The sequence below is a fragment of the Oncorhynchus kisutch genome, unplaced genomic scaffold (genome assembly GCF_002021735.2).
Source record: "Oncorhynchus kisutch isolate 150728-3 unplaced genomic scaffold, Okis_V2 scaffold999, whole genome shotgun sequence".
NCBI lineage: Eukaryota > Metazoa > Chordata > Actinopteri > Salmoniformes > Salmonidae > Oncorhynchus > Oncorhynchus kisutch.
The window spans coordinates 12,925-85,013 of record NW_022262944.1 but is presented as its reverse complement, the minus strand read 5'-3'; the positions used below and the strand labels follow the sequence as shown (position 1 = coordinate 85,013).

General features: G+C 42.3%; 3 protein-coding genes and 1 pseudogene across 5 annotated transcripts in view; all 4 read right to left on the bottom strand.

The window, feature by feature from the left end:
* The window catches only part of LOC109878850 (zinc finger protein 664-like), an 8,135-nt gene extending 4,398 nt beyond the window's left edge, over positions 1–3,737 (bottom strand). For both annotated transcript variants that reach the window (XR_004207921.1, XM_020471053.2), the window contains exon 1: positions 3,115–3,737. Coding sequence is in view for 1 of the 2 variants with exons in the window: in XM_020471053.2 (XP_020326642.2) it covers positions 3,115–3,442 (328 nt within the window). In the remaining variant the exon portion in view is untranslated. The remainder of the gene's footprint in view (positions 1–3,114) is intronic.
* A 5,942-nt stretch (positions 3,738–9,679) lies between these two features.
* On the bottom strand, positions 9,680–19,955 carry LOC116364132 (zinc finger protein 664-like). 2 transcript variants are annotated; one of them, XM_031817357.1, is made up of 2 exons: positions 19,237–19,955; positions 9,680–11,056 (listed from the first exon to the last, which is right to left on the bottom strand). In XM_031817357.1, exons 1-2 carry the CDS (start codon positions 19,664–19,666, stop codon positions 10,281–10,283), a joined length of 1,206 nt encoding a protein of 401 aa, XP_031673217.1. In that variant the 5' UTR covers positions 19,667–19,955; the 3' UTR covers positions 9,680–10,280. The 2 variants fall into 2 exon arrangements, with proteins under 2 accessions (XP_031673217.1, XP_031673216.1); XM_031817356.1 differs by having other exon boundaries at positions 9,688–11,059.
* A 14,048-nt stretch (positions 19,956–34,003) lies between these two features.
* Positions 34,004–40,675, bottom strand: LOC109877629 (zinc finger protein 436-like). The gene is made up of 2 exons (XM_031817355.1): positions 40,198–40,675; positions 34,004–35,263 (listed from the first exon to the last, which is right to left on the bottom strand). Exons 1-2 carry the CDS (start codon positions 40,673–40,675, stop codon positions 34,299–34,301), a joined length of 1,443 nt encoding a protein of 480 aa, XP_031673215.1. The 3' UTR covers positions 34,004–34,298.
* A 10,132-nt stretch (positions 40,676–50,807) lies between these two features.
* Positions 50,808–67,975, bottom strand: LOC109877592 (zinc finger protein 850-like; annotated as a pseudogene).
* Positions 67,976–72,089: the final 4,114 nt, after the last annotated feature.

Below are 72,089 nucleotides of genomic sequence, written 5' to 3'. Positions count from 1 at the left end.
GAGCATGCATGAGAAACTGAGCCATGGAATTTCATGAACACAAACTAATGTATTTAAAAAGAAGAGCATGATATGAAGATGTGAATCCTTCATGTTGAGTTGGCTATGAAGAAGGAGGACAGAAACATGAAGCAGCTGGTGTACCAATATTAGGGTAGGTTTTACTAGTAGGGTAGGTTTTACTAGGGTTTTACTAGTAGGGTAGATTCTACTAGGGTTTTACTAGTAGGGTAGGTTTTACTAGGGTTTTACTAGTAGGGTAGATTCTACTAGGGTTTTACTAGTAGGGTAGGTTTTACGAGTAGGGTAGGTTTTACTAGTAGGGTAGGTTTTACTAGTAGGGTAGGTTTTACTAGTAGGGTAGGTTTTACTAGTAGGGTAGATTCTACTAGGGGTTTACTAGGGTCTGCTAGTAGGGTAGATTCTACTAGGGTTTTACTAGTAGGGTAGGTTCTACTAGGGTTTTACTAGTAGGGTAGGTTTTACTAGGGTTTTACTAGTAAGGTAGGTTTTAGTAGGGTTTTACTAGTAGGGTAGGTTTTAGTAGGTTTTACTAGTAGGGTAGGTTTTAGTAGGGTTTTACTAGTAGGGTAGGTTTTACTAGTAGGGTAGGTTTTACTAGGGTTTTACTAGTAGGGTAGGTTTTACTAGTAGGGTAGGTTTTACTAGTAGGGTAGGTTTTACTAGCAGGGTAGGTTTTACTAGCAGGGTAGGTTTTACTAGCAGGGTAGGTTTTAGTAGGTTTTACTAGTAGCGTTTTACTAGTAGGGTAGGTTTTACTAGTAGGGTAGGTTTTACTAGTAGGGTTTTACTAGCAGGGTAGGTTTTACTAGTAGGGTTTTACTAGCAGGGTAGGTTTTACTAGCAGGGTAGGTTTTACTAGTAGGGTAGGTTTTAGTAGGGTTTTACTAGTAAGGTAGGTTTTACTAGCAGGGTAGGTTTTAGTAGGGTTTTACTAATAGGGTAGGTTTTACTAGCAGGGTAGGTTTTAGTAGGGTTTTACTAGTAGGGTAGGTTTTACTAGCAGGGTAGGTTTTACTAGCAGGGTAGGTTTTACTAGCAGGGTAGGTTTTAGTAGGGTTTTACTAGCAGGGTAGGTTTTACTAGCATGGTAGGTTTTAGTAGGGTTTTACTAGCAGGGTAGGTTTTAGTAGGGTTTTACTAGTAGGGTAGGCTTTACTAGGGCTGCTCTTCGCACAATTTGAGGAGTTGCCACATTAGAATGGTATCGTGAGAAAGGTTAAAGTTCTCCTCTATTAAGGTCATGTCTCAATGTGTTTCAGTGTCCAAATGACCGTTTCTATTAGACCAAACCTCAAATAGCGAGTTGAAACTGCTTGTCGTCAGAGAGGAAGAAGTGATCTTTCGTCTGTTGATGTGAGTAACAGGGGGAGGGGCTTGGTGACAGGGGGAGGGGCTTGGTGGCTGTATGGTGGGAAGGTGCACAGTGAACACAGAAGAAGCGAGTGTGAATAGTTATGTAATTGAGATATTTCTGTAATTAATTTTCAATAAACTGGCAACAATTTCTAAAAACATGCGTTCACTTTGTCATTATGGGGTATTGTGATGTCATTATGGGGTATTGTGATGTCATTATGGGGTAGTGAACAGTGTGTGTAGATGGTTGAGAAAAGACTAATTTATAAATTTTTGAATTCAGGCTGTGACAACAAAATGTGGAATAAGTGGTATGAATAAGTACTGAAGGCACTGTAAATTGAAGGGCTTTCATTTGTAGAAAATAAATAGACAGATTGTTGATAAACACCTTAAATCATCTTTCTATTAAAACAACAGTTTTCATTTCAGTATATTTTCGAAGAGAATCCAATTGCTTATGGATGTTAATGATATCAGAACGCTGAAAAATGATACTGAAAAGAGAGAAACCAATTATAGACCATGTAAAACCTTAATGAAAGTTAGCTTTAGAGAGAAAGTTTAAAGATGATCCGAACGTTACATTGCCTGTCCCAGTCAACCCCCGTATCTTTACAAGACTCCAGAACAGGCAAACTAAACTCAAGACACTTCAATTTGGCCTGTATGGCTTCATTAACATCAATTTAACTAATACTGGAGGAAAGCTGTGATTGGGGAAAAATAAGCTTTCTAAAAGCCATGAAATATGATCGACTGAGAACGCCTCTTTATAGACTAGGCCTCCTACTCTGTAATAGTCCAAAGTAATGCCATTTCCTACTTAAAACGTCTCAAATGAAGCCCGGAACTCCCAACATATAGACTTTAACAGTCCTTAAGGATGAAGCCTGAACTCCAACATATAGACTTTAACAGTCCTTAAGGATGAAGCCTGAACTCCAACATATAGACTTTAACAGTCCTTAAGGATGAAGCCTGAACTCCCAACATATAGACTTTAACAGTCCTTAAGGATGAAGCCTGAACTCCCAACATATAGACTTTAACAGTCCTTAAGGATGAAGCCTGAACTCCAACATATAGACTTTAACAGTCCTTAAGGATGAAGCCTGAACTCCAACATATAGACTTTAACAGTCCTTAAGGATGAAGCCTGAACTCCAACATATAGACTTTTAACAGTCCTTAAGGATGAAAAAAGCTTGTCCATTTCATGTAACAACCATAAAGCTTCCATTTGTTTTTATTTCTCCAACATGCCAAAATGTAGATTCCAGATTTCTTGGGTATACACTCTGCCCAAGGGGTACTACAGACCATTTATATTTTGTCTATCTATTCTGTGAGATATAAATAAAGTTTTGATTTGTGTACAAAATGTATTTTATATACCTTTATTTTACCAGGCAAGTCAGTTAAGAACAAATTCTTATTTCAACGGAACAGTGGGTTAACTGCCTGTTCAGGGGCAGAACGACAGATTTGTACCTTGTCAGCTCGGGGATTTGAACTTGCAACCTTCCGATTTGAACTTGCAACCTTCCGGTTACTAGTCCACTAGGCTACCCTGCCGCCCCAGGTACAACATGTAATGTCCATAGAACTGGAATCACCCATAACTTCAGTAGAAATACCCTTTAAAATCACATTAGTTCGACAGAAAGAGATATTCAGAGACATGGATTCAACAACAACATAGTTTGTGCCCCAGTTTAAGACAGTACTCACTGGTGTTAATCAGATCTCCATTATTCTCTTCTTCCTCCTCCTCCAATGTGACAGTAATCTCCCCCTCCTCCTTCACTCCAAAAACTTGTTCCGTTTCTTTTACTAATACAGTCATATTCTCCTCCTCAACAAAAACGACATTCTCTTGTTTATCTTCCTCCTCTTTCACTCCGAAAGCTTCTTCTTCTTTCCCTGTAACAGCTTCACCCTCTACTTCCTTTTTAACTGTAACAGCCTCCTCTTCCTTCTCCTCTTTCACAATAACTTCTTTCTCCGTCCAGCAGACCTCCTCTTCTTTAGCAGGAGGGGAGTAGCTTAATGAACTCATGGTCGGGGATGTTAACTAGCTAGTTAGCTTTAGCGACTAGCCTAGTGCTCGGCTAATTTAACCAGTCAGCTAGCTGACTAACAACTTAAATATTAAATGGAATAACTAGTAAAGACGCAGACAGTATGTTAAAAACACTGAAGTTAATACAAACCCAATGATCTACAGAGCTTCAATGTTTTGGTTTTATGTTAGCAAGCTACCGAGGTGGTTGAATCAGCCGTTTTGTTGTTGAGGAAGCTGTTCCGTCCACTAGTTAATACGTCACGCAAGAAGCGCCACCTGAAAGACGCATATCGCCATTTGCTGACTGGAGTGGGTAACACAGTTTAGGAAAATATTCCCAACGTTGTGTTTGTTCTGGCATGCAATATCATAACAAGTCCATTCAAAACCTGTCGTTTATTGTATTTAGCCAATTGTAATACTCAAATGCTAGTTGTACTGTTCAGCATGTTGCTGCCATTTGTACAATGTTCTGTTGAAAAGTAAACTAAAAAATAACATTCCTTCACTCGCTCCACTATATATGAGAGGGAGCGAGAGAAAGAATGTTTAATTATTTATTTTTTTACAGTTTGTGTGTGTGTGTGTGTGGCTGTAACTAAGAATATTTGACTGTAGATATGCCAAAAACGCAGATCTAAGTTTCCTAATGAACCAGAAAATCAACAGATATCTCTAATTCTTTATTAAAGTTAGCTAGCTATCTTTTATTGACCCAAATTGCACCCCTGCCACGACTCTGCGAGTGGTACTAATTCTACACGGAGATAATTAGATGTTTTATTTAACCGTTATTTAACTAGGCAAGTCAGTTAAGAACACATTCTTATTTACAATGACGGCCTAGGAACAGTGGGTTAACTGCCTTGTTCAGGGGCAGAACAACAGACTTTAACCTTATCAGCCCATGGATTCGATCTAGCAACCTTTCGGTTACTGACCCAAAGCGCTAACCATTAGGCTACCTGCCGTAAACTACATGAATAAAGATACCTTGATGAAACATAATAGAACCTATCACTTATCAATATACCAACTGACCACATACCTCTGTCATACACCAGATAATGACATCACAGAACTCTGTCAAACACCAGATAATGACATCACAGAACTCAGTCATATACCAGATAGAAGGATAAACACATCAACATTCATACAGCCACTCTCTCATACTCAGCCCTCTCATCAACATTCATACAGCCACTCTCTCATACTCAGCCCTCTCATCAACATTTATACAGCCACTCTCTCATACTCAGCCCTCTCATCAACATTCATACAGCCACTCTCATACTCAGCCCTCTCATCAACATTCATACAGCCACTCTCTCATACTCAGCCCTCTCATCAACATTCATACAGCCACTCTCTCATACTCAGCCCTCTCATCAACATTCATACAGCCACTCTCTCATACTCAGCCCTCTCATCAACATTCATACAGCCACTCTCTCATACTCAGCCCTCCCTTCCAGATAGTGAAGCCCTCCCTTCTAGATAGAGAAGACAGGGCACCAGTGAAGGTCTCCCTTCTAGATAGAGAAGGCAGGGCACCAGTGAAGGTCTCCCTTCTAGATAGAGAAGGCAGGGCACCAGGGAAGGCCTCCCTTCTAGATAGAGAAGGCAGGGAACCGGTGAAGGCCTCCCTTCTAGATAGAGAAGGCAGGGCACCAGTGAAGGCCTCCCTTCTAGAAAGAGAAGGCAGGGAACCGGTGAAGGCCTCCCTTCTAGATAGAGAAGGCAGGGCACCAGTGAAGGTCTCCCTTCTAGATAGAGAAGGCAGGGCACCAGGGAAGGCCTCCCTTCTAGATAGAGAAGGCAGGGAACCGGTGAAGGCCTCCCTTCTAGATAGAGAAGGCAGGGCACCGGTGAAGGCCTCCCTTCTAGATAGAGAAGGCAGGGAACCGGTGAAGGCCTCCCTTCTAGATAGAGAAGGCAGGGCACCAGTGAAGGCCTCCCTTCTAGAAAGAGAAGGCAGGGCACCAGTGAAGGCCTCCCTTCTAGAAAGAGAAGGCAGGGCACCAGTGAAGGCCTCCCTTCTAGAAAGAGAAGGCAGGGCACCAGTGAAGGCCTCCCTTCTAGATAGAGAAGGCAGGGCACCAGTGAAGGCCTCCCTTCTAGAAAGAGAAGGCAGGGCACCAGTGAAGGCCTCCCTTCTAGAAAGAGAAGGCAGGTTACCAGTGAAGGCCTCCCTTCTAGAAAGAGAAGGCAGGGCACCAGTGAAGGCCTCCCTTCTAGATAGAGAAAGCAGGGCACCAGTGAAGGCCTCCCTTCTAGAAAGAGAAGGCAGGGCACCAGTGAAGGCCTCCCTTCTAGAAAGAGAAGGCAGGGCACCAGTGAAGGCCTCCCTTCTAGAAAGAGAAGGCAGGGCACCAGTGAAGGCCTCCCTTCTAGAAAGAGAAGGCAGGGCACCAGTGAAGGCCTCCCTTCTAGAAAGAGAAGGCAGGGCACCAGTGAAGGCCTCCCTTCTAGAAAGAGAAGGCAGGGCACCAGTGAAGGCCTCCCTTCTAGAAAGAGAAGGCAGGGCACCAGTGAAGGCCTCCCTTCTAGATAGAGAAGGCAGGGCACCGGTGAAGGCCTCCCTTCTAGATAGAGAAGGCAGGGCACCGGTGAAGGCCTCCCTTCTAGATAGAGAAGGCAGGGCACCAGTGAAGGCCTCCCTTCTAGATAGAGAAGGCAGGGCACCAGTGAAGGCCTCCCTTCTAGATAGAGAAGGCAGGGCACCAGTGAAGGCCTCCCTTCTAGATAGAGAAGGTAGGGCACCAGTGAAGGCCTCCCTTCTAGATAGAGAAGGCAGGGCACCAGTGAAGGCCTCCCTTCTAGATAGAGAAGGCAGGGCACCAGTGAAGGCCTCCCTTCTAGAAAGAAGAGGCAGGGCACCAGTGAAGGCCTCCCTTCTAGATAGAGAAGGCAGGGCACCAGTGAAGGCCTCCCTTCTAGAAAGAGAAGGCAGGGCACCAGTGAAGGTCTCCCTTCACATTCCCTTAAAGCTGTAAGATACACATCCAGCCACTGTAAACAATATAGCATCATGGAAACAGCACTTGGAAGCAGCACTCTTTGCCAGAGTTGAAGAAAAGGACCATTTAATCACAGTCCAATGTACTCTACATTCAAACTGACATACTTTATATTCAATTAAATGTTGAGATAAAAAAATTTTTTAAACATAAATGTATTTTTTGGGTAGAAATTTGATTTCATATGGCACAAACAAAAGCACAACTTTTCAGTTAAAAATATGAGACCATGGGAGCAATGTCTTCTCTCATGAATTGTAAGTTTATGTGATGGTAAATATATTTTACACACTGGGAGCAGAGGGAAGGCAACTCCCCTGTGTTTCCTTGTGTTCATTTAGGTCTCCTAACTGGGGAAATATATTTTCCACACAGGGAGCATTGACAACACTTTTCCCAGGTGTGGATTCCTTCATGCTCTATCTGTTTCCGTAACCAGGTAAACTTCAATGCACAGTGGGAGCAGTGGAAAGGCGATTTCTCAGCTGTGTGTGTGTGTTCTCTTGTGTGATTTCAGGTTTGTTAGCTGGTTAGCTCTTTCCACGGTAGGAGCAGTAATGAGGCTTTTCTCCTGTGTGTGTTCTCTTATGTATTGTCATGCTCCTTAACTGGGTAAAACTTTTTCCACACTAGAAGCAATGATGAGGCATCTCACCCTTATGTCCCCTTTCATGCCTTTTCAGATTCCCTAACCAGGTAAAACTCTTTCCCCACTGGAAGCATTGGTAAGGCTTTGGTAAGGACACACGAGAGTGTGTCCTCTCGTGTGATTTCAAAAACCATGATGAGGGAAATCTCTTTCCACGCTGGGAGCATTGATGAGGCTTCTCTCCTGTGTGTAATCTCTCATGGTCTTTAAGGTTCCCTAACTTAGTAAAGCTCTTTCCACACTGGGAGTATTGGTAAGGCTTCTCTCCTGTGTGTAATCTCTCATGGTCTTTAAGGTTCCCTAACTTAGTAAAAAAAAATCTGCGGTGGGAGCAGTGGTGTGGTCTTGCTGATTTGGATGTCTCTGGCTCTGGTTCCTCTGAGTCTGGTCTCTCTCCTGCCAAATACAGAGTAGTTAGTTTAACAGAGAGATCAGGGTCCTTTTCACTAGAATCTAAATGGAAGAAAACAGACCGAAATGGCAAGGACGACTAGTGGAACTTGTACATTTAAGAAACGCTTGTTTTTTGTTTTCTGTTGCAGAACTTTTGCTACGGTGTGCACTAATTAATACAACCTAGCAACAGCTGAAAACCAAGCCAAATCTAGCACTGTCTTCATACTTACACCAACCCGTAGCGTGAGTAATATCCAAGACATTGGTCACCAACCTTTTCTGAGTTAAGATACATTTCTCAGTCAAACATCAAGCTTTTAACATGAAAAAAATGTAATGTTATGCAACATTAACCTATCAAACAACAATTCTGTAGCAATGAGGTTTGTGCAGTAGGCTAAAGTCCCAGTACAGATGTAGGATCTGCAATGCAGGAATTTTAAAACCTTTTTTTTTATTTTGAAGTTTATAAAGACTTCTGAAGTTTGTAGTTTCCACTTTTACATTTCAGACTTGATTTTCCCTTACAAACATCGTTTCAACCGCTACAAATATATTCATTAATTATAATCCACATAATAATTGGGTTAAATGCGGAAGACACATTTCAGTTGAAGGCATTTAGTTGTACACCTGACTAGGTATCCCCCTTTCCATAATTCACATTTCTTGTTGCTGCAGGATTACTTCCTGCTGTAGCAAACTGGCTCAAATTAAGATCCTACTGAAAGGACGAAGCACCCCATTTAGCCACGGTAAAAGTCAAGTCAGGACTTATCCTGTTAACTGAAAGGACGAAGCACCCCATTTAGCCACGGTAAAAGTCAAGTCAGGACTTATCCTGTTAACTGAAAGGACGAAACACCCCATTTAGCCATGGTAAAAATGACTGCAAACATGGACAAGTATGAAACAGCTATGAGCTCCATAAGACAATCAAAGAGGCAAAACAGACAGTATAGGCACCAAACGGCTCAGACATGGGATGAATGTGGAAGAGATTACAAAGGGAAAACCACACCGATGCCTCACCTCCCCAGCCAGCTGGTCTGCACATGCTCTGAGGACGCTATAAAGGTGTTTGTATGGACACCATTGTTCCTGTACGCAAGCAAGCAAAGGTAACAGAACTAAAAATGACTGTCCCTCCCCCGTACTACTCACTTCTGTCATCGAGTGGCTCCCAAGTGGCGGCAGCGAGAGGCGTCACTAGAGACACCCTAGTTCTAGTCCAGGCTGTATCACAGTGGTCTGAGACACTGCATCTCTACAGTACCTGGTTCTAGTCCAGGCTGTATCACAGTGGTCTGGGACACTGCATCTCTACAGTACCTGGTTCTAGTCCAGGCTGTCTCACAGTGGTCTGAAACACTGCATCTCTACAGTACCTGGTTCTAGTCCAGGCTGTATCACAGTGGTCTGAGACACTGCATCTCTACAGTACCTGGTTCTAGTCCAGGCTGTATCACAGTGGTCTGAAACACTGCATCTCTACAGTACCTGGTTCTAGTCCAGGCTGTATCACAGTGGTCTGAGACACTGCATCTCTACAGTACCTGGTTCTAGTCCAGGCTGTATCACAGTGGTCTGAAACACTGCATCTCTACAGTACCTGGTTCTAGTCCAGGCTGTACCACAGTGGTCTGGGACACTGCATCTCTACAGTACCTGGTTCTAGTCCAGGCTGTATCACAGTGGTCTGAGACACTGCATCTCTACAGTACCTGGTTCTAGTCCAGGCTGTATCACAGTGGTCTGAAACACTGCATCTCTACAGTACCTGGTTCTAGTCCAGGCTGTACCACAGTGGTCTGAGACACTGCATCTCTACAGTACCTGGTTCTAGTCCAGGCTGTATCACAGTGGTCTGAGACACTGCATCTCTACAGACACCCTGGTTCGATTCCAGGCTGTATCACAACCGGCCGTGATTGCATCAAAGGGCTGGATTCTGTTAAAGCGAGTAAGATTTGTTTCTGAAATGCTTCTCTTAAGGGTAGGATTGTTTATAGATTAGTATAGTTTTATCCATACACACCATTTTTCTGTATTGGGCGGCGCACAATTGTCCCAGCGTCGTCCGGGTTTGGCCGGTGTAGGTCGTCATTGTTCTTAACGGACTAGTTAAGTAAAAGGTTAAATAACAAAAAAACACATGAAGTCTTCTCCTTTATTTATTTATTGAACTGGGCACGTTGGGCACGTTGGGCTCGGGGATGGAACAACTGTTTCAGTGCCTACATCATATTATTCATCAATAGTGGGAATATGGGTTAAGATATGCAACATCATTTTGTATATATAGTGTATGTAAGATTACCCCTTCAAATGAGTGGATTCATCTATTCCATCTTCTTAGCACTGACTCACAAACCTACCTCAAACTTCCCCCATACTGGACACCTAAAAAATAATATCCACGAGTTCATCGGACTCTGGTGAGGTAGATAAAGGGCCTCGTTGCCAAAATCACAAAGTATCCCTTTAATGACTTGTATACGCCCACAACATTCTGTAGTCTGGATACGCACACCGTTCCAACACAGAAAAGCTACCTTTTTTAATATACTTAATTACCATTATTTGGAAAATGATTTCACTCATATTGTAATTAATTATACGTCATAGAAATCTGGGAAAGCCATGCACTTACTCACTCCATATTCAATTTATATTTTAAAACAAAAAATAAATCATACAAATGTATTTTTGAGTCCAATTTCTATAATTAGATTTCATGTATATCAAAAACAAAAACACATTCTCAGTCAAAAATATGAGACAATTGTGGGAGCACAATGTGTGTTTTCTGATGATTTTTAAGTCCATGTGAGGTGCTATATCTCTTTCCACACTCGGAGCATTGGTATGGCTTCTCCCCTGTGTGTGTTACCTCATGGACTTTCAGGTGCCCTAACTGCATAAATATCTTTCCACACCGGAGGCACTGATAACTTTTCTCTACAATGTGGATTCTTTCATGCTCTTTAAGTTGTTGAAACCATGTAAATTTAATTCCACAGTGGGAGCATTGGAAAGGCTTCTCCATTGTGTGTCTTTGCTCATGTTCTTTCAGGTTCCATAAATTCCTAAAACTCTTTTCACAATGAGAACAGTGGAAAGGTTTTTCCACAGAGTGTGTCCCCTCATGTCTTTTCAAGGACCCCGATGAGAAAAAATTCCTTTCACACTGTGAGCAGTGGTAAGGCTTCTCTCCTGTGTGTGTCCTCTCATGTGATTTCAGGTCCCCCCGTTGGGTAAAACTTCTTTCACACTGGGAGCAGTGGTAAGGCTTAGAGTGTATTTTTTCATGTTTTTTCATATATTCTGATGAATTAAAATTCTTTCCACACTGAATGCATTGGTAGGGTCTCTCCTTTGTGTGTGTCCTCTCATGTCGTTTCAGGTTCCCAAACCAGCTAAAACTCTTTCCACACTGAGAGCAGTGTCGTCGTCTTTCTGGTTTGGACGTCTCTGGGTCTGGTTCCCCCGAAGCACTCTTCAAGCTGTCACAGTGAGAGTCTGTGTCTGGTCTCTCCCCTGCTGAAGACAAACAGAGAGTTTAGTTAAACAGAGAGACCTCAATGAAACCTCCACATAATAACAGTCTTCCTATGAGGTTTAATCTAGACTAGAGCTTGTCATCACAGAGTGGCTGTAGTGCTTTGTAAGCTAATAAAAACACTATTAAACTTAGTGGTGTTGTGCATTTATTAGACCTAATGGGTAAATAGACAGTCAGTATAGGATACATGTAATAGACTAGTCAGTATAGGATACATGTAATAGATCTAATGGATAAATAGACTAGTCAGTATAGGATACATGTAATAGACCTAATGGGTAAATAGACTAGTCAGTATAGGATACATGTAATAGACTAGTCAGTATAGGATACATGTAATAGACCTAATGGATAAATAGACTAGTCAGTATAGGATACATGTAATAGACTAGTCAGTATAGGATACATGTAATAGACTAGTCAGTATAGGATACATGTATTAGACCTAATGGATAAATAGACTAGTCAGTATAGGATACATGTAATAGACTAGTCAGTATAGGATACATGTAATAGACTAGTCAGTATAGGATACATGTATTAGACCTAATGGATAAATAGACTAGTGATGGTATTAATGACAATTTTAAAAGCGTCTATGAAAATCGATATAAATCTGAATTAAACAACCGTTGGACTGATCCTACGGCATTATTAGACTCAATACCCCTGAAGCAACTATCAGCAGACAAAAAATGATCCTCCCTCCCCCCCAAAAATACTAGACACGTTTAAAACATTCACGTGGAGAAAAGCACCAGACTGCTTTGCCATAGAATTGTATTTAACATTCTGGGAAAAAATAGCACCCCTATTTACTCAGACTAACAACTATGCAACTCAAAAAATATATAAACACAACATGTAAAGTGTTGGTCCCATGTTTCATGAGCTAAAAATAAAAGATCCCAGAAATGTTCCATACGCACAAACAGCTTATTTCTCTCAAATGTCGTGCACAAATTTGTTTACACCCCTGTTAGTGAGCATTTCTACTTTACCAAGATAATCCATCCACCTGACAGTGTGGCAAATCAAGAAGCTGATTGAACAGCTTGATTATTACACAGGTGCACCTTGTGCTGGGGCCAATAAAAAGCCACTCTAAAATGTGCAGTTTTGTCACAACACAATACCACAAATGTCTGACATTTTGAGGGGGAGTGGAATTGGCATGCTTACTTTAATATCCACCAGAGCTGTTACCAGAGAACTGAATGTTCATTTCTCTACCATAATGCCCCCTCCAACATAGTTGTAGGGAACTTGGCAACAGGCCTCACAACTACAGACCACGTGTATGACGTCAGTCTACATGAAGGAGCCCGAGCTGCCAGTCTGCATGAAGCAGCCAGTCTACATGGAGCAGCCAGAGCTGTCAGTCTGCATAGAGCAGCCAGAGCTGCCAGTCTGCAAGGAGCTGCCAGTCTACATGGAGCAGCCAGAGCTGTCAGTCTGCACGGAGCTGTCAGTCTGCACAGAGCTGTCAGTCTGCACGGAGCTGTTAGTCTGCACGGAGCTGTCAGTCTGCAAGGAGCTGTCAGTCTGCACGGAGCTGTCAGTCTGCAAGGAGCTGTCAGTCTGCAAGGGGCTGCCAGTCTGCAAGGGGCTGCCAGTCAGCACGGAGCCGCCAGAGCTGTCAGTCTGTAAGAAGCCGCCAGAGCTGTCAGCCTATATGGAGCAGCCAGTGCCGCCAGTCTGCCCAGCGCCGCCAGTGCCCCCAGTCTGCCCAGCATCGCCAGTCTGCCCAGCGTCGTCAGTCTGCCCAGCGCCGCCAGTCTGCCCAGCGTCGTCAGTCTGCCCAGCGCCGCCAGTCTGCCCAGCGCCGCCAGTCTGCCATTCAGCCAGACTCTTCCAGATCTGCCAGTCGACCAGACTCTTCCAGATCTGCCATTCAGCCAGACTCTTCCAGATCTGCCAGTCGACCAGACTCTTCCAGATCTGCCAGTCGACCAGACTCTTTCAGATCTGCCAGACTCTTCCAGTCGGCCAGGATCTGCCAACCAGCCAGGATCTGGTAGATCTACCTACCTGCCTGAGCTTTCTCTCACTCCTGAGCTTTCTCTCACTCCCGAGCTTTCTCTCACTCCCGAGCTTTCTCTCACTCCCGAGCTTTCTCTCACTCCCGAGCTTTCTCTCACTCCCGAGCTTTCTCTCACTCCCGAGCTGTCTCTCACTCCCGAGCTTCCCCTCAGTCCCGAGCTGTCCTTCAGTCCCGATCTGCTCCTCAGTCCAGTGGGTTTCTGGGTGAGGACTACTAGGCCATGGTCGGCGGCGAGGGTGGACTATCCAGGGACGAAGGGAGAGGGGACTAAGACATTAAAGGAGTGGGGTCCACGTCCCGCGCCGGAGCCGCCACCATGGACAGACGCCCACCCGGACCCTCCCTATTGTTTTGAGGTGCGTTCGGGAGTCCGCACCTTAGGGGGGGGGGGGTTCTGTCACGCCCTGGTCTAAGTATTTTGTGTTTTTTCTTCATGTATTGGGTCAGGCCAGGGTGTGGCATGGAGTTTTTGTATTGTGGTGTGTTTTGTCTTGGGGTTTTGGTGTGTATATATTTGGGATTGTAGCTAGTGGGGTTTTCTAGCAAAGTCTATGGCTGTCTGGAGTGATTCTCAATCAGAGGCAGGTGCTTATCGTTGTCTCTGATTGGGAACCATATTTAGGCAGCCATATTCTTTGAGTTTGTCGTGGGTGATTGTCCTTAGTGTCTTTGTTCCTGTCTACGTGTTAGGTTACACAAGTATAGGCTGTTTCGGTTTTCTTTACGTTTATTGTTTTGTAGTGTTTAGTGTTTAGTCGTGTTTACGTTTTGTTAATAAATATGGATCGCAATCGACACACTGCAGTTTGGTCCGACTCTCCTTCATCACAACTAGAAAGCCGTAACAGCCTCATGTCAGTGAAACCAGCATTTATAAAGACAGCCTCATGTCAGTGAAACCAGCATTTATAAAGACTGCCTCATGTCAGTGAAACCAGCATTTATAAAGACTGCCTCATATGTCAGTGAAACCAGCATTTATAAAGACTGCCTCATATGTCAGTGAAACCAGCATTTATAAAGACTGCCTCATATGTCAGTGAAACCAGCATTTATAAAGACTGCCTCATGTCAGTGAAACCAGCATTTATAAAGACTGCCTCATATGTCAGTGAAACCAGCATTTATAAAGACTGCCTCATATGTCAGTGAAACCAGCATTTATAAAGACTGCCTCATGTCAGTGAAACCAGCATTTATAAAGACTGCCTCATATGTCAGTGAAACCAGCATTTATAAAGACTGCCTCATGTCAGTGAAACCAGCATTTATAAAGACTGCCTCATATGTCAGTGAAACCAGCATTTATAAAGACTGCCTCATATGTCAGTGAAACCAGCATTTATAAAGACTGCCTCATGTCAGTGAAACCAGCATTTATAAAGACTGCCTCATGTCAGTGAAACCAGCATTTATAAAGACTGCCTCATATGTCAGTGAAACCAGCATTTATAAAGACTGCCTCAGTCACAATCCTAGACATATTAGCAACCCATCCTAGTTGTTGCAGCTTTACATTTACCCTTTTCTTAAAAGGCACAACAGGCAGAATTCTGGTGGCAGAATTTCAGTTTGTGGCAAAACAAGTCGATGAATAGTGTAGAGGATCATTGTAGCATCTAAAACCGCTGTGAAACATATATTCATGAACTAAAAATATAGTATTTTCAGCTGTTCGAAGCTTTTGTGCGAAACCCCGAAAGTAAAACGAGCAAAAGCTAAACTTAAGAGCGAGGAAGCATAGAAATAGATAATGTCGAACAGATCTACAGCTTCTTAGACTTGCTTTAAATGAGAATGGACTATATTTCTATGTGAATTTGGTCAGCCTAAAAAGCTTCCTACTGCCCCTGTACGTTTCCAACAGAGATTTTCATATCTGTCACATACACAGAGGAAGAAAACATTAGAAACGTTCTTTCCATGACAGACGGACCAGGTGAATCCAGGTGAAAGCTATGATCCCCTTATTGATGTCACTAGTTAAATCCACTTCAATCAGTGTAGATGAAGGGGGGGGGGAGAGAAGACAGGTTAAAGCTATGATCCCCTTATTGATGTCACTAGTTAAATCCACTTCAATCAGTGTAGATGAAGGGGGGGGGGGAAGACAGGTTAAAGCTATGATCCCCTTATTGATATCACTGATGGAGACAGGTTAAAGCTATGATCCCTTATTGATGTCACTGATGGAGACAGGTTAAAGCTATGATCCCCTTATTGATGTCACTGATGGAGACAGGTTAAAGCTATGATCCCCTTATTGATGTCACTGATGGAGACAGGTTAAAGCTATGATCCCCTTATTGATGTCACTAGTTAAATCCACTTCAATCAGTGTAGATGAAGGGGGGGGGAAGAAGGATTTATAAGCTTCGAGACAATTGAAACATGGATTGTGTTCAGTGCCTTCAAAAAGTATTCACACCCCTTGACTTATTCCACATTTTGTGGTATTACAGCCTGAATTCAATGGATTAAATATGATTTCTCTCACCCATCTATCTACACATAATACTCCATAACGACGAAGTTATTTTTCTGTTGACATTTTTAGCAAATTTATTAAAAATGAAATATCTCATTTACTTAAGTATTCACACCCCAGAGTCAATACATGTTAGAATCACATTTGACAGTGATTACAGCTGTGAGTCTTTCTGGGTACGTCTCTAAGAGCTTTGTATTGGATTTGACAGTGATTACAGCTGTGAGTCTTTCTAGGTACATCTCTAAGAGCTTTGTATTGGATTTGCCCCAAACATAACACATCGTATTCAGGACCCTTTCTTCTTTAAGGTTGCTGCCCCCTATCATCTTCAACCTTTTTAACCTGTCTCTCATCTCTGGGGAGGTTTCCATTGCTTGGAGGGCAGCTACAGTTAGTCCTTTATTTAAAGGGGGAGATCAAGCTGATCCTAACTGTTATAGGCCTATTTCTATTTTCCCTTGTTTATCAAAATTGTTGAAAAAACTTGTCAATTGGTTTCTCGACTGGTTTCTTGATGTCTTTAGTATTCTCTCTGGTGTGCAATCTGGTTTCCGCTCAGGTTATGGATGTGTCACCGCAACCTTAAAGGTCCTCAATGATGTAACCATTGCCCTTGACACTAAGCAATGTTGTGCTGCTATTTTTATTGACTTGGCCAAAGCCTTTGATACGGTAGACCATTCCCTTCTTGTGGGCCGACTAAGGAGTATTGGTGTCTCTTAGTGGTCTTTGACCTGGTTTGCTAACTACCCTTCTCAAAGAGGGTAGTGTATAAAGTCAGAAAGTCTGCTGTCTCAGCCACTGCCTGTCACCAAGGGAGTACACCAAGGCTCCATCCTAGGCCCCACACTCTTCTCAATTTACTTCAACAGCATAGTTCAGACAGAGGAAGCTCTCTCATCCATTTATATGCAGATGATACAGTCTTATACTCAGCTGGCCCCTCCCGGATTTTGCATTAAATGCTCTACAACAAAGCTTTCTTAGTGTTCAACAAGCTTTCTCTACCCTTAACCTTGTTCTGAACACCTCCAAAACAAAGGTCATGTGGTTTGGTAAGAAGAATGCCCCTCTTCCCACAGGTGTTCTTACTACCTCTGAGGGTTTAGAGCTTGAGGTAGTCACCTCATACAAGTACTTGGGAGTATGGCTGGACGGCGCACTGTCCTTCTCTCAGCACATATCAAAGCTGCAGGCTAAAGATACATCTAGACTTGGTTTCCTCTATCGTAATCGCTCCTCTTTCACCCCAGCTGCCAAACTAACCCTGATTTAGATGACCATCCTACCCATGCTAGATTACGGAAACATAATTTATAGGTCAGCAGGTAAGGGTGCTCTCAAGCGGCTAGATGGTCTTTACCATTCAGCCATCAGATTTGCCACCAATGCTCCTTATAGGACACATCACTGCACATCACTGCATATACCTCTCTGATAACCGGTCATCTCTGTATACCCGTCGCAAGACCCAATAGTTGATGCTTATTTATAAAACCCTCTTAGGCCTCCCTCCCCACTATCTAAGATATCTACTGCAGCCCTCATCCTCCACATACAACACCCGTTCTGCCAGTCACATTCTGGTAAAGGTCCCCAAAGCACACACATCCCTGGGTCGCTCCTCTTTTCAGTTCGCTGCAGCTAGCGACTGGAACGAGCTGCAACAAACACTCAAACTGGACAGTTTTATCTCCATCTCTTCATTAAAAGACTCAATCATGGACACTCTTACTGACAGTTGTGGCTGCTTTGTGTGATGTATTGTTGTCTCTACCTCCTTGACCTTTGTGCTGTTGACTGTGCCCAATAATGTTGCTACCATGTTGTGTTGTCATGTGTTGCTGCCTTGCTATGTTGTTGTCTTAGGTCTCTCTTTATGTAGTGTTGTCTCTCTCTTGTTGTGATGTGTGTTTTGTCCTATTTATATTGCATTTATTATTTATTTTAATCCCAGGCCCCCGTCCCCACAGGAGGCATTTTGTCTTTTGGTAGGTCGTCATTGTCAATAAGAATTTGTTCTTAACTGACTTGCCTAGTTACATAAAGGTTAAATAAATAAAACTATAGTTCATTTCTTTGCCACATTCTTTGCAGTTTTGCTTTAGTTCCTTATTGCAAACAGGATGCATGTTTTGGAATATTTGTATTCTGTACAGGCTTCCTACTTTTACTTGTCAATTAGGTTAGTGTTGTGGAGTAACTACAATGTTGTTGATCCGCTGGGGCGCTACTTGGCACATTGTGCTCTTTAGTGACTCCTTGTGGTGGGTCAGACGCCTGCAGGCTGATTTCGGTCGTCAGTTGAACTGTGTTTTCTCTGACACATTGGTGCAGAGTTAAGCAGGCGGGTGTTAAGGAGCGCGGTTTGGCGGGTCATGTTTCAGAGGACACATGACTCTACCTTCGCCTCTCCCAAGCTTAAGTATTTTTAAAACCAAATACTTTCTTGGCTTATTTCTCTCGTATTTTTCCATTTGAGCCATTTTAATTAAGGTATCTTTTACTCAGGTATGACAATTAGGTATGACAACAACTGTATTGGCTGCTGCGTGTCGGGCCAATTTGCGGTTAAACACGAGTGCAGGTGGTAAATTATTTTAGGACAGTGGGGACAAGACATTGACATTAATACATGTCAATGTATTGTCAGTAAGCATTTCACTAAGGTCTACACACCTGTTGTATTTGGTGCGTGTGACCAATAACATTTGGTTTGACGCTAATAGCTAAATAGTTAACTAGATGATTTGCCTATCTCGTTCCTCTGTTGTCTGACTATTTTTTTTATTTGTGCTAGCGGACAAAGCGTTAATATCGCTATTTTAAAAAATGTCTAAATTATTTTACCTTTATTTAACTAGGCAAGTCAGTCAATAACAAATTATTATTTACAATGATGGCCTACCAGGGGAACAGTGGGTTAACTGCCTTGTTTCAGGGGCAGAACGGCAGATGTTTTTTACCTTGTCAGTTCGGGGATTCGATCTAGCAACCTTTACGGTTACTGGCCTAACACTAACCGCTAGGCTGCCTGACCACCCCAAAAGCCTTCCACATGCTTCGGTTCGGCTGGCGAACCTAACGAGTGTGCTCACATAAGTACTATTAAGGAGAGTAGCCTAAAACTGCAATAGTACTGTTTGTCCATCTTGAGATGCCGGAGGCAGTATACATTTCTTCAAAATGGTCAGAATTAATCTAAGATATACTGTTTATACAAAAGTATGTGGACACCACTTCAAATTAGTGAATTTGGCTATTTCTGTAAGTCTCTCTGGAGATGATTGTCTGCTAAATGACTCAGTACTGCAAGTCTCTCTGGATAAGAGTGTCTGCTAAATGACTCAAAAGTAAATAGGCCTACCCCTGGGGTACGACAGTTGAACTAAGCTCATTGGGCTTTTATAATTATCCTAGAATCAATGGCTAGGGCTGTTGGCCACAGAATTGAGTTAAACAAAACACGCATGTACCATTGGCCATCTTCTCCTTTAACAATTCCTACAGTACTGAACAACATATTCAGTAGAATGCTCCTTTAAAAGTTCCTTTAAAAACACACAGCCTAGTTCAACAACTGCAGAGCTTGTGTCCCCTGTTTTTAAGACAATACTCACTGGTGTTAACAGGATTTTCAGTCTCTTCCTCCTCTCCATTTTCATCCTCCTCTGTCACTCCCAAAACATCTTCCTCCTCCTCTTTTATTGAGATAGCCTCCTCTTCCTCTTTTACTCCAAAAGGTTCCTTCTCTTCTTTCAATGTTATGGCCTCTTCCTCCTTTTTCATTCTGAAAGCTTCTACATCCTCCTCTTCCTCTTCCACTGTGACAGCCTCTATCCCCTCTTCCTCTTTCACTCCAAAAGGTTCCTTCTCTTCTTTCCCTACAACAGCCTCTTCTTCCTCTTGTTTTATTCTGAAAGCTTCTTCCTCTCCTTTCACTGTAATATTCTCCTCTTCTTCTTTTACAATAATGTTCAGCCCCAGAGCTTCTTTCTCCGTCCAGCAGACCTCTTCTTTAGCAAGGGGGCAGTAGCTTAGTGAACTCATATTAGCTAGCTAGCTAGTTAGCATTAGCAACTAGCCTAGTGCTAAACTCAGTACGAATTTAACAAATATGCTTATTTAAGTAAACAAGCAAATTGCATGTAAGTTAAGGAGTGTATATATATAAACAGAATTGTGTTTAAAACACTGAGATTCATATTAACACAAATGGTCGAAAGAGCTTCAATGTTTAGGTTTTGTGTTTGCTTGCAAGCTAGCGAAGTGGTTGAATCAGTAGCCGTGTTGTTGTTGAAGAAGCCCCGTCCACTAGAATACACGTCACCAAGAGGCATCACCTGAAAGACACGTCGCCATCTGCTGACTGGAGTGGGTAACGCTGTTCAATTAAATGAAACATTCTGGAAAACCAACTTCACAAAAAAATTATTGGCAAATAACCAGATATGTTTTCTCTTACTTCTAAGTACCTTTACACAGATGTAGAAGCTGAATATGAATATGTACATAATTAATAAATCCTGTTTTGAAAAGATAATGTGTTAGAAACAATTATCTGTTGTTGTTGTTGTTTGTTATGTTTTCACCTCCGGAGTTTTTATCTCGATGAGAGCATTTTATTACTTTACAGGGGAAATCTGCAGTTCAACCAATAACAAGTCGCTACCCCGCCACTGTTTTGGTAAAAAAAAAAAAAAAGGATTATAGTTTTAACCAAACTGTGAGAATATACAGCGTTTGTTTAGAATTACATTGTTTTACAAACCCAATGAGGTAAAAACAGGCTTTTATGTTCTGATGGGGTACGGCAGTTGAACTAAACCCATGAGGCATGTATAAGTTATATTTGGGTTCTGATAGGGTACAACAGTTGAACTAAGCCCATGAGGCATGTATAAGTTATATTCTCCAATAATTATTTTAAAAGTTTGAAATTAGATGTACCAATCCCAGATTGCCCCTTTAAAGCCACACTCTGTAAAATGTGAACATACTATTTCCTTAAAATCACACACTGGTCAGGTCACTGCACTTTCCATTCAGCTTCAGGCAACCTGGATGTAAAGGCTTGTTCACACCTGTAGTGACTCCTTCTATCCGTCACAACCCCATTGTTACGTATCCATTGTTTACTAGATACATCAACGTAATGACACCCAACACAATGTTGAAAAATCAGAATGCTTCCCACCACTAGATCACATGACGAGACGTGAGCTGGACGTGATCCCAGTGAACCGGTAGAGAGAGGACTCTAACCAGGAATCATACGTGGTAAAGTAACACCCGTTGTCATGACAGCCGAGTATTCCTCTGGGCAGAGGCAGTAGGTCTACCACACTGGCGTGTGCCTTGTTACAACAGCCTAAGTATATAACATGATTGACACGACCGTAATAATCATCATGAAATCGCCTTTGGAAGTGCCATAAGTGTAAACCAACATTATTCAGGATTTTACATTAACCTGTTTAACTGCATTGATATGGTTTAATTGATCATAGTCCAGACATCGTTATAGATATGTCTTAATTGATCATAGTCCAGACTCGTTATAGATATGTCTTAACTGATCAAGTCCAGTCTCGTTATAGATATGTCTTAACTGATCAAAGTCCAGACTCTTATGGATATGTCTTAACTGATCAAGTCCAGTCTCGTTATAGATATGTCTTAACTGATCAAGTCCAGTCTCATTATATATATATATGTCTTAATTGATCAAGTCCAGACTCGTTATAGATATGTCTTAACTGATCAAGTCCAGTCTCGTTATAGATATGTCTTAACTGATCAAGTCCAGTCTCGTTATAGATATGTCTTAACTGATCAAGTCCAGTCTCGTTATAGATATGTCTTAACTGATCAAGTCCAGTCTCGTTATAGATATGTCTTAACTGATCAAGTCCAGTCTCGTTATATATATATATGTCTTAACTGATCAAGTCCAGTCTCGTTATAGATATGTCTTAACTGATCAAGTCCAGTCTCGTTATAGATATGTCTTAACTGATCAAGTCCAGTCTCGTTATATATATATATGTCTTAACTGATCAAGTCCAGTCTCGTTATAGATATGTCTTAATTGATCAAGTCCAGTCTCGTTATAGATATGTCTTAATTGATCAAGTCCAGTCTCGTTATAGATATGTCTTAACTGATCAAAGTCCAGACTCATTTTTAGTTCTAAATACCATGCAGTTGAATCAGGTGAATTTAAACCAAACATTTTTTTTTGCAGGTCTTCTATTTCCCCTTATTCATTGATAATTTCCCATCATGAAAATGTATCTCTATTCCCCAACCAAACACGATACCACAAAAAAAAAAACATAACAAAAACAGCTTTTTACACCAATCTGGCAACCCTCATGAAATCAGACAGCACCAGAATCCCAAAGTATTAAGCGAAAACAAGCATAGAGAACAGTTTTGGCTTTAATTTTAAAAACCAACGGAAGACTACTATTATAAGTATTATAAGTATTCCGGTGACAACCTGGTTGATTAATAACAATATTGGATTGTTAACACGTTTGTTTTTTTTATATAAATAAATGTGGGACACAAAAAAAAGCCAGTGTAGAACCCCATTACCCAAAATGCACTGCTCCAATTACTTTCAAATGTTTGTTCCCCCCCCCCCCCCACCCCCCCAAATGTATTTTCCGAAAAATGAAGTCTCACAAAAACCTGTATTTTCCTACGAATTGAGTTGCACAAAAATGTGTATTTTCACACTAATTAAGCCACACAAAAACGAAACAAAACAAAAAAATACATTTTTTTGTACATATTTGCAGGAATTGAGTGTGAGACCGTCTTTATTCAGGAGCCTGTTGGTGTCAGACTTGATGCTCCTGTACCGCTTGCTGTGCAGAAGCAGAGAGAACAGTCTGTGTCTTTTGATTGGTTGGAGTATTTAGACTTGATGCTCCTGTACCGCTTGCTGTGCAGAAGCAGAGAGAACAGTCTGTGTCTTTTGATTGGTTGGAGTATTTAGAACACTGCCTATAGAATGTCTACACCTCCCTTGTATTTCTTCACATATTATTGTGTTACAAAGTGGGATTAAAATGGATTGAATTTTCTTTTTTTTTTGTCAACTATCTACATAAAATGCTCTGTAATGTCAGTGGAAAATGTTTTAATAAGTTTTTATTAAAAAAATGTACCATTAATATAACTTGATCAGTATTCCCCACCCTGAGTCAATGTTTTATTTAACCGTTATTTAAATCGGCAAGTCAGTTAAGAACAAATTCTTATTTTCAATGACGGCCTAGGAACAGTGGGTTAACTGCCTGTTCATGGCACATTGGGTACAGTTACAGCAAAGTAGATTTGTCACAAAAGTTAAAAATAGCAATAAAATTCATCAATTATCTTTGAATATCTTCTTCTTCTGGCAACGCTAAAGGTCGCAAGTAATAATAAAATAAAAATGTTTCAATTGTAAATGGCTTGTGTAGTCAATTCCGTGTCCTCCAACTTTGGATGTAACGTTCGATGTAATTACTCAATCTAAACTGACGTTTATCGAGTCATGTTTGGTCTCATTGCAGTCCTCTGTTTGTTAGTAGAACAACCACAACGCATGGTTCTTTTCCGGGACAAATTGACCGAAAGGAAGTGATTTGAACCCAGCAAACAATTACCTAATTGTGCACCAATGATAGGATCGGTTCTTCATTGATTGACTGGATTTCGGACCAATGACCACTGATCCTCTTGAAATCTACCTGGTTAGATAGCCAATGAGCTCAGGTAAACGACAACATGTGATGGTTCTATCCAGGAAGCTTATCTTTTGTGGGAAAGCCATGCGTGTCGACAACCATTCTCCATTGAAAATTCTTCCAGACGCACCAACTGTGGTTACGCGCAGCATTTCTTTTGGAGAGCATTTTCAAAGAATAAATATGGCAAGTAAATCTTTAAAATCGAAGACCAAGACAAAGCATACAGATCTACACGATATAATTGATGAGATTGCTCGAGATAGTGACAGTGAATTACTACAAGATGAGTCAGACAGTGACAATTCTTTTGACTCGGTTTCTGAGGTTATGTTCTTATATGGAGAAGATTCTGTGTTGGATTGGTGAGTAAACGTTGTTTGAAATTAATAATATCACATATTCATTTGAGTTGTTTGAGATATATATATTTTTTGCCATACATAAAATTATGACGAGGACATGAAATATAAAGTACACATGTGTATAAAGTAAACATTGCTCTACATTGTGGGTGTATCTGTGTGTCTGTATATATTACATATATTTTTGCATGTATTTTATCTAAACATGGAATGAACAACACCTCACTTACTCTGTATATAATCTGTGTCTTTATTTCACAGTCCCAGCGATTCTGATTGGGAGCCCATACTGCCAAGGTGCAAATCCCCCACTGAAGCTGGTCCATCCAGCCGGACCCCTGCTGTCTCCGGCACCACCCCCGCCCGGCCATCAAGAGGTGTGAAGTCGGTGACAAAGAAGCGGAGGAAGGGAAGTGTGGAACCTGCTGGCAGTGCAGAGGAGGGTCGTTGGCACTCTGTGCTGGAGGAGGATGTGGCCCCACCACCTCCAATTTTCAGACCAAAGAGGCCACCAGGTCCTCAGCTGGACATGACCTCAAAGTACAGCCCCATACAACTTTTTCAGTTGTTTTTCACCCCACGAGTTGTTGATTCCCTGGTGTTGAACACTAATAGGAACGGAGCTAAGAGGCAGGAAGGCAAGAAAGAGGCATGGAAGCCCATTTCCATGTCAGATATTTTTTGTTACTTTTCTATGGTCATTTACATGGGTCTTGTAAAGCTAAAAACCCTGAAGGACTACTGGAAATCTGCACCCCTCTATCAACTGCCTTTTCCCTCCACAGTCATGTCATGCAAAAGGTTTCTGACAATCTCACGGGCACTTCATATCAGTGACCCAGAAGTTGATAAGGACAACGAGACGAAACGAGGCACGGCAAGGTTTGATAAGCTCTGCAAAATTAAACCTCTCTACCTCGACATCATTGAGGCCTGCAATACTTATTTTCAGCCTGCCCAGAACCTTTCCATAGATGAGAGGATGGTAGCCTCAAAGGCCAGAAATGGCCTAAAACACTACATGCGTAACAAACCGACTAAATGGGGTTACAAACTGTTTGTTTTGGCTGATTCTGCGTGTGAATACACGTGCAATTTTTTTGTCTATGAAGGGAAGAACAGTTGTGCTACCGGGAAGGGACTGAGCTATGACTCCGTTATGCAGTTATTAGATTTTCAGCTGCTAGGGAAGGGCTACAAACTGTTTGTGGATAACTTCTACACAAGCCCTACCCTGTTTGCAGACCTGAGAAAGCTGGAGATGTGGGCCTGTGGCACCATTCGGTCCAACAGAGTGGGCTTTCCGAAAACCAGGGTGAACGACATGCCTAAGCGGGCTGAGCGGGGGACCATGCGATGGATCCGAGAAGATGGCCTGCTGTTTGTGAAGTGGATGGACACCAGAGAGGTGGCGATGTGCTCCACTATCCACAAGTCCTTCAGTGGTGATCACGTCGTCAGGCGTGTGAAGGGCGCTACTGGGGCATGGACCACAAAAAATGTCCCCATTCCAACTGCAGTAAAGGACTACAATAAGAACATGGGAGGTGTCGACCTTTCGGATGCGCTTATAGGATACTATAATGTTCTCCACAAAACCATGAAATGGTACAAGACATTGTTTTATCATTTCATTGACATTGCTGTGGTGAATGCCTTCATCCTCCAGAAGGAAATGGCCAAGAGCTGTGGACAGCCTCCCATCTCACAGCTAGCCTTCAGAGAGCTGCTCATCCAGGAGCTTGCTAGCTACAGCAAGACCACTGTAGCACCTTCATTCCCCTCTACCTCTGTCCCTTCTGCTCCTTCAACCAGTGGTGTGCACATGCTTAAATTCCTTATTGCAGGCAGGAATGAGTGCAAAAGGGGCTTAGTAAGGAGGCTTCGTTGTGCTCTTTGCCACAAGAAATCCTCTGTCGGCTGCACCACCTGTTCAGTGACCCTCTGCTTCACAGCAGAAAGAGATTGCTATGGGCTATGGCATCAGCAGCACAATATTGTGTAGAGGGTCTTCACATTATTGAACATTGAACGTGTAAATAGTTAACCATGTTATTTAAACATTTTTTAAATATTCATTTTTTTCTTCAATTTTTCCTGTATATTTTTCCTGTATATTTTTCCTATATATTTTTCCTGTATATTTTTCCTATATATTTTTCCTGTATATTTTTCCTGTATATTTTTCCTATATATTTTTCCTGTATATTTTTCCTATATATTTTTCCTGTATATTTTTCCTGTATATTTTTCCTATATATTTTTCCTGTATATTTTTCCTGTATATTTTTCCGGGTATGTTTGAATAATTGTTTTGTGTATAGTTATTTGCATCAATGTTTCGATGTTCCAATTCGGCCACTTGGGTACATTTGGGAAACTTGTGAGGGACACCTGGGTGACTTCATGCTCACTGGCATGTACCTCACTCATTCCTGAAGGTATCTGTCTGAAACTTTGGTCAAATACTGTTGCCTACTTATGTTCTTATGTGGAATTAGCCCCAGTATCATAACTGAATGTTTGGCTGTTCTAGTTTATTTTAAAGATGCAACAACAATAAAAGAACAGAAAAATGTCTGTTTATTTCCTTGTATTTTCTTCTACCAGATCTATTGTGTTATATTCTCCTACATTCAATTCACATTTACACAAACTTCAGAGTGTTTCCTATGAAATGGTAACAAGAATATGCATATCCTTGCTTCTGGGCCTGAGCTACAGGCTGTTAGAATTAGATATGTCTTCAGGCGGAAATTGCACAAAGTAGGGCGGTAGCCGTAGCAGGTTTTAGGAACAAATTCTTATTTTCAATGACGGCCTAGGAAGAGTGGGTTAACTGCATGTTCAGGGGCAGAACGACAGAATTGTACCTTGTTAGCTCGGGGATTTGAACTTGCAACCTTCCGGTTACTAGCCCAATGCTATAACCACTAGGCTACCCTGCCGCCCCATGGTAGAAACCAGTGGTGGGAAAAGTACTCAATTGTCAGACTTAAAGGTAAAGACACCTTAATAGAAAATGACTCAAGTAAAAGTGAAAGTCACCCAGTAAATTACTACTTGAGTAAAAGTCTAAAAGTATTTGGTTTTAAATATGCTTAAGTATCAAAAGTCAATGTAATTGCTAAAATATACTTAAATAATCAAAAGTAAAAGTATAAATAATTTCAAATTCCTTATATTAAGCAAATTGTGTGGGCAAGAGGCTCGTTTCAGCCGTCACCTCATGTTTCAGTAACCACCTCATGTTTCAGCCGTCACCTCATGTTTCAGCCGCCACCTCATGTTTCAGTCGCCACCTCATGTTTCAGCCGTCACCTCATGTTTCAGCCGTCACCTCATGTTTCAGCCGCCACCTCATGTTTCAGTAACCACCTCATGTTTCAGCCGTCACCTCATGTTTCAGTCGCCACCTCATGTTTCAGTAACCACCTCATGTTTCAGCCGCCACCTCATGTTTCAGTAACCACCTCATGTTTCAGTAACCACCTCATGTTGCAGCCGTCACCTCATGTTTCAGTCGCCACCTCATGTTTCAGTAACCACCTCATGTTTCAGTAACCACCTCATGTTTCAGTCGTCACCTCATGTTTCAGCCGCCACCTCATGTTTCAGTAACCACCTCATGTTGCAGCCGCCACCTCATGTTTCAGTAACCACCTCATGTTGCAGCCGTCACCTCATGTTTCAGCCGCCACCTCATGTTTCAGTCGCCACCTCATGTTTCAGTAACCACCTCATGTTTCAGTAACCACCTCATGTTTCAGTCGTCACCTCATGTTTCAGCCGCCACCTCATGTTTCAGTAACCACCTCATGTTGCAGCCGCCACCTCATGTTTCAGTAACCACCTCATGTTTCAGTAACCACCTCATGTTGCAGCCGTCACCTCATGTTTCAGCCGCCACCTCATGTTTCAGTCGCCACCTCATGTTTCAGTAACCACCTCATGTTTCAGTAACCACCTCATGTTTCAGTCGTCACCTCATGTTTCAGCCGCCACCTCATGTTTCAGTAACCACCTCATGTTGCAGCCGCCACCTCATGTTTCAGTAACCACCTCATGTTGCAGCCGTCACCTCATGTTTCAGCCGCCACCTCATGTTTCAGTCGCCACCTCATGTTTCAGTAACCACCTCATGTTTCAGTAACCACCTCATGTTTCAGCCGCCACCTCATGTTTCAGCCGCCACCTCATGTTTCAGCCGCCATCTCATATCACCACCTCATGTTTCAGCCGCCACCTCATGTTTCAGTCGCCACCTCATGTTTCAGCCGTCACCTCATGTTTCAGTAACCACCTCATGTTTCAGCCATCACCTCATGTTTCAGCCGCCACCAAATGTTTCAGTCGCCACCTCATGTTTCAGCCGTCACCTCATGTTTCAGCCGCCACCTCATGTTTCAGTAACCACCTCATGTTTCAGTCGTCACCTCATGTTTCAGTCGCCACCTCATGTTTCAGTAACCACCTCATGTTTCAGCCGACACCTCATGTTTCAGTCGCCACCTCATGATTCAGTAACCACCTCATGTTGCAGCCGCCACCTCATGTTTCAGTAACCACCTCATGTTGCAGCGTCACCTCATGTTTCAGCCGCCACCTCATGTTTCAGCCCTCACCTCATCTTTCAGTCGCCACCTCATGTTTCAGTCGCCACCTCATGTTTCAGTCGCCACCTCATGTTTCAGTAACCACCTCATGTTTCAGTCATCACCTCATGTTTCAGTCGCCACCTCATGTTTCATTAACCACCTCATGTTGCAGCCGCCACCTCATGTTTCAGTAACCACCTCATGTTGCAGCCGTCACCTCATGTTTCAGTCGCCACCTCATGTTTCAGCCGCCATCTCATGTTTCAGTAACCACCTCATGTTTCAGCCGTCACCTCATGTTTCAGTCGCCACCTCATGTTTCAGACGCCACCTCATGTTTCAGTAACCACCTCATGTTGCAGTCGTCACCTCATGTTTCAGAAACCACCTCATGTTTCAGCCTCCACCTCATGTTTCAGCCGTCACCTCATGTTTCAGCCGTCACCTCATCTTTCAGCCGCCACCTCATCTTTCAGCCGCCACCTCATGTTTCAGCCGCCACCTCATGTTTCAGTCGTCACCTCGTGTTTCAGCCGTCACCTCGTGTTTCAGCCGTCACCTCGTGTTTCAGCCATCACCTCGTGTTTCAGCCGCCACCTCATGTTTCAGCCTGCCACCTCATGTTTCAGCCGCCACCTCATGTTTCAACAAGATAATGCACAGCCCCATGCAGCAAAGATCTGTACACAATTCCTGGAAGCTGAAAATGTACCAGTTCTTCCACAGCCTGCATACTCACCAGACATGTCACCCATTGAGCATGTTTGGGATGCTCTAGATCGACTTGTACGACAGTGTGTTTCAGTTCCCGCCAATATCCAGCACTCCATGCGAAGGAGATGTGTTGCACTGCATGAGGCAAATGGTGGTCACACCAGATACTGACTGGTTTTCTGATCCACAACCCTACTCCTTCTTTATGGTATCTGTGACCAACATATGCATATCTGCATTCCCAGTCATGTGAAATCCATAGATTAGGGCATAACTAATTAATTTCCTTGTAAAAAAAAGAGGAGGAAAGGAGGGAGGTGGATCAAAGGTCAAAGGTTAATCGAACTCGAGTACGAGGCAGGCAACCTAGGAGGGTCGATTGACTGGGAGAGATCTGCTGCACTAAAGGCGCAGCACAGGGAGCTGCAGGAGCAGAAGGCTCGAGCATTCCTGGAGCGTGCGCATAGTGGCTTTCTAGAACATAATGAGACTTGTTCCGCTATGTTCTTTAAGTCGGTTAGGGCCAGACAGAGTAGGAAGGTAATGCATGGCGTTAGGGAAGAAAATGGGACTGTAGTAAGTAAACCAGAGGAGATGGTCAGGGTGACAACTGATCATTTCCCGAGGTTTATTTAAGGAAAGGGAAATAGATGTAGAGCAGGGAAATGTGTTTTTAGAACACTTGTCCCGGCGGTTGCCGGAGGACATTAGAGACGTGATGGAGGCCCAGATCTCACTAGAAGAGGTTGAGAGCGCTCTTAGGAGGATGGGAAAAGGGAAGGTGCCTGGGATGGATGGGCTGCCGGCTGAGTTTTAGCTCAAGTTTTGGGGTATACATGGACCAGTGGTCCTCGAAGTCTTGAAGGCCATCCTTGAGACGGGGGTCCCGGGGGGATCAATGGCTGTTGGTGTGCTGTCACTTCTTTATAAGCAGGGGGAAGCAACTGACCTTGGCAACTGGCGGCCGTTGACCATGCTGTGCGTAGATTACAAGCTACAGTGCCTTGCGAAAATATTCGGCCCCCTTGAACTTTGCGACCTTTTGCCACATTTCAGGCATCAAACATAAAGATATAAAACTGTATTTTTTTGTGAAGAATCAACAACAAGTGGGACACAATCATGAAGTGGAACGACATTTATTGGATATTTCAAACTTTTTTAACAAATCAAAAACTGAAAAATTGGGCGTGCAAAATTATTCAGCCCCCTTAAGTTAATACTTTGTAGCGCCACCTTTTGCTGCGATTACAGCTGTAAGTCGCTTGGGGTATGTCTCTATCAGTTTTGCACATCGAGAGACTGAAATTTTTTCCCATTCCTCCTTGCAAAACAGCTCGAGCTCAGTGAGGTTGGATGGAGAGCATTTGTGAACAGCAGTTTTCAGTTCTTTCCACAGATTCTCGATTGGATTCAGGTCTGGACTTTGACTTGGCCATTCTAACACCTGGATATGTTTATTTTTGAACCATTCCATTGTAGATTTTGCTTTATGTTTTGGATCATTGTCTTGTTGGAAGACAAATCTCCGTCCCAGTCTCAGGTCTTTTGCAGACTCCATCAGGTTTTCTTCCAGAATGGTCCTGTATTTGGCTCCATCCATCTTCCCATAAATTTTAACCATCTTCCCTGTCCCTGCTGAAGAAAAGCAGACCCAAACCATGATGCTGCCACCACCATGTTTGACAGTGGGGATGGTGTGTTCAGGGTTGATGAGCTGTGTTGCTTTTACGCCAAACATAACGTTTTGCATTGTTGCCAAAAAGTTCAATTTTGGTTTCATCTGACCAGAGCACCTTCTTCCACATGTTTGGTGTGTCTCCCAGGTGGCTTGTGGCAAACTTTAAACGACACTTTTTATGGATATCTTTAAGAAATGGCTTTCTTCTTGCCACTCTTCCATAAAGGCCAGATTTGTGCAATATACGACTGATTGTTGTCCTATGGACAGAGTCTCCCACCTCAGCTGTAGATCTCTGCAGTTCATCCAGAGTGATCATGGGCCTCTTGGCTGCATCTCTGATCAGTCTTCTCCTTGTATGAGCTGAAAGTTTAGAGGGACGGCCAGGTCTTGGTAGATTTGCAGTGGTCTGATACTCCTTCCATTTCAATATTATCGCTTGCACAGTGCTCCTTGGGATGTTTAAAGCTTGGGAAATCTTTTTGTATCCAAATCCGGCTTTAAACTTCTTCACAACAGTATCTCGGACCTGCCTGGTGTGTTCCTTGTTCTTCATGATGCTCTCTGCGCTTTTAACGGACCTCTGAGACTATCACAGTGCAGGTGCATTTATACGGAGACTTGATTACACACAGGTGGATTGTATTTATCATCATTAGTCATTTAGGTCAACATTGGATCATTCAGAGATCCTCACTGAACTTCTGGAGAGAGTTTGCTGCACTGAAAGTAAAGGGGCTGAATAATTTTGCACGCCCAATTTTTCAGTTTTTGATTTGTTAAAAAAGTTTGAAATATCCAATAAATGTCGTTCCACTTCATGATTGTGTCCCACTTGTTGTTGATTCTTCACAAAAAAATACAGTTTTATATCTTTATGTTTGAAGCCTGAAATGTGGCAAAAGGTCGCAAAGTTCAAGGGGGCCGAATACTTTCGCAAGGCACTGTACTTGCAAAGGTCTTGGCGGATCGGTTGCGCACAGCCCTTCCCTACGTCGTCCACGAGGATCAGACGTGCGGGGTAGAGGGACGCTCTATTAGATGGAACCTACAGTTGATCAGGGATTCCATCGCTTGGGTTGAAGATAGAGGGCTGCCATTAATGGTAGCAGCGCTAGATCAGGCGAAAGCATTTGATCGCGTGAATAGATATTTTCTATTCAGGGTACTAGGTAGATTAGGATTTGGGGAGAAGTTCATAGGATGGACTCGGGGTGCCGAGTGTAAATAGTCACTTAGGTGACGTTTTTGACCTCTCGTCTGGGGTCAGGCAGGGATGCCCACTCTCGGCTCTCTGGGGTCAGGCAGGGATGCCCACTCTCGGCTATGCAAGGACTCGTGCCTGACAAGGTCCCTTGCCATCATTGGGGATTTCACCCGAGCGTCAGGGGCGGTTCTGAACCATGCAAAGTCTTCCGTTAAGTTTTTCGGGAGATGGCGCGGTAGGACGGATGTGCCCGGGGGGTTATCTCTCTGTGAGGGGGCCCTGGTACGAGTGGGTCGCCAGGGCGCGCATGCTCTGTCCCATCGGGGAGGGAGGTAGGGGGGTACCACATCTCCCCCTCAATTTTTGTTTCTTTTCTGTTGACGGAGCTTGCTCAGCCAGTAATACACCCGTCCGGTTACCTCCTGCGGGTGTTCTTCTCGTATCAGGCGAGAAGCGTAATGGTGTGGTCTAACACGGGTCCTCGGGCGGAACAGCTGCCGTGGCACTTTGGCCATGCGGCCAAGTGGCTGCGTGCGCACCCCGAGGATGAAGTTGCCCGAGTAGGTTTAGACCACAGGCACCTGTACGAGGAGGTCAGGCAGGCAGGGAGTCCTGCGCCTGTAGCGGGCATCTCGTCAGTGGTCTGGGAAGGAGTGCAGGCGCAGGGCCTGGACAACAGGCTCAAGGACCTGAATTGGTTGAGCCTCCACAAGTGCTTGCCGGTACGTTCCATCATGTAGAGGCATAGTTTGGCGCGATCCCCCACCTGTCCAAGATCCGCTTGTGGCAGGGAGGAGACTGTGCGCCATGCCTTTTGGGACTGTGCCTTTGCCGGAGCAGTATGGGCTAGGGCACGGGTGTTGTTAGGTAAGGTAAGAGGGGATTTTGTTTTGACGTGGGCAAGGTTAGAGAGAGGTGTAGGGAAAGCATGAGGGACTGATAGGGATAGGTTTCTGCTCTGGCTTCTCATGAGTCTCTTTAAAAGGGGGATGTGGGAAGCCAGGCAGAACATGGTCAAGACATGGAGAGATTGGGGGGTGGAAGGGATAGTGAGGAGGGTGGAAGGAGATTTAAGGGGGAGGATGAAGAGGGAGGAGAGGAAGTGGGGGCAGCATGCGGCATGGGAGAGGTGGAAGGGGGGGTTTAGGGATGGGAGTGTTAGATTGAGTGTTGTAAGGGGATAGATCAGGGAAGGGGAGATAGGGAAAGGTATTGGTTAGGTATGACGGGGAGGGACGATGCTCCCCTGAGTTTTTTGTTTTGGTTTGTGTGTTCTTTGTTAATTAAAAATGCCATTATTTGAGTTTGAAAGAAAATTATGATTTTGAGTTGTATGAATGAATGGCATTGTAAGTAATAAATTGTTTTTTCAAAAAAATATATATATAAAAAAAATCTGTGACCAACAGATGCATATCTGCATTCCCAGTCATGTGAAATCCATAGATTAGGGCCTAACGAATTAATTTCAAATGATTAATTTCCTTGTAGAAAAAAAAGAGGAGGAAAGGAAGCACTGCTAAGGAACACAACATTGTGGGAGATAGAAGGTGCTCTTTGGTGAAAGGGGTAAATTGGTCATTAAAAAGAAAGGAGGACCAATGCACTCTTCATATAATTAATTAAAATGGCTTTATTTGTATGGCATGTTCAATTGGAAACAAAGTTTAAAAAAATATTTCACACGTTTCGGCTGCACGGCTTTCGTCAGGGAGTACAGAGAAATGTTAATACGCTGTCCTCTTTTGAACAGCTTTTTCCAATCGGCCCTAATTAGAAGAGGGAGTGGTTACACAATTGATTGGACAACATTTAGTAAGAAATACTATACACGTTAAGAAGTGAAATACTGTAGATATGTTATTTATTTTTTAAATCAACTCAAAGCTAGAAGCATCAGAGTGCCTGGAAAGGTAGATCAAACCTTAAATATGACTTTGCCCAGTCATATATAAGGGTAGAACTAATGACTTTGCCCAGTCATATTTAAGGGTAGAACTACCTTTCTAGGCACTCTGATGCTTCTAGCTTTGAGTTGCATTTTTTAAATAACATATCTACAGTATTTCACATTTTTAACATTTATAGTATTTCTTACTAGGTGTTGTCCAATCAATTTTGTAACCACTCCCTCTTCATGTGATGTGAAATATCAATTTCCACACTGGAAGTAGTGGTAAAGATTCTATCTTGTGTGTATTCTCTCATGTACTTTAAGATTCTGTGATGTGGTATAACATTTTCCACACAGAGAGCATTGGTAGGGCTTCTCCCCTGTGTGTGTTCTTTCATGCACTTTTAAGTGCCCCGACAGGGTGAAACTCTTCCCACACTGGGAGCACTGGTAAGGCTTCTCCCCGGTGTGTGTTCTCTTATGTTCTTTCAAACCGCTTTCCACACTGGGAGCACTGGTAGGGTTTCTCTTTTGTGTGTATTCTCATGTGTATTTTTAGGCCTCCAGATTGTGTAAAACTTGTTCTACACTGAGAGCAGTGGAACGGCTTCTCCCCTGTGTGTTTACTTTTGTGTTCTTTCAATTGAACTAATGTGGTAAAGCTCTTTCCACACTGGGCACATTTGTAAGGCTTCTCCCCTGTGTGTGTTCTTTCATGCACTTTTAGGTGACTTGACAGGGTAAAACGTTTCCCACACTGGGAGCATTGGTAAGGATTCTCCCCTGTGTGTGTTCTCTTATGTTCTTTCAAGTGTCCTGACTGGGTAAAACTCTTTCCACACTGGGAGCATTTGTAGGGTTTCTCTCTTGTGTGTGTCCTCGTATGGGTTCTCAAGTACCCTGACTGGGTAAAACTCTTCCCACAATGGGAGCATTGGTAAGGCTTTTCTCCTGTGTGTATTCGTTCATGTATTTTTAAGTTCCCTAACTGAGTAAAATGCTTTCCACAGTGGGAACAGTGGTGTGGTCTTGCTAAATGCTTCTCACCTGTGTGTGTTCTTTCATGCACTTTTAGGTGTCCTGACAAGGTAAAACGCTTCCCACAATGGGAGCATTGGTAAGGCTTCTCCCCTGTGTGTGTTCTCTTATGTTCTTTCAAGTGTCCTGACTGGGTCAAACTCTTTCCACATTGGGAGCATTGGTAGGGTTTCTCTCTTGTGTGTATTCTCATATGAGTTCTCAAGTACTGGGTAAAACTCTTCCCACAATGGGAGCATTGGTAAGGCTTTTCTCCTGTGTGTATTCGTTCATGTATTTTCAAGTTCCCTAACTGAGTTAAACTCTTCCCACACTGGGAGCAGCAGTGTCGCCTTGCTGGGTTGGATGTCTCTGGTTCCTCTGAAGGACTCTTCCCACTGTCAGAATGAAAGTCTGTTCTCTCTCCTGCCAAAGACAAACAGATTATTTAACTCGAAAATGAGATTTACTGAAGAAATGTGTGTTTAAAGTATTTATGGTTGTGAAACAGTCTTGGTCATGGTAGGATGGCAGTAGTCATGGTAGGGTGTTAGTATTTATGGTTGTGAAACAGTCTTGGTAGTGGTAGGATGGCAGTAGTCATGGTAGGGTGTTAGTATTTATGGTTGTGAAACAGTCTTGGTAGTGGTAGGATGGCAGTAGTCATGGTAGGGTGTTAGTATTTATGGTTGTGAAACAGTCTTGGTAGTGGTAGGATGGCAGTAGTCATGGTAGGGTGTTAGTATTTATGGTTGTGAAACAGTCTTGGTAGTGGTAGGATGGCAGTAGTCATGGTAGGTGGTAGTGGTAGGATGGCAGTAGTAATGGTAGGATGTTATGTGGATAAAATAAACATGACTTTTAAAGCCGATACAACATCCTCTCAGAAGCACAGTGCACTTTGTTTCACGTCTTTAGGCCTTACCGTTGAGGAGATATTGCAATTTGTGTGACCGAAGTCTGGGTCAAAAGGTCATTAAATACGATGTCATATCTGGGCAAGAGTATCTGCTGGCGTCGTGCTTGACTGCCGCGTACTGCCTGGTACCTGTTTAGTTAACAGTGTTTACCCGTTAGCTTTGATTTGTCTTCTTTTGTTTTTCCTTGTTTGTTTTTTGTCTACTTTTAGAGCTAAGGGAGTTTTGTGACTTTTACCACCTTGGTTTAATAGCGATAGCTAGCTTGCGTATTGGCTGTTTTTTCTACGTCTGAGTCTGGTTTGATAATATCCACCTGTTTAGCTTCTTCCTCTGATTGCTGGCCTCCTGGTTCCCTGACCCAGCTCTGGATTATTGCCTTGGGAATGTGTTTATTTGGGATTTCCCTCGCCATACATACTCTGACTCTCCCTCGCCATACATCTCTCTGGAAAACCCATCAGATTACCCTCTGACTCTCCCTCGCCATACATCTCTCTGGAATACCCATCAGATTACCCTCTGACTCTCCCGTGGCCACACATCTCTCTGGAATACCCATCAGATTACCCTCTGACTCTCCCGTGGCGTAGCTCCCGCCTCCCCCCTCTGCTTATTTGCCGGCTCTACTTCCTTGAAGCGCTTCTCTTCCTGGCTGTTGCTCTGGTAACCCAGCCCCTATGAAGCAAGGTAAGACAAAGCAACCCTAACATTTCATCAGTCCTCTGCCTCTGTTCATATGAAGCGGAAGATGTTAATCTGTGTTGTTGTTTGTGTCGAATTGCTTTGCTTTATCTTGGCCAGGTCGCTGTTGTTTATTGTTTACTCCATGTGTAACTCTGTGTTGTCTGTTCACACTGCTATGCTTTACCTTGGCCAGGTCGCAGTTGTTTATTGTTTACTCCATGTGTAACTCTGTGTTGTCTGTTCACACTGCTATGCTTTATCTTGGCCAAGTCGCAGTTGTTTATTGTTTACTCCATGTGTAACTCTGTGTTGTTGTTTGTGTCAAACTGCTTTGCTTTATCTTGGCCAGGTCGCAGTTGCAAATGAGAACTTGTTCTCAACTAGCCTACCTGGTTAAATAAAGGTGTTCTCAACTAGCCTACCTGGTTAAATAAAGGTGTTCTCAACTTGCCTACCTGGTTAAATAAAGGTGTTCTCAACTAGCCTACCTGGTTAAATAAAGGTGTTCTCAACTAGCCTACCTGGTTAAATAAAGGTGTTCTCAACTAGCCTACCTGGTTAAATAAAGGTGTTCTCAACTAGCCTACCTGGTTAAATAAAGGTGTTCTCAACTAGCCTACCTGGTTAAATAAAGGTGTTCTCAACTTGCCTACCTGGTTAAATAAAGGTGTTCTCAACTAGCCTACCTGGTTAAATAAAGGTGTTCTCAACTAGCCTACCTGGTTAAATAAAGGTGTTCTCAACTAGCCTACCTGGTTAAATAAAGGTGTTCTCAACTAGCCTACCTGGTTAAATAAAGGTGTTCTCAACTAGCCTACCTGGTTAAATAAAGGTGTTCTCAACTAGCCTACCTGGTTAAATAAAGGTGTTCTCAACTAGCCTACCTGGTTAAATAAAGGTGTTCTCAACTAGCCTACCTGGTTAAATAAAGGTGTTCTCAACTAGCCTACCTGGTTAAATAAAGGTGTTCTCAACTAGCCTACCTGGTTAAATAAAGGTGTTCTCAACTAGCCTACCTGGTTAAATAAAGGTGTTCTCAACTAGCCTACCTGGTTAAATAAAGGTGTTCTCAACTTGCCTACCTGGTTAAATAAAGGTGAAATAATAAATAATAAGCCATCTTAGCGGGAGGGCAAACCCCAGAAATATATGTTGGGTATCTCAGATTGTTCTGGTAATTCTCACATAGAAACGTAATGTGGAGACCTATTCATGCTTCCATTAAGACCCTATGATCTGTGAACCGTTCATGATACGGACAACATCTCGGTGTCTTACACTCCTTATAGCAGGGTTCCCCAACTTCCGGCCCGCGGACTGAATTTGGCCCACAGGTGTTTTTATTTGGCCCAACAAGTTTTCTGTGAAGAAAAAAATTCATATTTATTTATATATATATATATAAAGAAGTTTTATTGTTGGACATGAGACAACAACAACAACAACAACAAAAAACACCAGAAAAATCCGCTTTTAATTTAAGAAATGACCCTTTTTGATATAGCTTCTTTTTAGATTTTGTTTTCTTTTAAACGCGTCACATTTCCAGAGTGGGCTCTCTCTGAAGATATCTCCCATTTTATACATAGAAATGTACATTGTAGGTCATTAACCAATCACATCCCTCCTTGACGATTGCACATTCAGCAAATCACCAACAGAGAGAGGTCCCTTTTAAAAAAAATGCATTTTCACATTCACTGTGTTGGTGAAGCTCATAAAATGAAGCACAGCTTCAAAATGAACAAGAGAGCCCACTCTGGACATGTGAAGTAGGCCTAATTGAGGAGTACACTTTGACAAACAATATGCCTTCAAATGAACCAAATTAAAAAGGCAAACTTTTGAGATAAAATGAATATTTGAATGTTGAATCAATTGAAACTGACAGTATAACGACACCTAGATGTTGTCTTGTCTGCATCATGTAGGGGTCAGAGGTCATGGGGTCTGACAGTATAATGACTAGATGATGTCTGTATCACGTAGAGGTCATAGGGTCTGACAGAATAATGACGAGATGTTGTCTGTATCATGTAGGGGTCAGAGGTTATGGGGTCTGACAGTATAATGACTAGATGATGGGTTCAGAGGCCATAGGGTCATACAGTTTAATGACTAGATGTCTGTATCATGTAGGGTTCAGAGGTCATGGGGTCTGACAGTATAATGACAAGATGATGGCTGTATCATGTAGGGGTCAGAGGTCATGGGGTCTAACAGGAGGCATGTAGAGGTCTAAAATGGGCCTAAAATGGCCACTTTCAACCTGATTTTCTCAAAAACGGTTTGTGATACAAATGTTTAAAAAAACATACATCCTTCCTCCCAATTACGTTTTTATGTGAGAATGACCAATACAATCTGAGATGCCCCCCAACATGTTGGGCTATCCTGGTGTAGAATCACTACTACACATGGCTTCTATCCTGGTGTAGAATCACTACTACACATGGCTTCTATCCTGGTGTAGAATCACTACTACACATGGCTTCTATCCTGGTGTAGAATCACTACTACACATGGCTTCTATCCTGGTGTGGAATCACTACTACACGTGGCGTCTATCCTGGTGTAGAATCACTACTACACATGGCTTCTATTCTGGTGTGGAATCACTACTATACATGGCTTCTATCCTGGTGTGGAATCACTACTACACATGGCTTCTATTCTGGTGTGGAATCACTACTACACATGGCTTCTATCCTGGTGTAGAATCACTACTACACATGGCTTCTATCCTGGTGTGGAATCACTACTATCACTACTACACATGGCTTCTATCCTGATGTGGAATCACTACTACACATGGCTTCTATCCTGGTGTAGAATCACTACTATCACTACTACACATGGCTTCTATCCTGGTGTAGAATCACTACTACACATGGCTTCTATCCTGGTGTGGAATCACTACTACACATGGCTTCTATCCTGGTGTGGAATCACTACTACACGTGGCTTCTATCCTGGTGTGGAATCACTACTACACATGGCTTCTATCCTGGTGTGGAATCACTACTACACATGGCTTCTATCCTGGTGTGGAATCACTACTACACATGGCTTCTATCCTGGTGTGGAATCACTTCTACACATGGCTTCTATCCTGGTGTGGAATCACTACTACAGATGGCTTATATCCTGGTGTAGAATCACTACTACACATGGCTTCTATCCTGGTGTAGAATCACTACTATACATTATTAACACATGGTTCCACACCATAACTCGCAGCTCAGACACTTGAGTCAGGACAAAATGGAGTTAATCTGCCTCCTGATTGGCCCTTAACCTGCCTGGGAGAAGATTTGAGTTGAATGATTTGTTGCCATAGAAACTTAGCTGGCTAAGAGGTAAGCCACCTTCAATGGTTATCCTTAGTTGAATTCAGAATTGACTGTCCAGGACTCTATATTTAAATGTTCCACTCCATCCACAGCGACTGATGGACAAGACTCTGCCCAGGACTCTATATTTAATGCTCCACTCCATCCACTGATGGAGAACCTATTATATTCATACAGAGCGCAGGAATTTAAATCAGCTCTCTACCTTTATCAAAGAAAGAACAGTAGAATGCATTTAATCCATTGTTACGTTTTGTTGGTGGTCTCCACAATTTGTAACTTCAACAATCCCTAAAGTACAGAAGAACAACATATTCAACTGTACAATATCAGTACTATACCCCCTTAAAAAAAAAATACACACACACATTCAACGTTTTTACCCGTTTGAGACAGTACTCACTGGTGTTAATGATATCTCCAGTCTCCTCTTCCTCCAACGAGACAGTCATCTCCTCCTCTTTCACTCTAAAAACGTCTTCCTCTACCTTCACTGTCATCGCCGCCTCCTCTTTCACTCCAAACAACCCATCGTCTTGTTTCTCTTCAACCTCTTCTTTCACGGTAAAATCTTTCTCCTCTTTCACTCCAAAAAACGCATCGTCTTGTTTCTCTTCCTCCTCTTCTTTCACGGTATAATCATTCTCCTCTTTCACTCCAAACAACGCATCGTCTTGTTTCTCTTCCTCCTCTTCTTTCACGGTATAATCATTCTCCTCTTTCACTCCGAAAGCTTCTTTCTCTTCTTCTTTCAATGTACCAGCTTCACCCTCTACTTCTTGTTTTACTGTAACAGCCTCCTCCTCCTTCACGGGAGTTTCTGTCTCCGTCCATCCGACCTCCTCTTCTTTAGAAGGGAAGGAGTAGTTTAGGGAGCTCATAGTCGGAGATGTTATCTAGCTAACGTTAGCTAGTTACCATTAGCGACTAGCCTAGTGGTAATGTAACCATCCAGCTAGCTGACTGACAACCACAACGTAAATATGCTATTAAATGGGGTAACTGGTAGATACGACGAAAGTGTGTTGAAAACAAAATGAGTAATAATCACAGATAGTGTCTAAAGGCCTCCAATGTTTCTGCTATGTTTGTTAGCAAGCTACCGAGGCTGCTGAACAATGGTGGCTGACTAGCTGCTGTTGTGGTTGCCAGGTCTGAACAATGGTGGCTGACTAGCTGCTGTTGTGGTTGCCAGGTCTAGATACAATTTCTATCTATAACAATGACCACTCCAAACCCGCCCAGAAGGCCTGAAAACGAACGCACCCTCTAAAAAAAACATTTCGCAGCAACATCGGAGTTGCCAGATTTAGTCAAACTCCTTTTCCAGGACGTTATCGAGCGATTTAACGATTTAAGTAGGAATATCAACTTAACTTGCAACAATGTAAGAAGCAACATTCGGTTTCCCATTGAAACAATAATTCTTGCGAGCTAAAGGTGACAAAAAATAATTTAATAATGTCGCAAGAGAAATTATAATTCGCCATCATTAAATTTGCCATATCATTTTCCATCAATGGATGTCGATTTAACTCGTTTGTCTGCTATGATTGTAAATAAATCCCGTATGGCACGTGCATAATAGCTACAGATAAATCCAACAGGAGAGTTTGAGGGATGAAAGTTGGACAGTGGATCTCAACCTCTGTGCAAGAAACACTTGGATGAATTATAAAAACTAATGTTAGGCAATTTTCTGGCAATTGCGACGTTATTGTGTCCCAGATGTTAAGACTACAAACCGTTAAGACTACAAACGTTTGTCATTTCAACAGGCATAGTTTTACTGACTAAACTCTGGGTTTATGACTGTAATTAACATTTGCCATGGGTTGGTTAGCTAGATGCAGGTCACCTATAGTCCCCGATAGGCCTACATCTCATTTCAGATAGCCTTTCAGTAACCTGGGCAATATGTAAAATGATCGATTTAGCAGCTTGCTTAGTTCAAATGGACAGGCTCATTCGACATGAAGAGTGAGGCGTTTTCGAGGTAAGAAGCGCTTCCGTTGCCCTGCTGGAATAGGCTACTGAGGATGAGGTCGCATTAACATGGATATGAACTGAATAGGCTACTGAGGATGAGGTCGCATTAACATGGATATGAACTGAATAGGCTACTGAGGATGAGGTCGCATTAACATTCATATGAACTGAATAGGCTACTGAGGATGAGGTCGCATTAACATGGATATGAACTGAATAGGCTACTGAGGATCAGGTCGCATTAACATTCATATGAACTGAATAGGCTACTGAGGATGAGGTCGCATTAACATTCATATGAACTGAATAGGCTACTGAGGATGAGGTCGCATTAACATGGATATGAACTGAATAGGCTACTGAGGATGAGGTCGCATTAACATGGATATGAACTGAATAGGCTACTGAGGATGAGGTCGCATTAACATTCATATGAACTGAATAGGCTACTGAGGATGAGGTCGCATTAACATGGATATGAACTGAATAGGCTACTGAGGATGAGGTCGCATTAACATGAATGAGTCTGTCCTCATGAATGTTCCATCAGTATTATTAAAACCCTCACTACCTCATGAATGTTCCCATCAGTATTAAAACCCTCACTACCTCATGAATGTTCCCATCAGTATTAAAACACTCACTACCTCATGAATGTTCCCATCAGTATTATTAAAACATGGGACCATTCATGAGGTAGTGAGTGTTTTAATAATACTGATGGGAACATTCATGAGGTAGTGAGGGTTTTAATAATAATGATGGAACATTCATGAGGTAGTGAGGGTTCTAATACTGATGGGAACATTCATGAGGTAGTGAGGGTTTTAATAATACTGATGGAACATTCATGAGGTAGTGAGTGTTTTAATACTGATGGAACATTCATGATGTAGTGAGGGTTTTAATAATACTGATGGGGACATTCATGAGGTAGTGAGGGTTTTAATAATACTGATGGGAACAGTCATGATGTAGTGAGTGTTTTAATACTGATGGATCATTCATGATGTAGTGAGTGTTTTAATACTGATGGAACATTCATGAGGTAGTGAGTGTTTTAATAATACTGATGGGACATGAGGTAGTGAGTGTTTTAATACTGATGGGACATTCATGATGTAGTGAGGGTTTTAATAATACTGATGGGAACAGTCATGATGTAGTGAGGGTTTTAATAATACTGATGGGAACAGTCATGATGTAGTGAGGGTTTTAATAATACTGATGGGAACAGTCATGATGTAGTGAGGGTTTTAATAATACTGATGGGAACAGTCATGATGTAGTGAGGGTTTTAATAATACTGATGGGAACAGTCATGATGTAGTGAGGGTTTTAATAATACTGATGGGAACAGTCATGATGTAGTGAGGGTTTTAATAATACTGATGGGAACAGTCATGATGTAGTGAGGGTTTTAATAATACTGATGGGAACAGTCATGATGTAGTGAGGGTTTTAATAATACTGATGGGAACAGTCATGATGTAGTGAGGGTTTTAATAATACTGATGGGAACAGTCATGATGTAGTGAGGGTTTTAATAATACTGATGGGAACAGTCATGATGTAGTGAGGGTTTTAATAATACTGATGGGAACAGTCATGATGTAGTGAGGGTTTTAATAATACTGATGGGAACAGTCATGATGTAGTGAGGGTTTTAATAATACTGATGGGGACAGTCATGATGTAGTGAGGGTTTTAATAATACTGATGGGAACAGTCATGATGTAGTGAGGGTTTTAATAATACTGATGGGAACAGTCATGATGTAGTGAGGGTTTTAATAATACTGATGGGAACAGTCATGATGTAGTGAGGGTTTTAATAATACTGATGGGAACAGTCATGATGTAGTGAGGGTTTTAATAATACTGATGGGAACAGTCATGATGTAGTGAGGGTTTTAATAATACTGATGGGAACAGTCATGATGTAGTGAGGGTTTTAATAATACTGATGGGAACAGTCATGATGTAGTGAGGGTTTTAATAATACTGATGGGAACAGTCATGATGTAGTGAGGGTTTTAATAATACTGATGGGAACAGTCATGATGTAGTGAGGGTTTTAATAATACTGATGGGAACAGTCATGAGTTAGTGAGGGTTTTAATAATACTGATGGGAACAGTCATGATGTAGTGAGGGTTTTAATAATACTGATGGGAACAGTCATGATGTAGTGAGGGTTTTAATAATACTGATGGGAACAGTCATGATGTAGTGAGGGTTTTAATAATACTGATGGGAACAGTCATGAGTTAGTGACGGTTTTAATAATACTCATGGGAACATTCATGATGTAGTGAGGGTTTTAATAATACTGATGGGAACAGTCATGATGTAGTGAGGGTTTTAATAATACTGATGGGAACAGTCATGATGTAGTGAGGGTTTTAATAATACTGATGGGAACAGTCATGATGTAGTGAGGGTTTTAATAATACTGATGGGAACAGTCATGATGTAGTGAGGGTTTTAATAATACTGATGGGAACAGTCATGATGTAGTGAGGGTTTTAATAATACTGATGGGAACAGTCATGATGTAGTGAGGGTTTTAATAATACTGATGGGAACAGTCATGATGTAGTGAGGGTTTTAATAATACTGATGGGAACAGTCATGATGTAGTGAGGGTTTTAATAATACTGATGGGAACAGTCATGATGTAGTGAGGGTTTTAATAATACTGATGGGAACAGTCATGATGTAGTGAGGGTTTTAATATGTCAGAGATATATTAATTATATGTCAGATATATATTAATTAGATGTCAGATACAGAATTAGATGTCAGAGATGGAATTAGATGTCAGAGATATATTAATTAGATGTCAGATACAGAATTAGATTTAATATATATATAATTTGTTTTCATGTGGCATGAACAAAAACACACTCCCTTTAAAAAAAAACTCCCTTAAAGATAGAAGCAAAAGAGAGGTAGAAGTAAGCAGTGAACAGACTGTTGATCAGGAAGATGTCTCTGAAGTTCAACTGGGGGAGAGAGAAAAAGAACAACCGGTTTAGACTCTGCCAAGTTGAACCACCCAGAGGCCAGGCGTCAGTTCAACATAATCCCTAAACAATAGATTTAATCGTCCCCCACAAGGAAGTGGATAGGACCACCTACTCTTTTGAACCGGCCAATGGAAGAGGCTGGCAAGACAGTTCTGGGCTGTAGGAGGGAAAAACAGTCGCTATCATCCACAACATGGAAGACAATAGAACGATGTCAAGAAACGCATCAGGTGCATAAAATCTGAAAGACAAAAGCCCCCTGAATAGCCATATAAAAAACACGTTTGCCACTATGGAATCTCTCCCAAACTAGTCAATGTCATTGAGACTTTCTACACCACTATGGAATCTCTCCCAAACTAGTCAATGTCATTGAGACTTTCTACACCACTATGGAATCTCTCCCAAACTAGTCAATGTCATTGAGACTTTCTACACCACTATGGAATCTCTCCCAAACTAGTCAATGTCATTGAGACTTTCTACACCACTATGGAATCTCTCCCAAACTAGTCAATGTCATTGAGACTTTCTACACCACTATGGAATCTCTCCCAAACTAGTCAATGTCATTGAGACTTTCTACACCACTATGGAATCTCTCCCAAACTAGTCAATGTCATTGAGACTTTCTACACCACTATGGAATCTCTCCCAAACTAGTCAATGTCATTGAGACTTTCTACACCACCATGGAATCTCTCCCAAACTAGTCAATGTCATTGAGACTTTCTACACCACTATGGAATCTCTCCCAAAATAGTCAATGTCATTGACCTCAACTCTAGAAGACCTGGTTTATGCAGATGATCCTGCTCTCCAGCAAGAAAGAAAAGTTGACAAGCTCAAACACATCCCTCCAAATTGGTTTGAAAATCAATTAAAGAAAACCAAGCTCATGAAGAAAAAACCCATAAAACAGACACATCCGTTAACACGGTCCAGTGTGGCTCAGTTGGTAGTAGTTGGTAGTAGCACGTCGCTTGCAATGCCAGTGTTGAGGGTTTGATTCCCACGGGGGACCTGTACGAAAACATATGCACTCACTGCTGTAAGTCTCTCTGGATACGAATATCTCTGGATATAGATACTTTTGTACCTGTTTCCACCAGCATTTTCACAATGTCCTTTGCTGTTGTTCTGGGATTGATTTGCACTTTTCGCACCAAAGTACGTTCATCTCTAGGAGACGGGTCTCCTTTCTGAGCAGTATGACGGCTGCGTGGTCCCATCAAATCTAATTTATTTATATAGCCCTTCGTACATCAGCTGATATCTCAAACTGACCCTAGCCCCCCGACACATAAACTACTGCAGCATAAATACTGGAGGCTGAGACGGGAGGGGTCAGGAGACACTGTGGCCCCATCCGAGGACACCCCCGGACAGGGCCAAACAGGAAGGATATAACCGAACTCACTTTGCCAAAGCACAGCCCCCACACCACTAGAGGGATATCTTCAACCACCAACTTACCATCCTGAGACAAGGCTGAGTATAGCCCACAAAGATCTCCGCCATGGCACAACCCAAGGGGGGGCGCCAACCCAGACAGGATGACCACATCAGTGAATCAACCCACTCAGGTGACGCACCCCTTCCAGGGACGGCATGAGAGAGCCCCAGCAAGCCAGTGACTCAGCCCCTGTAATAGGGTTAGAGGCAGAGAATCCCAGTGGAAAGAGGGGAACCGGCCAGGCAGAGACAGCAAGGTCTGGTGTTTATACTTGCGTACTATTGTTTGTACAGATGAACATGGTACCTTCTGGCATTTGGAAATCGCTCCCAAGGATGAACCAGACTTGTGGATGTCTACATTTGTTTTCTGAGGTCTTGGCTGATTTCTTTTGATTTTCCCATGATGTCAAGCAAAGAGGCACTGAGTTTGAAGGTAGACCTTGAAATACATCCACCCCTCCAATTGACTTGAAATATGTCAATTAGCCTATCAGAAGCATCTAAAGCCATGTCATCATTTTCTGGAATTTTGCACAGTCAACCTAGTCTATGTAAACTTCTGACCCACTGGAATTGTGATACAGTGAATTATGAGTGAAATAATCTGTCTGTAAACAATTGTTGGAAAAATGACTTGTGTCATGCACAAAGTAGATGTCCTAACCGACTTGCCAAAACTATAGTTTGTTAACAAGACATTTGTGGAGTGGTTGAAAAATGAGTTTTAATGACTCCAACCTAAGTGTATGTAAACATCCCTGTATATAGTCTCCACATTGACTCTGTACTGGTACCTCCTGTATATAGCCTCCACATTAACTCTGTACTGGTACCTCCTGTATATAGCCTCCACATTGACTCTGTACTGGTACCTCCTGTATATAGCCTCCACATTAACTCTGTACTGGTACCTCCTGTATATAGCCTCCACATTGACTCTGTACTGGTACCCCCTGTATATAGCCTCCACATTGACTCTGTACTGGTACCTCCTGTATATAGTCTCCACATTGACTCTGTACTGGTACCTCCTGTATATAGCCTCCACATTAGTTTTAATGACTCCAACCTAAGTGTATGTAAACATCCCTGTATATAGCCTCCACATTAGTTTTAATGACTCCAACCTAAGTGTATGTAAACATCCCTGTATATAGCCTCCACATTAGTTTTAATGACTCCAACCTAAGTGTATGTAAACATCCCTGTATATAGCCTCCACATTAGTTTTAATGACTCCAACCTAAGTGTATGTTAACATCCCTGTATATAGCCTCCACATTGACTCTGTACAGGTACCTCCTGTATATAGCCTCCACATTGACTCTGTACTGGTACCTCCTGTATATAGCCTCCACATTGACTCTGTACTGGTACCTCCTGTATATAGCCTCCACATTAACTCTGTACTGGTACCTCCTGTATATAGCCTCCACATTGACTCTGTACTGGTACCCCCTGTATATAGCCTCCACATTGACTCTGTACTGGTACCCCCCTGTATATAGCCTCCACATTGACTCTGTACTGGTACCTCCTGTATATAGCCTCCACATTGACTCTGTACTGGTACCTCCTGTATATAGCCTCCACATTGACTCTGTACTGTGTACTGGTAAGTGTATGTTAACTTCCCTGTATATAGCCTCCACATTAACTCTGTACTGGTACCTCCTGTATATAGCCTCCACATTAACTCTGTACTGGTACCTCCTGTATATAGCCTCCACATTGACTCTGTACTGGTACCCCCTGTATATAGCCTCCACATTGACTCTGTACTGGTACCCCCTGTATATAGCCTCCACATTGACTCTGTACTGGTACCCCCTGTATATAGCCTCCACATTAACTCTGTACTGGTACCTCCTGTATATAGCCTCCACATTAACTCTGTACTGGTACCTCCTGTATATAGCCTCCACATTGACTCTGTACTGGTACCTCCTGTATATAGCCTCCACATTGACTCTGTACTGGTACCTCCTGTATATAGCCTCCACATTGACTCTGTACTGGTACCTCCTGTATATAGCCTCCACATTGACTCTGTACTGGTACCCCCTGTATATAGTCTCCACATTAACTCTGTACTGTGTACTGGTAAGTGTATGTTAACTTCCAACTTCAGCTGTGTGTATATATATACAACAGCAAGATAATGACCCAAAACATACCTCCTGTCAGAACTACCTTAGAAGAAAAGAACAAGACGGTAGCCTTGGAGTGGCCAGCAGTCTCCAGCCTTAAACCTCATGGTGCTGGTTTGGGATCAACTGTGCCAAAGGGCGAAAGCAAAGAAACCAGTGCAACACATTTGTGAGAATTTCTGTAACAATGTTGGTAAGAACATTCCACACAATAATTTTATTTCCATTGTAGAAAGAATGCCACGAGTTTGTTCGGCTGTTATGTCTGCAAAAGGTTCTAGAAGAAAAAGAAACGCACACCTATTGAGGCGAGGTGCTGGCTAGCGGAGTAGAAAACTTGAAAATTCAAGAGAGCCGCACACTCTAGGAGCTCAGATGCAAAAATGTAATTACCAACGTTTCGACAGCCAAGCTGTCTTCATCAGGGTATAATCACAAACACTGCGGGATGACTCGTTTATATAGTGTCAAAAGACACAGGTGTCTGTAATCATGGCCAAGAGTGGCCTAATATCATTGGTTAATTATCAAATATTAAAATGGCATACAAAGCTCCTAGAGTGTGATTATACCCTGATGAAGACAGCTTGGAGCTCCTAGAGTGTGATTATACCCTGATGAAGACAGCTTGGAGCTCCTAGAGGGTGATTATACCCTGATGAAGACAGCTTGGAGCTCCTAGAGGGTGATTATACCCTGATGAAGACAGCTTGGAGCTCCTAGAGGGTTATTATACCCTGATGAAGACAGCTTGGAGCTCCTAGAGGGTGATTATACCCTGATGAAGACAGCTTGGAGCTCCTAGAGTGTGATTATACCCTGATGAAGACAGCCTGGAGCTCCTAGAGTGTGATTATACCCTGATGAAGACAGCTTGGAGCTCCTAGAGGGTGATTATACCCTGATGAAGACAGCTTGGAGCTCCTAGTGTGATTATACCCTGATGAAGACAGCTTGGAGCTCCTAGAGGGTGATTATACCCTGATGAAGACAGCTTGGAGCTCCTAGAGGGTGATTATACCCTGATGAAGACAGCTTGGAGCTCCTAGAGGGTGATTATACCCTGATGAAGACAGCTTGGAGCTCCTAGAGGGTGATTATACCCTGATGAAGACAGCTTGGAGCTCCTAGAGTGTGATTATACCCTGATGAAGACAGCTTGGAGCTCCTAGAGTGTGATTATACCCTGATGAAGACAGCTTGGAGCTCCTAGAGGGTGATTATACCCTGATGAAGACAGCTTGGAGCTCCTAGAGTGTGATTATACCCTGATGAAGACAGCTTGGAGCTCCTAGAGGGTGATTATACCCTGATGTGCGGCTCTGAATCAAAATGTAATCAACATTTTTTGACAAGTAAAAAGATTCCATTATTTATTAATTTTGTCTCCATTAGTTTATTTGTTCGATGCTTTAATTTCAGAGTACATTAAGACATTCAACTGTATGAATTTATATTTCAAAAAATGAAAAATGGAGGTGTTCTAAAAGTTTTGAACAGTAGTGTACATTATATATAGGCTGGTAAGGCTAATGTTAGCAGGCTGGTAAGGCTAATGTTAGCAGGCTGGTAAGGCTAACTTTAGCAGGCTGGTAAGGCTAATGTTAGCAGGCTGGTAAGGCTAATGTTAGCAGGCTGGTAAGGCTAATGTTAGCAGGCTGGTAAGGCTAATGTTAGCAGGCTGGTAAGGCTAACTTTAGCAGGCTGGTAAGGCTAATGTTAGCAGGCTGGTAAGGCTAACTTTAGCAGGCTGGTATGGCTAATGTTAGCAGGCTGGTAAGGCTAACGTTAGCAGGCTGGTAAGGCTAACGTTAGCAGGCTGGTAAGGCTAATGTTAGCAGATTGGTAAGGCTAACGTTAGCAGGCTGGTAAGGCTAACGTTAGCAGGCTGGTAAGGCTAACGTTAGCAGGCTGGTAAGGCTAATGTTAGCAGGTTGGTAAGGCTAATGTTAGCAGGCTGGTAAGGCTAACGTTAGCAGGCTGGTAAGGCTAACGTTAGCAGGCTAGTTAGCTAGAAACCTTGCAAGTTGATTTGTAACAATAAATTCATAAAATATTTGCTTGTTAGTTTGATGAAAATGTAAATTGAAACCAGTAGTCATGAGTGAAAATGATTGTTTAACTTAAAGTCATACATGTTAATGTATTTCTGGTGGAGTTTACTACTTAATTATCCCCAACATCATTCTGAGATAACAGTATGTATGTATATTTACCCCCCAAAATATATGGGTAATTGGAAATTATGCAGACAATTACATTGATGGAATCTACAATCTATGTTCAACAGTAAAGCTGATCTTCCCCCAAGGACCGAGTTGAGGAAAAACTGCTCTAATTAGATTTTTTCTCTCAAATTGAGGACAAAGTACAATATACAAAATATGATATACTTTGTCCATTTACATGGACATTTATGTTGTGACGTCAGCAAACAAACACAATCCACTATAATACATGCAGTACGGAAAACACTGGAAAGTCAAGACACATTCAGAGTCTCTGGGGACTACTGACCCACCATGTATTGGACCTTTATCTGTCCCACTGTTCAGAAGCATTCATCTTCCCGATGTCATACTGTTCAGAAGCTAACATCTTGATCTCCTCTGTGTTTTATCTCATGTTTTCTCATGTTACCTAACTCTGTAAAACTCTTTTCACAATGGGAGCAGTGGTAAGGCTTCTCCCCTGTGTGTATTCGTTCATGAGTCTTCAGGTTACACAGGTGGGTAAAACTCTTTCTACACTGGGAGCAGTTGTAAGGCTTCTCCCCTGTGTGTATTCTATTGTGTGTTTTCAGGTTACTTAAGTGGGTAAAACTCGTTCCACAATGGGAGCAGTGGTACGGCTTTTCTCCTGTATGCATTCTCTCGTGTATTTTCAGGCTCCCTAACGTTGTAAAACTCTTTCCACACTGGGAGCAGTGGTACGGCTTTTCTCCTGTATGCATCCGCTCATGTATTTTCAGGCTCCCCAACATTGTAAAACTCTTTCCACACTGGGAGCAGTGGTGAGGCTTCTCCCCTGTCTGTATTCTCTCATGTCGTTTCAGGTCCCTTAACTTGTTAAAACCCGTTTCAAACTGGGAGCCGTGGTGAGGCTTCTCCCCTGTGTGTATTCTCTCATGTTGGTTCAGGTGGGCTTTCTGGTTAAAACTCTTTCCACACTGGGAGCAGTGGTAAGGCTTCTCCCCTGTGTGTATTCTCGCGTGTTGTTTCAGGTATCCTTTCTGGTTAAAACTCTTTCCACACTGGGAGCAGTGGTACAGCTTTTCTCCTGTATGTATTCTCTCATGTATTTTCAGGCTCCCAAATGTTGTATAACTCTTTCCACACTGGGAGCAGTGGTAACGCTTCTCCCCTGTGTGTATACGCTCATGTGTTTTCAGGTTACATAACTGGGTAAAACTCTTTCCACACCGGGAGCAGTGGTAAGGCTTCTCCCCTGTGTGTATTCTCTCGTGTTGTTTCAGGTCCCTTAACCGGTTACAACCCGTTCCACACTGGGAGCAGTGGTAAGGCTTCTCCCCTGTGTGTATTGTCTTATGTGTTTTCAGGTTACGTATGTGGTTAAAACTCTTTTCACACTGGGAGCACTGGTGTCGTCTTCCTGGTTTGGACGTCCCTGGCTCTGGTTCCTCTGAGTCTGGTATTTCTCCTGCCAAAGACAGAGTGTTTATTTAAATAGAGACATGAATGAAACCTCCACATGATAAAGGGTAAATCCTATTCAGATCCCTCAATAACCCGTTTTAATCTTGGTGTGATTTTAAAACAAATTATGTTGTAGAGCTTCCTGGTAATTACTGATATGTTTTCATTACTTATTATTCTTTCTGTTTTAGAAATCAGAACACAAAAAAAACTAAACAGTTCTCGGACACTCAAGACACAGACGTCGCTGGATTCCAATCGAGCAGGTGGTTCTAAATATATAACTTTCATAGTTGTATGATACAGAATGTGACGTACACACTTCCTTAAACCTAAAATAAAGTAATTTTGTGTGGAAGTCCAAAGCTTGTTTCTTGAGATGTTCACATTTTCTACACTTTTGACTAATCGCTGATGTTATGACTTTTCGGGGAGAAATAAGAGTGCAGAAATTTTGTTGCACAATGTTGTTTCTGTCCCTGTTAGTGAACATTTATCCTTTGCCAAGATAATCCATCCACCTGACAGGTGTGGCATATCAGGAAGCTGATTAAAAAGCATTATCATTACTCAGGTGCACCTTGTGCTGGGGACAATAAAAGGCCACTAAAATGTGCAGTTGTCGTCACACAACAATGCCACAGATCTCTGAGGGAGCGGGCAATTGGCATGCTGACTGCAGGAATGTACACTGGAGCTGTTGTCAGGGAATTTAATGTACAGTACCAGTCAAACGTTTAGACTCACCTACTCTTTCAAGGGTCTTTCTTCATTTTTTATATTGCAGAACAATAGTGAAGACATCAAATCTATGAAAAAACACATGGAATCATGTGGAACCAAAAGAAGTGTTAAACAAAGGAGTTTCCACTGCTGAGAACTTGTTGGCTGCTTTTCCTTCACTCTGCGGTCCAACTCCATCCCAAACCATCTCAATTTGGGGCGGCAGCGTAGCCTAGTGGTTAGAGCGTTGGACTAGTAACCGGAAGGTTGCGAGTTCAAACCCCCGAGCTGACAAGGTACAAATCTGTCGTTCTGCCCCTGAACAGGCAGTTAACCCACTGTTCCTAGGCCGTCATTGAAAATAAGAATTTGTTCTTAACTGACTTGCCTGGTTAAATAAAGGTAAAGGTAAAAAAAAAAAAAAAAAAGGGGGTCAGGTCATCTAATGCAGCACTCTCCTTGGTAAAATAGCCCTTACACTACCTGGAGGTGTGTTGGGTCATTGTCCTGTTGAAAAACAAATGACAGTCCAACTAAGCCCAAACCAGATGGGATGGCAGAATGCTGTGGTAGTCATGCTGGTTAAGTGTGCTTTGAATTCAAAATAAAATCACTGATATAGTCAACAGCAAAGCACCCGCACCATCACACCTCCTCCTCCATGCTTCACGGTGGGAACCACACATGTGGAGATCATCTGTTCATCTACTCCGCGTCTCACAAAGACATGATGTCACAAAGACACTTGGAACCAAAAATCTCAAATTCGGATTCATCAGACCAAAGGACAGATATCTACCGGTCTAATGTCCATTGCTCGTGTTTCTTGGCCCAAGCAAGTCTCTTCTTCTTAGTGGTGAACCTTTAGCAGTGGTTTCTTTGCAGCAATTTGACCATGAAGGCCTGATTCACACAGTCTCCTCTGAACAGTTGACGTTGAGATGTGTCTGTTACTTGAACTCTGTGAAGCATGTGTTTGGGCTGCAATTTCTGAGGCTGGAAACTCTAATGAACTTATCCTCTGCAGCAGAGGTAACTCTGGGTCTTCCATTCCTGTGGCGGTCCTCATGAGGGCCTGGTAACTCTAATGAACTCATCCTCTGCAGCAGAGGTAACTCTGGGTCTTCCTTTCCTGTAGCAGTCCTCATGAGAGCCAGTTTCATCAGCGCTTGGTTGTTTTTGCGACTGCACTTGAAGAAACATTTTCCTGATTGACTGACCTTAAAGTAATGGACTGTCATTTCGCTTTGCTTATTTGAGCTGTTGTTGCCATAATATGGACTTGGTCTATTACCAAATAGGGCTACGCACTTTTGTTGCCAGCGGTTTAGACATTAATGGCTGTGTTGAGTTATTTTGAGGGGACAGCAGATTTACACTGTTATACAAGCTGTACACTCACTACTTTACATTGTAGCAAAGTGTCATTTCTTCAGTGTTGTCACATGAAAAGATATACTCAAATATTTACAACTCACTTTTGTGATATACTGTATATTTTGATTGGTTTAACACTTTTTGGTTACTACATGATGTGTTATTTTGTAGTTGATGTCTTCACTATTATTCTACAATGTAGAACATAGTAAAAATAAAGAAAAACCCTGGAATGAGTAGGTGAGTCCAAACTTTTTTTGCGTCTGTGAAAAAAAACAAAAAAAAACACTTTTGACTGGTACTGTACATTCCTCTACGCCAAGCTGCCTCCAACATCGTTTTAGAGAATATGTCCAAACTGGCCTCACAAACACAGACCACGAATAACCGCCCAGGACCTCCACAGGAGGACCTCCACAGGAGGACCTCCACAGCCAATAGTGTTTTATTATGTAATCAATCACATGGGTTGAAAAGTGTTTTTTTCTCTCAGATAATCAAACAATTCAAAGCCAAAGGCCTATAGCTTTAATAAAACAACAAACACACTGCGGATTTCTGAATAATTCATTAACTGGCAAAGTAGCAAAGGGACGGCCACATCCAGAAACAAGCCACAAGTCACGTGACACTACAGGGAGAGAGCAGCCGTTTCAGTACAGCACTACAGGGGGAGAGCAGCTGTTTCAGTACAGCACTACAGGGAGAGAGCAGCTGTTTCAGTACAGCACTACAGGGAGAGAGAAGCTGTTTCAGTACAGCACTACAGGGAGAGAGAAGCTGTTTCAGTACAGCACTACAGGGAGAGAGAGAGGGGGAGAGCAGCTGTTTCAGTACAGCACTACAGGGAGAGAGAGGGGGAGCAGCTGTTTCAGTGCAGCACTACAGGGAGAGAGAGAGAGAGCAGCTGTTTCAGTACAGCACTACAGGGAGAGAGAGGGGGAGCAGCTGTTTCAGTACAGCACTACAGGGAGAGAGAGAGGGGGAGAGCAGCTGTTTCAGTACAGCACTACAGAGAGAGAGAGGGGGAGAGCAGCTGTTTCAGTACAGCACTACAGGGAGAGAGAGGGAGAGCAGCTGTTTCAGTACAGCACTACAGGGAGAGAGAGGGGGAGAGCAGCTGTTTCAGTACAGCACTACAGGGAGAGAGGGAGAGCAGCTGTTTCAGTACAGCACAACAGAGAGAGAGGGAGAGCAGCTGTTTCAGTACAGCACTACAGGGAGAGAGAGGGGGAGAGGGAAAACTCCACTGGACTAGTTTCAATGTATGGAATCACTTAGGAGTTTCTGGATGTTGGGTAAACTTCTCCTTTAAAAAGCATAATTGAGAAATAATGAATTGAAGTTGGAACATTTGTGGCATTTGTAGACTAGTTGCTGTCATATCTGTCACTGTGGTAGCTGATGTGTGTATAGTGTGGAGTTATCCGCATACATAGACACACTGGCTGTATTCAAAGACATGATGTCACAAATGTAAAGATATGATCAACACATATTGATGATTTTATTCCTGTACTGTTTGTCACTACCCTGGTAGGTTGATGGATAACCAGGTTGCCAGCACTGGTTACAGTTTGAAACTTTCTCTTGAGTGGGCAGCCTGATCACAGCTTTCCTCCAGTATTAGTTAATTAATTACCAAAGTCTTGAGTTTAGTTTGCCTGTTCTACAGTCTTGTAAAGATAGGGGTGTTGACTGGGACAGGCAATGTAACATCCATAATGTTTTAAGGAAAAGTTTTTGTAAAACAAGCACCTTACATTGGATCATCTTGAAACTTTCTCTCTAAAGCTAACTTTCATCAAGGTTTTATATGGTCAATTGGTTTCTCTATTTTCATTGGCAGAATCCTTTTCAGTGTTATGATATTCATAACATCCATATACACGAGTCTATCTTCCTGTCAACTAACAGAACTCTGCTGGTTATCCTGGTAACAGACACCAGTCTATCTTCCTGGTAACAGATACCAGTGGGCAGATCTATTGTATTTGTTCCAACTAAACTACAGCACTTACTTTGATGAGTCAAATCTGATCCTTTCATCTCTTCTCCTCCTCTCACAGTTCCACTCAGCCCCGTTGTTTTCCTGCAGTCCACCAGCAGCACAGACAACCTCTTCATACCCAGCAGTAAGGTGCTACCGGGAGAGGCACGACACAGGGACTCCAGGAGGGAGGAAGGGCTAGCGTTGTCCTGGTAACCATAAAGATGGGACACAGACACATATCATTATGGATGCTGATGTCACTGTTGTCATAAAGTGCTTTACAGAAACCCAGCCCAGACCCAGAGAGAGCTAGACCAGACCCAGAGAGAGAAAGCTGTATGCTAGACCAGACCAAGCTGTACCATCTGGTGTTCTGATCTGGAGAGACTCTTCTCTTCCTCGTCAGCATCAGGATGTTGTTGAAGCTCCCCAGAGGATCCACCATAGTCATGTCTCTCTCCTGTGTTCATGAGAACATCAAAATGAGTAGTAAACTTATAACCGTCTAATAAAATCATAGGGTCTTACAAGAGGCATGAATATGTCCCTTTGATATTTTAAGTAGAGATTATGCTTCAATATTGAATTTTTAAAGCCTGTTATACTAGATGAGGGGAACTTTAATGTAGACCACATGGAGAATTCAATACATTGAATTGAAAAGTCCCTCAAATATATGAACCAATGGCAGATTGACCTTTTAACAATTTATATAGAACTGAACAACATATTCAAGTGTAGAACTTCAGTAGAATGCCACTTTAAAACCACACATTAGTTCAACAACGGCATAGTTTGTGTCCCTGTTGAAGACAGTACTCACTGGTGTTCATCTGATATTCTGTCTCTTCCTCTTTCACTCCCAAAACGTCTTCCTCCTTCACCTTTATTGAGATAGCATCATCTTCCTCTCTAAACGGTTCTTCCTCTTCTATCACTATAACAGCATCTTCTTCCTTCACTATAACAGTCTCCTCTTCCTCCTTTTTCATTCTGAAATGTTCTTTCACTATAACAGCATCCTCTTCCTTCACTATAACAGTCTCCTCTTCCTCCTTTTTCATTCTGAAATGTTCTTTCACTATAACAGCATCTTCTTCCTTCACTATAACAGTCTCATCTTCCTCCTTTTTCATTCTAAAAGCTTCTTTCTCTTCTTTCACTGTAACCTCATCCTCTTCTTCAATGTTCATTGCCAGAGCTTCTTTCTCCAAACAGCAGACCTCCTCTTCTATAGCAGGGGATGAGTACTTTAATGAACTCATGGTCAGGGATGTTAGCTAGCTAGTTAGCATTAGCGACTAGCCTAGTGCTAGGCTCAGCATCCAGCTTTAACAAGTTTGCAAATTAGGTTACAGTTAACCAGTTAATACGTCAACAGAACTGTGTTTAAAACACTGAGATTAGATAATGTACATTAAGATGGTCTAAAGCGTCAATCTTTCACTTTTATGTTGGCTAGCAAGCTACCGAGGTGGTTGAAAGAGTAGCCGCGTTGTTGTTCCTGAAGAAGCGTCCCGTCCAGTCCATTATACGTCACACAAGAAGAATCACCCGAAAGACGCTCCTCGCCATCTGCTGGCTGGAGTGGGTAACGCAGTTTGGACACAATAGTTACTCCACTTTTTGTATTGGAAAAAACGTCATAATAATTTAACAATGAGCAGATATATTTTCTCTGGTGTTCATCTGATATTCTGTCTCCTCCTCTTTCACTCCCAAAACGTCTTCCTCCTTCACCTTTATTGAGATAGCATCCTCTTCCTCTCTAAACGGTTCTTTCTCTTCCTTTACTATAACAGCCTCCTCTTCCTCCTTTTTCATTCTGAAAGATGCTTTCTCCATACAGCCGACCCCCTCTTCATTAGCAAGGGAGGAGTAGTTTAGTGAGCTCATGGTCAGGGATGTTAGCTAGCTAGCTAGCATTAGCGACTAGCCTCGTGCTAGGCTCAGTATCAATCTTTAACACGTTTGCAAATTGAACCAGTTGATACGTCAACCGAAACTTGTTTAAAACACTGAGATTAGCTAATGTACATTAACATGGTCTAAAACGTGAAACTTTCAGTTTTATGTTGGCTAGCAAGCTACCGACGTGGCTGAAAGAGTTGGCGCCTTGTTGTTCCTGAAGAAGCGTCCGTCCAGTCCATTATACGTCACGCAAGAAGAGTCACCTGAAAGACGCTCATCGCCATCTGCTGACTGGAGTGGGTAACGCAGTTTGGAAACAATAGTTACTACACTTTTTGTATTGGAAAGAACGTCATAATTATTTAACAATAAGCTGATATATTTTCTCTTCCAAATAATACGTTCCTGTACACAGACGTAGAAGCTCAATATGAATATGTAGATGATTAATAAATACTTATATTTCCATATATTTCCTTTCCAAGCCAAACCATTTCATAACTGCTACACACAGCTTACATTGTTGTCACCATATTAGCTAAAATAACATCATAGTCAACAGAGCTAATAGAACTAACTCGTTAGTAAACCTGCTACAATCATGCAGTACCGTTACAGTGTACAGTCAGTAAGCAGTTTAGCACTTACCTTGGCGGGTCCCAGTGGCAATAAATTAGTAAAACCAAAAGCTTGCCTTGACTTGGAAGAGTTCCAGTGTTGTGTTGGATAGTCATAGCCAGCTAGTTAACATAGCATCCCTTTGTTTGAGCCAAGTGTTTGAGTAGACTAAACTAGATAGCTGCATTTGCTAGCTAAGTAAGTGAAACTGAAAGTGGAAAATAAATGACGAAATATCTCTCTCTCGCTTCTCCTTCATTTTGGAATGAAATAATTTGTTCAAAACTGTTCAACTATTGTATTTTTCTCTCTTTTAGTCAACTACTCACCACATGTTATGCACTGCAGTGCTAGCTAGCTGTAGCTTATGCTTTCAGTACTAGATACATTCTCTGATCCTTTCATTGGTTGGACATCATGTCAGTTCATGCTGCAAGAGCTCTGATGGGTTGGAGGATGTCCTCCGGAAGTTGTCGTAATAACTGTGTAAGTCTATGGAAGCCTTGAGAACCATAATCCTCCTAGGTTTTGTATTGAAGTCAATGTACCCAGAGGAGGATGCAAAATAGTATGTTTTAATAAATTATTTGGTGACGTGATTATATTTAGTATGGTTTCATCTAAAAAGGACCACTTTTAAATATTTTGCCATTTTTATTTTTCAGAAAATAACTGAGCACGATGGTTCTCCCCTTCCTCCTCTGAGGAGACCCCACTGCACCCAAAGGACACCCAGCCAACTTGACACAATTGTGGGAAGCATTGGAGTCAACATGGGCCAGCATCCCTGTGGAACACTTTCGACAGCTTGAAGAGTCCATAACTCAATGAATTGAGGCTGTTCTGAGGGGAAAAGGGGAGGGTCCAACTCCATATTAGGAAGTTGTTCCAAATTTTTGGTATAATCAGTGGATATATCTGCCATTTAGCATACATGTTTATCCAAAGGGATTTGCAGTCATGTGTGCAAACACTTTACATATGGGTGGTCCCAGGAATCAAACCCACTACCCTGGTTTAACAAGCACTATACTCCACCAACTGAGCTACAGGACCACAAGGAATGATCAAGGAATGACGCAGATAAACACACACAGCTTGAGTTTCAAACATATAATTGAATCAAAGACCGTAACATTGAAACTGACATACTTCATATTTAGTTACAATCAAATATTATTTGTCACATGCGCTGAATACAACAGGTGTAGATCTTAACGTGAAATGCTTACTGACAAGCCCTTAACCAACAACGTAGATAAGAAAAATAAGTGTTAAGAAAATATGCAGCATTGAAGGTCCTAAAGAACACAGTGGCCGCCATCATTCTTAAATGGAAAGTTTGGAACCACCAAGACTTCCTAGTGCTGGCCCGCCCAGCCAAACTGAACAATTGGGGGAGAAGGGCCTTGGTCAGGGACGTTACTGAGAACCCGATGGTCACTCTGACAGAGCTCAAGAGTTCCTCTGTGGAGATGGGAGAACCTTCCAGAAGGACAACCATCTCTGCAGCACTCCACCAATTTGGCCTTTTTGGTAGAGTGGCCAGACGGAAGCCACTTCTCAGTAAAAGGCACATGAAAGTCTGTTTGGAGTTTGCCAAAAGGCACCTAAAGGACTCTCAGACCATGAGAAACAAGATTCTCTGATCTGATGAAACCAAGATTAAACACTTTGGCCTGAATGCCAAGCGTCAGGTCTGGAGGAAACCTGGCACCATCCTTACGGTGAATCGTGGTGATGGCAATATCATGGTGTTATTGGGGATATTTGTCAGCGGCAGGGACTGGGAGACTAGTCAGGATCGAGGGAAAGATGTACGGAGCAAAGTACAGAGAGATAATTGATGAAAACCTGCTCAAGAGCACTCAGGACCTCAGGTTCACGTTCCAACAGGACAACGACCCTAAGCACACAGCGAAGACAACATAGAAGTGGCTTTGGGACAAGTCTCTGAATGTCCTTGAGTGGCCCAGCCAGAGCCCGGATTTGAACCCGATCGAACAACTCTGAAGAAATCCTGCAAATAGCTGCACAGTGACGCTCTCCATCCAACCTGACAGATCTTGAGAGGATCTGCAGAGAAGAATGGGAGAAACTCCACAAATACAGGGGTGCCAAGATTGTAGTGTCATACCCAAGGCGGCTTGAGGCTGTAATCACTGCCAAAAGTGCTTCAACAAAGCACTGAGTTAAGGTTCTGAATACTTATTTAAATGTGATATTTCAGTTTTAATATTTAAATGCATTTGCAAACATTTCTAAAATCCTGTTTTTGCTTCGTCATTATAGGGTGTTGTTGTGCAGATTCATGAGGAAAACCTCCCAATTTAATAAATTTTAGAATATTCCAGTAAATTCAGGAAGTAAACTGAAAATTCCAATTCTCTTCTATGGTTTTCAATGAGGAAAATGTGGAATTTGGTTTACTTTCTGAATTGACTCCAACCCTGGTTTTACTACAAATCTGTCAACGTCATCATTTAGTCAATCGATGTTATAATGCATAAAGCTCACAGATGTGATTGTTCTCATTCAGAGTAAATTATTCTAATTTAATAAAACAGAATAAAACTAATCAAATGTATTATTCACCTGAATAACTTCAACAACCTGGTTGATTCTCTGGTTGATTCTCTGCTCAACAACACTGACTGTGAATCAATCTGGCTGATTCTTTGCTCAACAACACTGACTGTGAATCAATCTGGCTGATTCTTTGCTCAACAACACTGACTGTGAATCAATCTGGTTGATTCTCTGCTCAACAACACTGACTGTGAATCAATCTGGTTGATTCTCTGCTCAACAACACTGACTGTGAATCAATCTGGTTGATTCTCTGCTCAACAACACTGACTGTGAATCAATCTGGTTGATTCTCTGCTCAACAACACTGACTGTGAATCAATCTGGTTGATCCTCTGGTTGATTCTCTGCTCGATTCTCTGCTCAACAACACTGACTGTGAATCAATCTGGTTGATCCTCTGGTTGATTCTCTGCTCGATTCTCTGCTCAACAACACTGACTGTGAATCAATCTGGTTGATACTCTGGTTGATTCTCTGCTCAACAACACTGACTGTGAATCAATCTGGTTGATTCTCTGCTCAACAACACTGACTGTGAATCAATCTGGTTGATTCTCTGCTCAACAACACTGATCGCGTCAAACTTTGCTGTGTCCAGGCTGTCACTTCTGTCATCAGCTACTAACACCAGTGCTGCACCTTTGTCCTTGTCCCTGGATGATGTCTTCCTGCTCCCTCTTCCATAGTGAGAACACTGATGGCTCAACATGGTTTTCTGAGAGACTGGATGACGGCTTCCTTCTCCCTCTTCCATAGTGGGAACACTGCTGGCTCAACATGGGCTTCCTGGTTATGAAAGAAAGTGTGATGGTCAATGGTAGCCACTCCTATTGTTTGAAGCAGTTGTAGTCTTTGTTGGCATGTATCCAGACCCCAGAATGGTAGTAGAAAGGAGCCTGTTCCCTGCATGCTTCCTCACAATCATTGGCTGGATCGACCACTCCCCCACCTTACCACAGGACCAGAATTGCTATCTGATCTTCATTCCTACAGTCTTCATCACCGCCCCTGGAGTCTCTTCACTGTCTGATCTTCATTCCTACAGCCTTCATCATTGTCCCTGGAGTCTCTTCACTGTCTGATCTTCATTCCTACAGCCTTCATCTCCGTCCCTGGAGTCTCTTCACTGTCTGATCTTCATTCCTACAGCCTTCATCACCATCCCTGGAGTCTCTTCACTGAGTAAGTATAGATAGTATAAGAAACCTCTCCCATTCTACTTGTCTATTATCTTTGTTTAGAAATAGTCATTTGTGTGACCTACTGATTTTCCCTACAATTTCTTTTAAGGATTTAGAAATATAGAAATGGTAGAACGAGGAATGTCAGAGTCTGGAATATAAATATATACAGTTGGTTTAAAATGTATATGATGGTGTGTCTAGACATTATGGACCGTATATGAATATAAAAGGTGTGTACAGTAGTAGTTATATAGGATGAGCCTTGACTAGAATACAGGGTGGAGTACTGGGTGGTAGACGGCTAGTAACAGTGACTAAGTTCAGGGCAGGGTACTGGGCGGAGGCCGGCTAGAGGTGACTATTTAACAGTCTGATGACCTGGAGATAGACCACACATTAACCACACAATAAGTATTGTGGTGGCAGCATCATGTTATGGGTATGCTTGTCAGGATCAAAAGCAATATGAAAGGAGCAAAGTGTAGACTTTGTATAGGCACTGTACAGCCTTAACTGTGGAGTGACCCCATAAAATGGGATATCAGCCAACTCAGTGACAACCACAGAACACAACAATGTATAGTTTACACAAATATTAGCATCTTAGCTCTTATTGCAGGACTTTGAATGTGGTACATCACCTCCATAACCAACCTATTGTGTGTATTGAAAATTCATGTAGGACTGTACAGCTAGCTAACTGGCTACTGATCAACCTATTGTGTGTATTGAACATTCATATTGAACAGCCTTACCTATAGAGTAGCACCACCACCCATCAGCCCATTCTCTTCTTGATGTCAAAGCTGCAGTGTATTGTTGCTATAGGAGTTTATGATTAATAATTCTATTTACTTCAAGACACACTAAGATGTCACCATACTATTCATTTAAAGCCCCTCTGTCAGATATAAATCAGAGTGGGAAACCAACTGACATGGAAACAATGGAGCAAATGTATCACTATCAGAGGGGTGTATTATGACATCAGATAGAACTACTCAGACATTCCAAATATCACTTGATAATCAGAGGGGTGTATTATGACATCAGATAGAACTACTCAGACATTCCAAATATCACTTGATTATCAGAGTGTATTATGACATCATATAGAACTACTCAGACATTCCAAATCAGGCTTCATCCACATCATGAAGGTGGATATTGATCCAACCATTTCAAAAGTAATGACCGGGCTGACGGAAACAGGATATGCCTGAACAATTTTATAAAAGCCGACAAACTATATGTTAGTTCGTTTGACATGGTGGGGACTTTTTGTTTCAGTAAAAATGTATAAGCGAGAAATGGAGGTGGAAACTCCTTTATGAGCAAATATTTATATAATAACCATCACATCTTAGTTAACTTGGAGTCACGTGATGATATATTGTCTGGTCCTCCCACTACGACTTGGGAACCCATGTAGTTTATTAGGCTACAGATGAAATAAGTTATGAACTTCACACTGTGGTGAAAGTGCACGTGATGAGCTTGATGCTCCATTCCAATACATTTTGAGGGTCTTATTCTGGTGACATGATGATTGATGCTTGGCTGCCATTTGACAAATAAAATAATATCGCTCTCATCCATAATAATCTCATCATGTAGGTAGCCTACCAACACTGTATCTATGAGCTGCTGGCTACAGTGCACGGGACAAGAGAAGTTTTGCTATATAATGCAACAGTTTCATTAAACCATCAGTAGAGTTGAAAATGCGATGGAAACAATTGGGAATTTAACAGAAAAAGTTATTTATTTGTCACGTAAAGCCTTTAATCCGCAATAAATCTGTTTGATAGAAACATTTCTGGTGGGAAAATGTATATATTGTTTTATGCAGATTTGAGAATATTCACATGAAAATCTGTCTCAAATTACATGGAAACTTAGCTACTAAGGTGGATATCGATCCAACACCTGCTGCTTATTCAAACCAGCCCACTGGGCACAGATGTCAGTTCAACATCTAGTTTCTATTTACATTTCTTTGAGTCCTCAACTAAAGTGAATTCAACATGAAATCTACACTAAATGTCACCTGTCATTGGATTTAGGTTGCTGGTTGGGTGAAACACAAAATGTTACCTGTGGAAACCATGTTTATTCAATCAGTGGGAGGCTTGTAAATTCCCCCAGGAAAGTGGAACGAGGAACTCTTCTTTGAGACAATGATAAACAGCAATCCTTGGGAGAGTTGTGGTGGATATTATAAAATAAGGATCTGCTGGAGTCCAAGTCAAACCAAGATTCTTTATTTCTGAGCTCAGAGAGAATAACAGAGTTACACAGCGCAGTGTAGACAGTCTGAATTCCTGAAGCATTGGGTGATGAGCACATACCTTTATAGTTTCCTGTTCCTGGGCGGGACTTTATTCATACAAGGACACAGGTGCAAATTGGTTTGCAACACAGGATGATACTCCCAAGAACAGGAGCTTATAATAGGACAGTTTCACAAGGTTAGTCACATACTCAGTTATGTGGACACACAAACAATTAACATTTTCCATTACAGAGTCTGAACATTTTCATTTCATTAAATCATCAGTGGGCCAACAATGCAAATGTCAACAATGGAACTAATGCATCACATCCAAATATCACTTGATTATCTGTAGTGCTGGAGGAATGACACACCCAGATAAACACACAAAGAGTTTAAAAAAGGAACCTGATCTTCTTTATATTCAAACTGACAGACTCCATATTCAATTCATGTTTTCTAATAAAAACAAATATATGTTTGAGTATACCCTGTACCACTTAATTTCATCTGGTAAAAACAAGTAAACACATTGTCAGTCAACAATATAAGACAAAGGGAGCACTGTGTATGTTCTCTGATGAATTTTAAGTCAATGTGATGTGAAATATCAATATTACAAGAAATTCTTCTCTTTTGTGTGGATTCTCTCATGACGTTGAAGTGACTGTGATGAGTAATATGTTTTCCCACAGTCTGAGTATTTTGTAAGCCTTCTCATGTGTTCTTTCAGGCTTCCTAAATGGGCAAACGCTTTGCACCTTGGGAGCAGTGGTAAAGCTTCTCCCCTGTGTGCAGTCTCGTGTGTTTTCATTTTTTATTTTACCCCCCTTTTTCTCCCCAATATCGTGGTATCCAATTGTTAGTAGCTACTTGTCTCATTGCTACAACTCCCGTACGGGCTCGGGAGAGACGAAGGTTGAAGTCATGCGTCCTCCGATACACAACCCAACCAAATCGCACTGCTTCTTAACACAGCGCGCATCCAACCCGGAAGCCAGCCGCACCAATGTGTTGGAGGAAACAACGTGCACCTGGCGACCTTGGCTGGCGCGCACTGCGCCCGGCCCGCCACAGGAGTCGCTGGTGCGCGATGAGACAAGGAGATCCCTACCGGCCAAACCGTCCCTAACCCAGACGACGCCAGGCCAAATGTGCGTCGCCCCATGGACCTCCCGGTCACGGTCGGTTGCGACAGAGCCTGGGCGCGAACCTAGAGTCTCTGGTGGCACAGCCCTTAACCACTGCGGCACCCGGGAGGCCCTCTAATGTGCTTTTTAAGGCTTCCCTAATTTGTTAAAATTCTTTGAACACTGGGAGGAGTGGTAAGGCTTCTCTCCTGTGTGTATTCTCTTATGTGTTTTCAGTTGACATAAGTGGGAAAAACTCTTTCCACACTGGTAACAGTGGTACAGCTTTTCTCCTGTATGTATTCTCTCAAGTATTTTCAGAATCACTAACATTGCAATGGTAGGACATCTCCCCTATGTGTATTCTCTCATGTGTTTTCAGGTCCCTTAACTGGTTACAACCCTTTCCACACTGGGAGCAGTGTTAAGGCTTCTCCCCTGTGTGTATTTTCCCATGTTGGTTCAGGTGTCCTTTCTGGTTAAAACACTTTCCACACTGGGAGCAGTGGTAAGGCTTCTCCCCTGTGTGTATTCTCTCATGTTGTTTCAGGTGCCCTAAATTGTTAAAACTCTTTCCACACTGGGAGCAGTGATAAGGCTTCTCCCCTGAGTGTATTCTCTCATGTTGTTTCAGGTTCCCTAAATTGTTAAAACTCTTTCCACACTGGGAGCAGTGGTAAGGCTTCTCCCCTGTGTGTATTCTCTCATGTTGTTTCAGCTCCCCTGACCATTTGAAACACGTTCCACACCGGGAGCAGTGGAAAGGCTTCTCCCCTGTGTGTATTCTCTCATGTTGTTTCAGGTTCCCTAAATTGTTAAAACTCTTTCCACACTGGGAGCAGTGATAAGGCTTCTCCCCTGAGTGTATTCTCTCATGTTGTTTCAGGTTCCCTAAATTGTTAAAACGCTTTCCACACTGGGAGCATTGGTAAGGCTTCTCCCCTGTGTGTATTCTCTCATGTTGTTTCAGGTTCCCTAAATTGTTGAAACTCTTTCCACACTGGGAGCAGTGGTAAGACTTCTCCCCTGTGTGTATTCTCTCGTGTTGTTTCAGCTCCCTTGACTGGTTGAAACACTTTCCACACTGGGAGCAGTGGTAAGGCTTCTCCTCTGTGTGTATTCTCTCGTGTTGGTTCAGCTCCCTTGACTGGTTGAAACACTTTCCACACTGGGAGCAGTGGTAAGCCTTCTCCCCTGTGTGTATTCTCTCATGTTGTTTCAGGTTCCCTAAATTGTTAAAACTCTTTCCACACTGGGAGCAGTGATAAGGCTTCTCTCCTGTGTGTATTCTCTCGTGTTGTTTCAGGGTTGCTTTTTGGTTGAAACGCTGTCCACACTGGGAGCAGTGGTAAGGCTTCTCCCCTGTGTGTATTCTCTCATGTTGTTTCAAGTTCCCTAAATGGTTAAAACTCTTTCCACACTGGGAGCAGTGGTAGGGCTTTTCCCCTGTGTGAATTCCCTCGTGTTGTTTCAGCTCCCTTGACTGGTCGAAACACTTTCCACACTGGGAGCAGTGGTAAGGCTTCTCCCCTGTGTGTATTCTCTCGTGTTGTTTCAGCTCCCTTGACTGGTTGAAACACTTTCCACACTGGGAGCAGTGGTAAGGCTTCTCCCCTGTGTGTATTCTCTTATGTTGTTTCAGGTTCCCTAAATTGTTAAAACTCTTTCCACACTGGGAGCAGTGATAAGGCTTCTCTCCTGTGTGTATTCTCTCGTGTTGTTTCAGGGTTGCTTTTTGGTTGAAACGCTTTCCACACTGGGAGCAGTGGTAAGGCTTCTCCCCTGTGTGTATTCTCTCATGAGCTTTCAGGTGTGCTTTCTGGTTACAACTCTTTCCACAGTGGGAGCACCTGTGTCGCCTTGCTGGTTTGGACGTCCCTGGCTCTGGTTCCTCTGAGTCTGGTCTTTCTCCTGCCAAATACAGTGTTATTTTAAAATAGAGACCCGAATGAAACCACATGATAAAACAACCTTGCTACGAGAGTAAATCCCAAATCAGATCTCTCAATAACCTTAGGCCAGTTTTAACAATCTTAGTGTAATTTTAAAACAAATGTAGAGCTTCCTGGTAATTACTGCTGTTTACATTACTTATTTTATTCATCCTGTTTTACAAGTCAGAACACAAAAACCTAGACAGTTCTAGGACACTGAAGACACAGATATCGCTGGATTCCAATTGAACAGGTGGTTCTAAATATATAACTTTCATAGCTGTATGATACAGAATGTGACCTACACACTTCCTTAAACATAAAATAACTAAAGAAGTAATTTTGTATGGAAGTCCAAAACTTATTTTTACATCGAAGATACAAAGCACATCAGTAACATCTCCCCGTTGTTGAAAGGGTTCTACACATTGCTGTTTAAATGGACCAATTTCTTATTTAGACATTTGCAGATTTTCAACATTTTGATTATCGCTGATGTCATATTTTGGGTAAAAAATAAGGTGAAATATTTGGGTAAATGTTCCTAAAACTGATAGGAACTACATTATACAAAAATATAAACGCAAAAGGTAAAGTGTTGGATGTTTCATGAGCTGAAAAAAAAGTTTGCAGAATTTTTTACATCCCTGTCAGCCAAAATGTATTATTTGCCAAGATAATCCATCCACCTGACAGGTGTGGCATATCAAGAATTGATTGAACAGCTTGGTTATTACACAGGTGTACCTTGATCTGGGGATAATAAAAGGCTACTCGAAAATGTGCAGTTTGGTCACACAACAATGCCACAGATCTCTGAGGGAGCGGGCAATTGGCATGCTGACTGCAGGAATGTCCACTGGAGCTGTTGTCAGGGAATTTAATGTACAGTACCAGTCAAAAGTTTGGACTCACCTTCTCATTCAAGGGTTTTTCTTTATTTTTACTATTTTCTACATAGTAGAATAATGGAGAAGACATCAAAATGATTAAAAAACACATGGAATCATGTAGTAACCACAAGTGTTAAATCAAAATATATATTTTATTCTTCAAAAGTTGCCACCCTTAATTTCTCTCAACCAGTTTCACCTGGAATCCTTTTCCAACAGTCTTATAGGAGTTCCCTCATATGATGAGAACTTGTAGGCTGCTTTTCCTTCACTCTGCGATCCAACTCATCCCAAACCATCTCGATTTGGTTGAGGTCGGGGGATTGTGTAGGCCAGGTCATCTGATGCAGCACTCCATCACTCTCCTTCTTGGTCAAATAGCTCTTCCACAGCCTGGAGGTGTGTTGGGTCATTGTCCTGTTGAAAAACAAATGACAGTGGAACTAAGCCCAAACCAGATGGGATGGCATATCGCTGCAGAATGCTGTGGTAGTCTTGCTGGTTAAGTGTGACTTGAATAAATAAATCACTGACATTGTCAATAGCAAAGCACCCGCACCATCACATCTCCTCCTCCATGCTTCACGGTGGGAACCACAAATGCGGAGATAATCTGTTCATCTACTCCTCGTCTCACAAAGATATGATGCTCGGATCCAAAATACTCAAATTTGGACTCATCAGACCCAAGGACAGATATCCACCGGTCTAATGTCCATTGCTCGTGTTTCTTGGCCCAAGCAAGTCTCTTCTTCTTATTGGTGTCCTTTAGTAGATGTTTCCTTGCAGCAATTCTACCATGAAGACCTGATTCACGCAGTCTCCTCTGAACCGATGATGTTGAGATGTGTCTGTTACTTGAACTTTGTGAAGCATTTATTTGGGCTGCAATTTCTAAGGCTGGTAACTCTGATGAACTTATGCATCAGAAGTAACTCTGGGTCTTCCATTATGGTGGTGGTCCTTAAAGTAATGATGGACTGTTGCTTCTCTTTGCTTATTTGAGCTGTTCTTAACATAATATGGACTTCACCTTTTACCCAATAGGGCTATCTTCTGTATACCCCCCTACCTTGTCACAACACAACTGATTGGCTCAAACACATTAAAACCTGTTATGGCACATTAACTCTTGAAACTAGGGGGCACTATTTTCATTTTTGGAAGAATAACATTCAAACAGGCTATTTCTCAGGACCAGGTGCTAGAATATGCATATAATTGACAGCTTAGAATAGAAAACACTATAAAGTTTCCAAAATTGTAATGTTGATTGAAATTAATTCCCGGTGACTACCTCATGATGCTACAGTTCTCCTTTAAGGCTCCATAATGGTTCATCATTAGGTGCTACAGTCCTCCTTTAAGACTCCATAATGTTTCATCATTAGATGCTACAGTCCTACTTCAGACTCCATAATTGTTAAGGATACAAGTATCCTGTGTGTGTTATTCTTTTCTCTCCTTCTCCCCTCACAGGTGGAAATCATCACTCCCCAATCAGCCACCAATCAGCCACCAATCAATCAGAAGACACACCTCCTCCTGTTTCCTACCCAATCACAGTTCCTTTCCCTTGGTTTAAAAACCCTGTTAGTTGTTTGCTCTAGAGCTCAATCTCTCTGTAAATGCCATGTCTGTCTCTCTGTTTCACTCTCTACTATGTCTCCATCTCTCTTTATGTATTGAGGTCTCTTTTGTTTGAGCACCTCCATATCACTTTGTCCTCACCTGTGAGTATTGTTTTTGGTTATGGTGTTTGTGTTCGTTTGCTGGTGGGAAAAGGGGGAACCAAGACAAGTCGCCCATGGGCATACACTACCCGTAGGTAAACTTTGTTAACACTAGTTAGAACTGGGTGGACCACCCACTGTATTTTTGGTTAGTTAGTTAGCTGTTGTTGAAATAGGCTAGTCTAGCTTAGGGGTGTTTTTGAATACTTATTATTTATTTCCTTGGGTCCAGCTCAGCCCCTTTTCCTGCTCCCCCCATTACCATGTGTTTTCCAATAAACCCTGAGTTTGACGGTAGATTTCAGTTGGTGTGGTGATTTCGTTCTCACTTTTACTTTGTCACTATTATAAATTGCATGAGTTATGTTACGGGTCTCATTACCATCCCCCCCCTAGACTGTCGGGCCAAAAGGGATTCGTAACAATGTTTCATCATTAGATGCTACAGTCCTCTAAGTCCCCATTATGTTTAGAATGTGTCTGGAAGCGCTACTCTATCTATTCTACTCTCATCCTTTCGGTTTTAATAATATTTTTAATAATAATGTTATAATAGGTAATAACTAACTTTAATAACTAGGGTTAATACCTGCCTGGCGCACCAACAAAATATTCATATTTACCCCCTCTAACAATACCGCTACAGAATTAGCATAGTAGGCTATGTAACTTAAGGTGATCAGAAATATTTAGGATTACTTATTCCTTGCCACCCATTCTGAAACTAACTGCAGCTCTATGTTAAGTGTTGCAGTAATTTCAGTCGCTGTAGTAACTGACGTGTACAGTGAGTCATCCGCATACATAGACACACTGGCTTAACTCAAATGTCATTGGCATGTTGCTGGTAAAGATTGAAAAAAAGAAGGTGCCAAACAGCTGCCCTGGGGAATTCCTGATTCTGCCTTGATTTTGTTGTACAGGCTTCCATTAAAGAACATTGTGTTCTGTTAGACAGGTAGCTCTGGGGTGGCAGGTAGCCTAGCGGTTAGAGCGGTAGGCCAGTAACCGAGAGGTTGCTGGATCGAATCTCTGAACTGACAATGTAAACTCTGTCGTTCTGCCCCTGAACAAGGCAGTCCTAGGCCGTCATTGAAAAAAATAATTTGTTCTTAACTGACTAGCCTAGTTAAATAAAGGTTACATTTAAAAAATAACTATCCACAATACAGCAGGTGTGTAAAGCCATACTTTTTTTTTCAGCAGCAGACTACGATCGATAATGTCAAAAGCCGCACTGAGTCAAACAAAACAGCCCCAACAATATTTTTATCATCAATGTCTCTCAGCCAATCAGTCATTTGTAAGTGCTGTGCTTGTTGAATGAACTTCCCTATAAGCTGAACGTATATTTGTTTACTGTAAAATAGCATTGTATCTGGCCAAACACCATTTATTAGGGTTGGTAACAGGCTGATTGGTCAGCTATTTAAGCCAGTAAAGGGAGCTTTACTATTCTTGGGGAGTGGAATGACTTTAGCTTCCCTCCAGGCCTGAGGGAACACACTTGGGCTTAAATTGAAGATAATGAGAATAGAACTGGCAATATCGGCCGCAATTATCCTCAATCATTTTGCATCCACGTTGTCAGACACCAGTGACATGTCATTGATTTTTTTTTGCCCAAGATTTCATTGAAGGTGTTCCA

What these genes read in the sequence shown, in the direction of transcription:
- LOC116364132 (XM_031817356.1), bottom strand. Translation starts at nt 19,666, where the DNA reads ATGAGTTCACTAAGCTACTGCCCCCTTGCTAAAGAAGAGGTCTGCTGG. An exon ending in TGAAAATCCTGTTAACACCA is followed by an intron (nt 11,060 to 19,236) that starts GTGAGTATTGTC and finishes GTTTGTCTTCAG; the next exon opens with CAGGGGAGAGACCAGACACA.
- LOC109877629 (XM_031817355.1), bottom strand. Translation starts at nt 40,675, where the DNA reads ATGAGCTCCCTAAACTACTCCTTCCCTTCTAAAGAAGAGGAGGTCGGA. An exon ending in TGGAGATATCATTAACACCA is followed by an intron (nt 35,264 to 40,197) that starts GTGAGTACTGTC and finishes TGTCTTTGGCAG; the next exon opens with GAGAGAGAACAGACTTTCAT.